At 52.4% G+C, this 65,129-nt stretch overlaps 2 protein-coding genes across 6 annotated transcripts; both read right to left on the bottom strand.

Annotated features, from left to right (window-relative positions):
• Positions 1-772: 772 nt before the first annotated feature.
• DTX2 (deltex E3 ubiquitin ligase 2) lies at positions 773-35,148 on the bottom strand. Of its 5 annotated transcripts, none has more exons than XM_081257574.1 (11): positions 35,014-35,148; positions 33,659-33,714; positions 22,124-22,480; positions 19,370-20,006; positions 12,887-12,987; positions 7,897-8,037; positions 5,426-5,499; positions 4,134-4,292; positions 3,284-3,445; positions 1,963-2,052; positions 773-1,311 (listed from the first exon to the last, which is right to left on the bottom strand). In XM_081257574.1, the coding sequence occupies exons 3-11, from the start codon at positions 22,389-22,391 to the stop codon at positions 1,084-1,086; spliced, it is 1,860 nt and encodes a 619-aa protein (XP_081113700.1). In that variant the 5' UTR covers positions 22,392-22,480; positions 33,659-33,714; positions 35,014-35,148; the 3' UTR covers positions 773-1,083. The 5 variants fall into 5 exon arrangements, with proteins under 5 accessions (XP_081113700.1, XP_081113699.1, XP_081113698.1 ...); XM_081257573.1 differs by having other exon boundaries at positions 33,659-33,745; XM_081257572.1 differs by having other exon boundaries at positions 33,659-33,823.
• Positions 35,149-45,460: 10,312 nt separating this feature from the next.
• ZP3 (zona pellucida glycoprotein 3) lies at positions 45,461-52,466 on the bottom strand (the record flags this gene model as incomplete). Its single annotated transcript, XM_081255994.1, has 8 exons — positions 45,461-45,678; positions 46,013-46,140; positions 46,274-46,365; positions 48,868-48,985; positions 49,081-49,258; positions 49,335-49,434; positions 50,139-50,261; positions 52,158-52,466. The coding sequence occupies 8 exons, from the start codon at positions 52,464-52,466 to the stop codon at positions 45,461-45,463; spliced, it is 1,266 nt and encodes a 421-aa protein (XP_081112120.1).
• Positions 52,467-65,129: the final 12,663 nt, after the last annotated feature.

Raw genomic sequence — 65,129 nt, forward strand, 5'->3', positions numbered from 1 at the left:
CCACGATACTGCTAAGGGTCCACAAAAATGCTTTAATTTCTTTTAAAATCAGAAAGAAAAAAAAAAAAGGAACTTCTAGGTGAAAGAAAATGCTCTAACATATATTCATCTTTGTACCAGCGAGTCCTAACATAGAATTTCAGTCGTTTTCTTAAGACGAGAAGGGCTTGTGAAAGCAAACCCCCTCCCCCATGTTACGTTACTCGGTGTGTGTCTCTTCAGCCCCAGGCCACACTCACCCCCGCCAGGCAGACAGCAAGCCTGTGAGTATTGGATCCTCCTTCTAAGAAGGTTGGGAAGGATGAGAACTTTGAGGATGGGGTCAGATCGATCCTGTCCGGGATTCCAGTCCCGGCTCTACTGCTTTCACTGTACCCTTGAACCTCAGTTTCCTCACCTGTAGAATGAAGACAGCAGCACCTGCCCCATGTGAGCAGTGCTTAGAAAGCCAGAACCCTGGGGAAGGAGATGGGAGGGGCCCTGGCAGAGCTGCTGGACTGCGCCCTGCAAGGAGAACTGGGGTGGGGCCCAGGGGGCAGCTCAGGTCAGCGTCCGGCTCCTGGCCTCACTGCAGCCTTGGTTTCTTCATTTAGGGGGTTGGATGGGCAGCCTGTAAGGCCGCTTCCTGTTCTGCCGCAGCAGGACATGTGTGTGCTGGCCTTCACACATCAGATTTTACACACACACACACACACACACACACACACACACACACACCCCACCCCACCCCCCCCTCCACCGACAAACCCACCAGGGCCCGCTGACCTTGGCTATAGGGCATTTATTGCAAACAGAACATCTGAGGTATGAGAAGCTGACCCAGACCCTGGCCTGCCCCTGGCTGGGGGCACAGCAGGCAGTCTCTCCTCACCCCCTGCAGGGCCCCCAGCACTGAGGGCCCAACGCGGCCCACCGAGGACAGAGGGGCCCACGCACTGAGGTAGCTGCATCCGAAGTCCTCACAAGTATGACTCCCAGGCTCACCCAGTTCCCACGCAGACCCGGGCCTGGGGGGGCCTGGGGATGGGGACAGGCAGGCAGGAGCAGCCTGGGCTCCGGGTGGGGGACGCCTGCGCCCCCAGCTCACTGCTGTTGCAGGGAGTCCTCAGTCACCCCCTGGGCGGCCAGCTCGGCCAGCACATTCTGCAGGTAGTTGGGGTCGGGGTAGCCATGGCCTGTCACGTTGCGGTCCATCTCTGTCTTGTGGTGAATCTCGTTCCACACCACGGTGTCGGTCTCCCCCGTGGTGCTGGATGTCCCTACTGTGAAGATAAGTCGCCTCTTCCAGGCCACCTTCAGCAGCTCCAGGACCTGTCCAAGGGGGAGGGGATGGTGGGGAGGCAGGAAGAAGGGGCAGGGGAGGGAATGGCGGGGGGGGGGGAAGAAGGTGGCCGTGAACAAGCGCTTAGAACAAACCCCAGCTCCGGGGGCTGGCCTGGAGAGCAGACACCCACCCCGACACCCCCTCACCTCCCTAAGCCTCTTCACACCCTCGGAGCTGTCCCCACCCCAAAGCCACCACACCGGCTCTTCTCTGCCTGGCACGCTCTTCCCCGGCCTTCGGAGAGCCGGCAAGTCCCAACTCAGGTCTCAGTGCAGAGGTGGCTCTGCAGGCCGCCCCCCACCCCCCACCCAGGTAGAGCGGCCCCAGAGCCTCCCCATCCCGTCCTCCCACTGGAGCACCTGTGAGGTCAGCTCGTCTCTCCCTGGACCCCGGGCACCTGGGACGCCTAACGCACGGCAGGTCCCCGGGAAGGGGTGGCCCACACCCCAGCCGGCCCCCAGGCCTTGTCCCCCTCTGCCTGTCGCAGTAAGAAGGTGAGCAGAGGCAGATCTGGTGTGGCCGCCGAGCTGGGCCCTCCCCACCCCACCGCCTCCCACTGTACACAGACAGCTGGGCCCAGAGCTGCCAGCTGGGGGGGAAGGGGGGGCCACTCCCAGGGGCGTCAGCCGGGTCTTCACCTTGCGGCCCTGGGCGTTGTCCGGAAGGTAGCACTGGCGGGGAAACCCTCTGGCGGTGAACGGCTTTCCAGGGTTGGGGTGTTCCGGGCCCTGCAGGAGGCACACAGACGCGGGGAGTGGGAGCCGAGGGGCCCTCTGGCTGCAGAGGTGCTCGGACACGGGCGCCCAGCCTCACCCTTTCGCCTTCCAGGTGGGGCTATTGCTGCGCTCAAGTGACCAACCAAATCAACTGCCATCTCACATCTCGCTCTGAAGACCCACCGTGAACACGGCACCCACCCACGACTGCCCTCCCTGAACCCGGGCTGCTCAGCCTGGCGTCAGACACTCCGGCCAACTCCCTCCACTTCCCCGAAGAGCCCGGACCCCTTAGAGGCTGGGACGGAAGCGCCTGCTTTGCTGGCGGTCCTCTGGGCATGGGGCTCTCTGGACCAGATGGCAGGGCCCGCCGCCTGACACCCTCACTCGGGCACACAGCCCCTCCACTCTCGCTCTAGAAGTGGCCGGAGTGGGGCCCGAGACAGTGGCAGCAGGCTGGACAGAGGCTGGCGGCTGGAACCGCACATGGCCCTTGCTCTGCTCTCGGCCACATGGTGACACGCCATGTATAACTCCAAAGTCCCCTCCAGCTCTTTGGCTCTACTGCTGTCTGGAGTGTTTCTAAATTTCACTTTGAGCCACAGAGAACTGGAGGGAAACCAGGGGAACCACCTAATTAGACAAAACCGAGTGACATCCCGTCAGACTCCTGGCCCCCACTACGCAGTATCTTCCCAACCTGCCCAGGCTCTGAGATCCCCCCCACCCCCCCGGTCCAAGGCAGAGACCTCCGGGGCCAGGGCTCCCGTCTGGGTCCCCAGTGAGCTTGGGTTCCTGTCCCCGCACGCCCCACACAGGCCTGGATCAGGCCACTGAGCGGGCCCCTCAAGGGCAGCCAAGCCAGCCAGCGCCCCCCACCCTGTGCTCTGCCCCTGTGGGCTCGCCGGCCGGCGGCCCAATAAAAGCGCTCCTCCTGCTTAGACGCTTGCTGGCCTTCCGCCCAGTACAAGTCCAGCAAAGATGCCTCTGCCTCCAGGAAGCCCTCCCTGGCTCAGGAAAGGGCTAGGGCCACCTCTTTGCTTCCACAGCCCTAGGAGCTGGCTCTAGCCCCCAGCACCAGTGCCTCCTGGGTGCTGGTAGCCTGACTTGGCAGCCTAGGCACCTTCACAGTGACCCGGGGTGTGCAGACTGCTAGGAGGGGGCGGGAAAGAAAGGACAGCACCCGAGAAGGGCTGATTCCAGAAAGAGCCGAGGAGGCTCCTCTTGTGCCGCAGCCCCTTACCTGAATGCCATGGGGAATGTTGTAGACTATGAGGATTGTCCCACAGTCCTCGTGGCCGGGGAGGGACACCTGGAACGTGAACACCTCCATCTTCCCCCGGGGCTGGGTTCCAGTTTTCTCCCCATAGATGGTTTTGCAGGAAGGACACTGCAAGCTTCCATCCTGGGACAAGGCAGAATGCCGTGGACTGAGCTGGGGCCCCTGAGAGGGCACCCAGGCCAGCCACCCCGCTGGCTAGGTGGCAAAGAGGCCCACAGGGACACGGGTTTGGCCCCGAGTCACCCAGTGGGTCCCAGGCGCATTGCCCAACTCCCAGGCAGCCTCCTCGCAAAGAAACTTGATTCCAGAAGCTTCCTTGGAAAGATAAGTTTTACCCCAGAAACTCATGCAATTTTCATTAAAGGGACAAGGTACCCAGAGACTGGCATCAGGTAAGAAAATGAGGTTTATGAGCAAAAGCTTGCACAGCCAAGTCATGTTTAAGATGAAAAAGAAAACCCCATAAACAATGGACTGATAAGCTGGCACCTTGGCTGGTGCACGATGGCACGGGGACACTGAGCAAAGGCCAGGCCCCAAGGCCCACCACGGGCCTTCGTTCTCTCCATCCCCCTGACCTGTCCACTCCGGCTAAACTACACCAAAGGCAGGGCAGCCAAGCGTCACCTGCCACCCCCCAGTCCCATCCTGCTGCAGGGCCAGGGCTGCAGACATCTCAAGGCTGCCTCCGAGCGGGCCCTGGGCCCCTCACACAGCAGCCCCAGTCACCTGCTTAAGTGCAACATGACAGGGACGGGCTGCGGGAAGGAGACCCCGACCCCCACCCCTGGCCCCGGCGGGCCATGGGTACCTTGTTCCCGTTGCAGTACATAGCCAGCAGGCAGAGCAGGTGGAAGGTGTGGCTGCACTTGGCCAAGCGGCCCACAGCCACCGGCCCGAAGGTCTTGCTGTCGGTCGCGTCGCTGTAGCCGGACGCCATGGACAGCTTCTCCATACAGATGATGCAGTCCTGGAGGGAGACCCAACGCGGGGAACTCTCACCCACGGCCCCTGTGCCACAGGGGGCGAGTCCTGTAGGACCCGCCTTCATCTGCTGAAGTGCCTGACCCCAGACTAACTGAATCTGACAGCCGTTTGTTCTGGAGGCTGGGAGCACAGAGGGCTCACCGTCACCACAGCAGAGGGGACGGCAGGCGGCACCAAGTACTGGGGCCCGTGTAACAACTGAAGCACAGGCGGAGACGGTGGCCGGAACAGCCAGGCAGAGAGGTAAGTACGGGAGGGGCCCTCAGTGCCGGGCTTTACAAGGGAAAGGGAACTTGTCAGACGCACAAGCACAGGAACGGGCACTCGGGTAGAGAGACCGTTCTGAAGCGGGAGCCAGCATTTCCACCAGGAGGGGCGGTGCACCTGCAGGGCAAGGGGCGACCGGGGTGCAGGAGACAAGGCGAGGTCTGGGGAGGACCAGATCCCGGGAGGCCCTGACGGCCACATTCAGGGTTGGGGCTTCGTCTTACATGTCGGGGGCCCGGCTGAGGGGCTGTGAGCAGCGGGTACTAAGTCATCATGGCCACATGTCGGCTGTGTAGACGGCAGCTTGGAGGGGGGTGGCGGGGGGGCAAAGCAGCCCAGCTGTGCTGGGTGAGCACAAGGGCAGAGACAGACAGACAGACAGCTGTGAAGGGGGAGGGCAGAGCAGGCTGGAGGAAGGGGCCGACGTGAGGATGACTTTCAGGTTTCTGTCCAAACCTTTACCAACCAGGTGCTTCCTATGCACTCAGTTTGCAGGAGGAAGAGGCAAGAGAGTCCTCGGCTCTGGGCTGGCACGAATGACCTTGACCCCACCCCTCCAGATTCTCCAGGACTCTCCATTCAAATCGGAGAAAAGTGGTGCCGTAGCCCCGAAGCGAGGCTGAGCAGAGAGAGGTCCAGGTGCAGCCGTGACGGGGGTCTGGCAGGCTGGGTTAACCACAGGAACCCCGACTGGCCCTCCCAACAGCCAGGGGGGCAGGATGGCTCTCTGAACGAGGCCAGAGGCTCCTCAGGAAGCACCTTCCAGCAGGGGACAGGCTGGCATGCTCGTCTAAGCCACCCCTCGTTTCCAAACAAAACCAAAAGCAGCATGGTTCCCGTGACACGCACCTCATCCAGGGCTGTCTTCAGCTCCTCTGTGTAGTTTTTTATCACCTGCTCTGGCTCTGGCTTTGGAGGCCCTCCTAAAAGAGAGAAGAACATAAGTGGTGTCCCGAGGAGAAAGAACTGGAGACGCTGGAACGAGAGAGAAAGGACGACAGGGAGCGGTCCAAGTTGCTGGGAGGGATGTTAGGGCGGCTCAGAGAGGAAGGTTAGCGTGCAGGAGAGGAGAGACCTGGGCCAGGCGCAGAACGCTCCACAGCTCTGCCGGCTGAGCCCTTCCCGGCCCACCCGCTGGGGGCCCAGCCCCAGGAGCCCTGGAGGAGACGGAAGAGGGGCAGAGACAGCAGCTGGCCACAGCCCTCAGGAGCCACGACGGGGCCTTGGCCACGGCCCTGCACACCTTCACTCAGGAAACCTGTCCCAGGCTTCAGAGGACATGCGGAAGAGTCAAACAGCAGCTTCTAAAACAGATACTCTGGAGCACATTCTGGCCGTGTTATTTTACTCAGCTTTCATCATTCTTGTAAGAAAGTCTCGGTAAGAGAAGTTTGTTTTCTGAGTCAAGTGTGTAGTGCGTGCCTACCCCATGGGGGCATCTGTGTGCACACCAACTGCGGATGACAGCCACACGGCCACAGCAAACCAGTCTTCTTGGGCTTCTCCCTGGACTGTGGGGTGTCAGTGACGTGTCTCCTCGATTCCTAAGCTGCCCACAGTTCTGTCCCCGCCCCCTCCTCCCGAAACCTTCCACTCCTCTGTGTGCACCTGTGCAGGAAGCCCGGAGGCGAGGCCCTGCACCAAAGAGGCCCCACCCCAAGGAGAAGAAACGCCCCCAGCTAGAGAGAGAATCAGCATGGCAGGGGTTCTCCAGGCAGAGGCAGCGCAGAATCATAGAGGGACAGCAAAGCGGAGCAGAGGGGAGGGACCAGGGAGACCAGGGCAGCCAGGGGAACGTGATCCCGGCAGGGCTTGTCATCCTGCCTCAAGGTCAGGGGGAGCTCCTGGTCCTAGACCCTGAGACCAGAGGGGCTCTGGTGTGAGCCCAAGCTCACGGCCATCTGCCTGTGGCTGCGAAGACTTACAAGCCTGAGCTCCCTCTAGACCAGAGAAGGCCAGGTGACAGTTATGAGGGGAGCCGAGGGGCGGGGACCTGGTGATGTCAGGTTGGATTCTGGCTCTTGGGCTGGGACCAAATCAGGTCACCTCTGAGTCTCAGTTCTCTCATCTAAAAAGTGGACCTAATACCAACCAAAGCCATGATCACTGTAAAGGCATCAGCTGCTATGACCTGAAAAACAGCTAGAGGCAAAGGAAGACCACGCACCCCATACACACGCACATGCACCCCCATACACACAGACTTCTAGGACCCTGGCTCTGGTCGCTGGGGAGAAAGCCAGGCAAAAGCACAGTCCCCACCGGCACCGGGTGGCCATCCTGCTGGCTGGGACTCTATTCTGATTGAGGGGGGAGGCCTTCTAGAAAAGCCTGGTCTAGAAGGCCACACCGACTAGGGACAGGCCACTCTCCAGCTGGACCCTGGAATCCCTCCGGTGAGGCCTGGCTCAGCATCCCTTCCTCTCCTGCCTGCCCGTGCCCAGGCAGCCTTTCAGAACTGGAGGTAACTCTCCAGGAGCCACTTTTCTCAAAGGGGGCCAGCCAGGTGACCGCCTACCCCACGAAAGGGACATCCGAGCCCAGGAAGGCCAGAGCGTCTGCTGAGAGCCTTGTTGTCCCGGGGCAAACCCGAGTGCCTCGGGAAGCTGCTGGCCTCTGAGGTAGAGTAAGAGGGGGAGCAGGGCGGGAGCAACTGCTGGCGGTGGGGGGGGGGGGGGCGGGGTGCTGGGCAGGGTTAGCCCCGCCCATCCCTGGCCTCCCTCCTCCCCCGTTGGGCGGGGGTTAGACAGGCAGTGAACAAGATCAGAGCAACCACCGTACTAGTACTAGTACTACGTGCCAGGTGCTTCCCGAGCTATTTCCTTCCTATTCCTCCCACAACCAACCTGCCATGTAGGAGGCGCTCCGCTCATGAACAGGACGCTTGTGTGAGCTCACAAAGCCCGTGAGCGCTGGAAACCCAGGACTGGCGGAGCCAGAGCCATGCTCCCTCTCACACCATCCTGAAGGTCACCGGAGCGGTCACACTTCTCTGGCCCAATGATGGAAGCAGAGCCACCATCGGCTTTAGAAATGGCAGGTTTAGAACTTACTACCCACAGGCCCCTCCACCTGAGTTTTATTAAAACTCACAGCACCTTCCAACGGTTCTGAAACCCCTTCCTCCCTGGCCGTGTGACGGCCAGGGCAGTGGTCATCGGGGGACCCCTCTGAAGTAGCCCCACATGGGCTGGCCCTTCGAAGGAAGCGGCGGAGGGCCATGGTGGTCAGAGAAGAGTGATCGGTGCAGAAGAGTCAGAGGCAGCAAGACTCGGAGGAGGCTTAGCAGAGGCCAGAGAGTATTTGTGAGCAGGAACTACCTTTCATGGACATTTTCCTCAATCTCTTAACTGAGCTGTGACTTTTAGAGGCCAGACAGGAGGCGGGAGGGCTGGCGGGCTGGGGTGCGCGGCTAAGACACACAGGGAGTCCAATGGCTGACATCAGAATACTCGTCATGCCTACACGGGGTGCGAGATCAGACATGCAGAGAGGGGAGAAACGTTAGAAGGAGTCGTTCAGCATGTGACCTCCACAAACCCCGGCTGTGTCCAGCTGGCACTGTCAACGGCCATCAGGACCTGCCGATCTCCCCGGAGACTCCGGCAGCTCGAGGCTGCCAGGGCCTACCCGGGCCGGCAGGGCTAAGCTCTGGGTCGGGAACCAGTGAAATGCCTGGCTGGTGGGAGCCCTGGCCCCAAGCTCCAAAGGGTTCTGTACAAGCAACCCATCAGCCCGTGCCTGGAGCATGCAGGGGGCGAGTCTGTTGCTTCGGGAGGGCAGAGGGCAGAACGCCGCCCCAGGAAGCCTCCTGAGCAGTTCTGGTGGGCACCTCTCTGTGCCAGGCATGAGGAAGGAGAGCAGAGGGGCGACACAGAAGGGTGCAGCCAAGCTATGGAAACGCAGATGGGCTGGAGCTCACGGTCCTCCCCCTGCGCCCCGAAGGCCGCGCCCCCTCGGCTCCTGCTCACCTTGCCCCCCCGCTGGGACGCTGCCTGTTTTGCACGCCACACCTGGCCCGCCTAGGTGCCTTCAGCGCCATCCCCGGGGCAGGCAAGAGGGAATGCTGCCCCAGGCCTGCTCCCCCACCGAGGCGTCCCCATGGCCCCTGTGACCGCTCCTCTGGAGCAGTTAAGGTCCCAAGCCGTGGCTTCCTTCTCTGGTCCCCTTTGCCCTGGGTGGGAGCACAGGGGCAGCCCACAGCGGGAGGGAGCCGCAGCAGGCAGCCGCGCCGAGTGGACTGTCCAGTCTTGTCCCTCCTTCCTCCTCCTAGCCAGACCCTCACCCGCGCTCCCCAAGGACCTGGAACACAGCATGTCCTCCCGCTGGAGTCCCCGTTCCTGCCACACTCTCAGCCACCCTGCTGTCCACAGCACCCTCTACCCAATCCTCCCCATCCCTAGTCAGGCTCAAAAGCACCTCCTCCCCCAGGGAAGGGAGCTCTGAGCTTCCCCTCGGGCACCTCCCTTAGGGGGGCTTTCTAGGTGCTCAGAATCTGGCAAGGGGTCTGGGCACAGCGGACAAGCCGGGTGGACCTGTTGCCCACTCCAAGGCGATCCAGAGCGGTGAGGAGAGATCTGGCCTCGGGATCCACTGGGCCCCACTGTGGCCTCCACCAGAGAACAAAGGCTCTCAATGGGGCAAATGTGCCCAGTCAGGGACAGAAGCAGAGGCCAGCAGCCTGGGCAGCACAGGGTGTGCTGTGGTGGTCACTCCGCAGGAGACACCAGAGTGCACATCAGAAGACCAAGGCTGGACACTGGGTGCCCGCTCATCAGGTAATTCGATGCCACCAGCATCCCAAGGTTGTTCCTGGGCTCAAAGTGTGGGTTCCCTTGGAACTAAACATCGGGTGGGCCAAATGACAAGCAGGCACAGGGGGCAGATAGATGGAAAAAAAGAGAACAATTCCTTAGGAGAACCCTGGAGCTCTGTACTTGCCCCAACATGCACCAGTTCCCGCCCATCAAGCAGACCCCTCTGCACTGGCTGCCCCTCCCTGACCGGCAGCCCCTCCCTGACTGCCCATCTGAAACAGCCACGTCCCCCTCCTACTCTGTCTCCTTCACTCTGCTCCAAGAGGTGCCCGGTCCCTGCCTGCTGGGGAGCAGACATCCCTGAGGCCACCATGTCAGCCCCGCAAGAGGCCAGCGTGAACAACGCTCCTGCCCTTTTCAATGCAGGACCTGCTCCTCTGAATTCAAGCCACAGACAGCTAAGTCTTAACTTAGACGCCCACAGACAAGCAGCGCATGCCCTGCAGGTCTGCCTTCCTGTGAAAAAGTGTGAAAATCACCCCAGAGCTAACGCTTCACAAAAGCAGCGTCCAGTGGACAGGACTGGGCAGTGGGGGGGAGGGGGAGGACCAGGAGGGGCCATCACATCTTCCCCAATAGCAAGGGCTCAGGGACAGCCCCCCCAAATTGCCATAACAGCTTGGATAGCCACGGCTTTTCCTGCTCTCGTCTAGATCTGCTGGAGGCCCTGGCAGGTCCTGCACATGGGCAGATGTGCAGACACCCCCTTTCTGATGTCCAGCCTTGGCCTTTCGTCTAGTGACCAGGGCTCAGGTCCAAGCCTACCCTCTGCTGGCCCTGGCCTTACCAATCTGGGCTCAAGGCCAGTACCACTCCCCACCGGCTGACCGGTCTTGGGCAGGTCTTGGTAGCGTAAAATGCAGACACTCCTCCTCCCTCACAGGGTGGGAGCCTGGCCCCGGCCTCGGAGGCCCACTCCTCCCCACCCCCTTGAAGGAGAGGCCCTGGCCGGGCCGCAGGCAGCAAAGCCATCACCTGAGGCGCCTGGCTGACACGGATCCTCCACCAGCGAGAGGGGCGTGCAGCCCTTCCGCAGTACATCCGCGGGCTGGAGACCTACCTGCAGACCCCTGTGCCCAGGTGCTCACCTCAATGCGGCAAGCGCGTTCCCAAATCCATAATCGAATCTGTAACTGCAGCCCAGCTGAGAGGTCTCTCCAGACCCTGCTTCTTGGGGGTGGGCGCAGGATCCCTGGTTCCCTGGTGGCCCACACAGTGGCCCCAGCTTCAGGTACGAGCCAGAGCCACATGTTCAGGCGGGGCGGCCTCTGGCCACCGGCTCATCTACTCTGTCCTCACCGGGACCCAGTTCCTGAACCTTTGGGCTCTGTTTCCCTGACAAGTAAATGGAGATTAAAATACCTGCCTGCCTCCAGGATCACTGTGAGAGCCCAGGTGGCAGGGGACACAGAGGATGTGGCCTGCAGAGGGTCCAGCCTCGAGAGCTCCTCAGCACCCAGACCACTTCTGAGCTGTGTGCAGAGGTGATCACGGCATTGGTATTAAAGCCTCAGTGACCGCAGAGCTGAACGGAGCTGGGCGTGTGCAGGTTGGGCCCATTCCCCCACAACCTCTCTCCAACAAGACCAGCACCACACGCATGCGCACACGCACGCACACGCACACGCGCACGCACACACACACACACACATAGGCCTGAATCACCTGTGGCGTCGTATGCCACGAGAAGACCTAAACTGGGCAGGGATTTCCTAGTCATCACATTTTTGCTCACTGTTCTCTCTGCCCCAGCAAAGGGCTGATGGCTGAGCAGCTGAGAGATTGAAAGCCTCCCCTCCTGGGGCTTTCCCGGCCCCACTCTCCCATCCTTACCGCCTCTCTGACTGGTCCTTCCATGTCCTTCAAGGGCTCTTCTTCCCGGCATCCAACCGGGTCTCCGTAAGCTCACTCCCAGAGGGGCACGGGCCGCCCCACTCCACCCCAGGCTGCTCTTCTGTACTGCTCGTCCAAACCTCCCTGCCGCTGGAACATCTCCGCCTGTCGACAGCCACAGCCATCACCCCACCCATCGCCCCATCGCCTCACAGCGAAGAGCCCAGACTCTGAGGCCAAGAATGCCTGGGGCTGAATCCCAGCTCTGCCAAGCGCTGGTTGGCTGGCCCTGGGAGGTTTGCGGAGTTCTCTGAGCCTCACTTTCCTTAAACATAAAATGGGAATCAAAGTTCCTCCCCCATAGAGTTGCTATTGGGATGAAATGAGTTACCACACATGCAAAACCCCTCGTCCTTCCTCCTTAATTATGATGATTTATTATCTCTGTCGGCAGCTGTACACCAGGCCTCATTCTATTCCTCCCCTCTCACAACCAATCCAACCACCAAGTCAGAAGCCCTTACTTCCATCTACTGCCACGGCCCTAGTCAGTGGCTGGCCCACCTGAGGCATGAAGTCCAGGTCCACAGGGTCTCCCTGCCTCTAGGCCTGGTCCCCTCCAATCCCCCCTGTGCTACCACAGTGACTCACCCAACACACAGTCTGGTTAGCTCACTCCTCTGCCTCCATCTTTAAATGATGGAGGCTCACCAGACTCCTCAGTGTATCTTCATGTACGATTTTACATTTCCCGTAAGTTAAAAAATAACTTTCAGTGGCTTCCTAATACCCGCAAGAGGAATTTAAAAAACAGTTTGGGGCTTCCCGGGTGGCACAGTGGTTAAGAATCTGCCTGCCAATGCAGGAGACACGGGTTCGAGCCCTGGTCCGGGAAGATCCCACATGCCGTGGAGCAACTAAGCCCGTGCACCACAACTACTGAGCCTGTGCTCTAGAGCCCGCGAGCCACAACTACTGAGCCCACGTGCCACAGCTACTGAAGCCCGCACACCTAGAGCCCATGCTCCGCAACAAGAGAAGCCACCGCAGTGAGAAGCCCACACACCGCAACGAAGAGTAGCCCCCGCTCACCACATCTAGAGAAAGCCTGCGCGCGGCAACAAAGACCCAATGCAGCCAAAATAAATTAATTAATTAATCAATTTTTTAAAAAGTTCAAAGGTGTAAGGTTAACAAAAGATCTAGTGAGACACAAAAGTACTTACTCAAAATGTTAACTCCAGCCAAAATAGTTCTATGAGTTCCCCAGGGGGCCCCTTTAGGGAAATGCCTAAAGCATTTCGGGACAGAAAAGTGACTCCTGAACCATAATTCAAGGTGATGTGAAAATGTAAAAGGTGGGGAAAGGCCACACCAGGGCACCCACCGTCATCAGGCATGACCCCCCCCCACCGCCCACCCCAACACCAAGACAAACGAACAGGCACCCAGGCTCACCCGCTGGGGGATACACCATCACTGAAAAAAGGCCCCGCCCCGCCAAGGAGCCTCTCTGGGTTTCCATGAGAACACACAGGGTAACAAGACCCCTGCCCCACAATCTCCTCCCCCTACCCCACGCATTCTCCCCTGCCCCCAAGTCCTGGCCCTGCCAGACACAGTCTGTTCTGGAACCTGGACCAGGGAGCAGCCTGCCTACCTGCGAGAGCTTGCTGGACCCTGCTGGGCTTCGGCATCTGCACAGGCACCGTGGCGGGGACGCTCCTGGGGCTGCTCACTGGACCGCTGGGCAGGGAGGCACTTGGGGAGAAGAGAGGGCAGAGCTTAATGTGCGGAGCCGACTTAGCAGAAACAGGAGCCGGAGAAACACCGAGTGAGGAAGACACGGGTGCTGCTGAGGCCCCTTTGTGGTTTCACTTCCCGCAGCTGCCTCTGTGCAGTGAGGGCTTCTGGTTTTTTCTTTTTTTAAAGAAAAGATCCCGATGAAGAGTATCTGGAAGGAGGAGCAAAGAGATCTGATGTTCACTCCTCTCACACCCAAACTAACCAAGAAAGAGAATCTGAATACTTGATATTAAGTCAAAGGCCGGCCCGCCATCACTTCCCCTGTGAAAATCAAGCGACAAAAGTCAAACTCCAAGTTGGGCCTTGGGGAGGGGAAGGAACAGTAGGCAGGGACGGGGCAGTGACACTGAAGAACACTTCTGGGGATGAGCCTCATCTTTTTACAAGGTATCGAGAATGAAGCTTTGGCTGTCAAAAAACGTTCTCCTGGACAATCAGAGACTCTGAAGACAAACCTAAAAGAATTATGAACTCACCAGCTTCATCAGGAGGCCTCTGTGGTTCCCCGCAGAGCGGAAGTCCAGCAGAAACCACTCTGAGTGGTCCAGACCAATACCACCAGTAACAGGACCAACCAACATCAGGAACCCCAAGAGAAGACGCTCCGAGAAGGAAATAACACCCGTTTTGTGGTCCCTGCCAAAACGGCATAACCTCAGGCCAATCATGAGAAAACGTCTGACGAACCCAAATTAAGGGCCATTCGACAAAAGTAACTCTTCCAAAGGGTCAAGGTTATGGAAGATGAAGAAAGACTGAGGAACTGTTTTACCCACAGGAGGAGGAACAGGTGGAGGAGGAGGAGGAGAAATGACAACTGGACGCAAAGTGGGATCGTGGGACAGAATGACAACAGCAGAGGAAACACCAATGAAAGCGGGAAAAGCCTTTAGCTAACAGTCCTGCACCAGTGGTGAGCCTCTCTCTGGTTCTGAGAACCGCACCATGTTTACGAAAGACATTAACGCGAGAAGTCAAGTAAGGGCGGTGGGGAAACTCTGTACCGTTTCTGTGACTTTTCTGTAAATCCCAAATTAGTTCAAAATATAGGGAATTTTTTTTCAATGAAGGTCTTGCCTCCCACAGTGACTAATTCCAGGTCTCTCACTTTGTTTTAAGCCGTTATATTTTTAAACAGTAATAAATCCAGGCCATTATGGTTTCAGGGAGCCCTGCCCTGGGGACAGCTGGCGTAGATGGCCCGCCATGCCTGCTACCTCCTCCCCCTCCCGGTGACTGCGTCCTCCAATCCAGCACTGCCCATGTTCAAGGTGACGCAGCGGGAAGGGTTTTGAAACCCTTGCACGCAGTCCCTCCACTGGAGCTCCCCAAGGACAGGCCCTGGGCATGTTCCTTTCTGTTCCACTGGGCCCAGCGTGAATCCAGGAGCTGGGAAGGTGCTCAGGAAACGATGGACACCTCCAGTCTGCTGTGCCACCCTTACGATGGTCGGCAAACCAGCAACCACCTGGTTACGGCCAATGCTCCTGGAAGCTGCCCAGATCCTTCCCTACTGCCGGCCTGGGGTCACGGGTCCCACTGGTGGACACAATAGGGAGCTGCTGGTTCTGATCCAAATCAGAAAATTTCACACTGGCTGGTACTGGTTTTCATTTCTGGACTATTCTCCCCAAACAGAACCACCTGTGTGGCCATGCTTCCTGCCACCCTTATCTACCCTCAGCCCCAAGAGGACAGTGGAACTGTATCAGGACGCTCTGATAATGCGGGGGGAGTGGGGGGGCTAGGCATGCAGGACACTAGGGCTAAGGTTTTGGCCCCCCTAAACTCCGTTTAATTTGAAGCCACACCCCACCCCCTTCCTGAGCCTGTTTCTTCAATTCTCAGGTTCTAGAAGTAAAGAATCTGAGAAGATACAGCCCTTGGAGGCATCCTTCCTCTCCCAAGCCAACCCGACAGGGAGCGCTAAGCTTGAGCCCATAACCAGGAAGCTGGAAAGCCGAAGCCTGGCTCTGCCACCGCACTGGGCTACTCAGTGGGCTGGGCATCACTGGCCCAGCAGGGGTCCAAGAAGCGGGATCCTCCCTTGCTGGTGAGAGGCACGTATCTGAGGGAGAAGGCCTCGGTTCTAGAGCAGAAAGCAGACAGGCAGAAAGGCTTCCCATGAGCAGCTCACCCTGGAACTGGGACCAGGAACCATGACTAAGTTCAATCTGCTTAGGGGTCTCACGATGTTGTCACTTCCCCTGCGACTTTCCCCAACTCCTCCCCCCTACATTTCTCTGCTGTGATCAGAAGGAACAGAGCAGTAAAAGGATCCAGTGGGTCCCAAGATGGGGACTCTCAGGGGTGGACAGAACCTCAGAGGTCGCTGATCTCCCTGCACCGTCCTCTAAAGGGCTCAGACTGGCAGAATATTCCCCGATGTGGGGGCACCATATGCCCATGAAGTGCCCTTCCGAGAGTTCCCTCCCACCTGCCTCATGTACCCCTCCCGCCTGCTGGGCTGCCAGCTCTACCTCCTAGGCTCTCCCTGCCTTGCCTGTCTGGGACCGTCTCCAGGAGCTTCCAAGTGGAGCTGGGAACACGAGACAGGAAGATTTCTAGTTTTCTCCACAGACAGGATTGGACAGTCCCAAACAGGGGGCAGAGCTAGAAGGCTGGGCAGTGAGGCACACAAAGCCTTCCTCCAGCTCCCCACGGGCTGCCACCCACCGGGGAACCTCTGAGCATGCGCAGTACAAGAAGCATAGGATGTAGAGCCTGGCGACCCCCTTCCAGCCCCCGCAGCACTTAAAAGCTGGGTGCCTTGGGCTTCCCTGGTGGCGCAGTGGTTGAGAGTCCGCCTGCCGATGCAGGGGACACGGGTTCGTGCCCCGGTCCGGGAAGATCCCACATGCTGCGGAGCGGCTGGGCCCGTGAGCCATGGCCGCTGAGCCTGCGCGTCCGGAGCCTGTGCTCTGCAATGGGAGAGGCCACAACAGTGAGAGGCCCGCGTACCGCACAAAAAAAAAAAAAAAAAAAAAAAAAGCTGGGTGCCTTGGTGCACGTCGAGTCCCCTTTCTGAGCTTTACTTTCTCTCTCTGTAAGATACGAGTAATTCCCAAAGGCCCCCAGGGTGTCTGCGAGGCTCAATCTGCAGCACGATCCAAATGTCCACGATTCCCAGGTCTCAGCGGAGCCAGGCGGCTCCAGGAGAGCTGCAGGGCCCTCACCAAATCCTGAAAACCACAGCTCTATCAGAGCAAAAGGAAACTTCAGAAACTGACCCGCCCAATTCTGTAACCTTCAGAGAGGAAAAGGGAGACGCAGAAAAGAGAACAGAGTGGAGCCGAGGGCCTACAGCGAATCAGGGGCAAGGACCCATTGGAACCCAGGACCCCAATCCCACAAGTCTGAAGAGCCTGGCCGATACTGGGAGGGAGTGGGGTGCTTTCAGAGGCTGGGGGAACAGCAGCAGCAAGAACAGAGCTGACGAAAGCAAACTGAGAGCCATTTTCCTAGGCCGGGTTAGTGCAGGGACAAAGCACCCCAAGGCCTAGCCACACCAAAGCTGCAATAGAGGGCTGGTCCTAATCACCACCCCGAGTCATCAGAATGCTAAACCAGCCGGCACACCCTCTATTAAACAATCGGTGCGTGACACATTTTGGAAAGTTTTCCATCCAACATCACTGAAGTTTTGGTGCTTAAGGGGATAAACTTCAGCTACGAGGAAATTTACTTAAACCCAGCGGCTCAGTGACAAATCATGTATCTTCTCGATGGATTACTGCCTACTCGGAAAGGCTCCTGGGGCACCAGGCAAATCAGTCAGCCAAGGTTTTACCCAGATTGAGCAAGAAGTGATTTGAAACTATGGGGGTTACGAAAAAAATAAAACTACATGGGTTCCACAAATTTTGATTTCACTGACTCACATGTCCTTCCCAGCAGCTACCAGTAAACACTTTCTCCTCCACACACGCGGTAACCTTCACCTGATGCTGCTGACATTCACTTGGCTTTGAGAACTATATCACAGCCGCTAGAAGACTAAGGTGCCAGGTGTTTTCAAATCCTTCCAGCCCTGCTGGGTTAAGAGGTCAGGGATTTATTAAACCCCCTCTGGCTCTACAACAGCCATTAGAGAAGGGTTAACTGCAGAGAACCACACTACAAATTAGACAGGAAAACACCGGCCCCTGCGAGTGAATGTCACCCCTCCCAGCTCCTGAAGAGCTGCAGGAGGTCAAGGGAACACCCCCTTCAGGCGGCAGGCCCCTGAGGCTGTTTCACCTGCCGGCCCAGCTCCAGCGCAGCAGGGTAAGCAGCAACATGCACGACTCAGCAGCAAAGGTAAGGCCGTCTGGCCGGCAGCCTTCCATTCTGTAACTCGCCTGGATGGCACAGGCAGGACCCACCTCAGTAGCCTCCTGGGCCCTCAGGCTGGGGAGGGGAGACCCCAGAGAAATATCAGAGGAGACTGATGGGCACCCCATACCAGAAGAAAGCAACAAAGCCCATGAAGTCGCCTGGCTCAATCTCAGAATCCCAGCTCTAGAACCATCTAGAAACTTGCCGCAGTTAATTTGTAAGAACATAAGCCCCAAAAGGCTAGGCAAAGCCGACCTAGTCGTAAAAGCAGCTCCAGCCTTGCTGATAACCCTTCTGGGCTGGCAAATGTGACATGTTTTTCTCTAAAACAGACTGACTCACATACTGGGAGGGGCCTCACAGAGCACTGGGAGGGACTGGGCTGGCACGGAGCCCAGCTTGCTTATGTCTCTGTGCAAGCCCACAGAGAAGGCCCAGGCCATACCTCCCTGTGCTCCCAATTCCCAGAGAGATCTCAGATCCACGTGCCCCAACTCCTGGAGGACACGCAGGAAGACACCCGGGCCCAGGGGGCCCATCCCCTCCTCTGTGTACTGGTGGCTTCTGCACGCACCCCTCAGGATGCCCTCTGCCTTCCTCTCACTCTGCCTTTTACATGGCTTCAAGAACTTCACGTGGGGAGTTCCCTGGTGGCCTAGTGGTCAGGATTTAGCGCTTTCACTGTGGAGGCCCGGGTTTGATCCCTGGTCGGGGAACCATCCCACATGCCACGTGGCGTGGCCAAAATACAAAAAAAAAATTATTAGAAAAAATTTTTTTCAAAAAAAAAAAAACTCCACATGCCCCACAAGGGGCCTGGGTTTGATCCCAGCTCTGCCACTTCCTGGCTGTGCTGCCAACCTCGCCAGCCTCAATGTTCTCCCCTGTAAGCTGGGGATACCCCCTACCACATGGCCATTGGGAGGATTCACAAAATCACCCACATAGCCTGCAGAACAGGGCCCGGCTATAACATGTGCTTGGTGAGTGACAGCTGTCACTGTCTTATCGAAGCTGGAAGGGTCCTCTGAAACCTAACTAGAAGAAATACTAGAGGCCTGAGAAGCTGCCAAGGAGGTCTCAGCCACACTGGGACGCTTCAGCCCTCCCTGTGGTCAGGTGGGCCGGTGGGCGGGCTTGGGTGACGTGGCCCCAAGAGGCTGACTCCCTGGGAAACAGGGCAGCCACAGGCCTACACATCCAGTCACCACCCAACCAGGTCACCCTCTCTCAGAAATCAGCCCCCATCCCCGCTAACACTCTGAGTTCTCAAAATATTCTCCAGACCCCAGACCCTCAATAATAATCGATGACGAGGCCCCTGGTCAGTGACAGGTCTCTGAGCATCCCAGATGCACCCACCACTGGCCACTCAAGGGTTTCCCCACTTTAAAGTGCCACCTGGTCTGGACGGAGCCCATTTCATCATCTTTCTCAGGGTGCCCTATGAGACATGGACTGTACCAGCACAGCAGCTGCCCTATGTCACCTGCTGCCACCCCCAACACGCTCAGCACTTTGCTCTCTCCTCAACCAACTTTTAAGCACCAAAACTGGGCTCACAGCCTTCTGTGGATGAGACCGTGGGCTTAGGGAGAGGGTTGAACCTTCCATGTCTGTGACTTCAGGGCCGGGCACATAGACGGAGTCAGAGAAATGTCCTCAGGTACCCAGCCCCAGCTACGTGGCACACAGGCACAGCCAAAAAAATCTTTAACTGCTCAGAGAGCCTGATTCTCCTGGGTCAATGAATCACTGGTTTTAACCCATGTGGCAACTACCAGCACTCAAGTGCCAGAAGTCAGGTAGGCCCCCCGGGACACAAGGCTGTGGACAGCGTGGCACCTTGGCACCACGTGACACGTGCAAAGGGGATGACGTAGCAGGGACAGCCGAGGAGGCACGTGCCAAGTCTGCAGACATTTGGGGGGAGTCTTCCCAGCTAAAGAAGAGCAGAAACCCAAGCCCGCTGACAAGGCATGCGGGTGGACAAAACGACCGTCCGCGTAACACAAGATACCTGGCTGCGCCGGCAGCGGACAGTCCTTGGGGCTGGTGCTGAGGTCCCAGATGGGAGAGGCTGGAGCGGTAGAGGGGCTGGTTCCCCACGGAGGGCAGCGCCCCAGCCCAGAAGTTGGCGGTGCTCAGCCTGGGTGCAGACCTGGCCCCAGAGAGTGAGGGCTTGTTGTATGGAGAAAAGGCCTGGTGGGCCCCCAAAACAACGGCGGTCCTGTGGGGTGGCTGGGGGACTGCGTAGGCGGGAAGGTTGGTCATGGAGTGGCGGTAGCGGCCTGACACGGGGCCGGCTGCGCCACCGCCGAGGCACTGATGGCAAGAGCAGGCCACTCCCGTGTGGCCCGGCGGAGCGATGACAGTGGTCACTGGGTACGGGGGCCCTGCTTGGCGCCGCACGCTCCGGCAGAAGCTGGAAGTCTTGTTGGTCTGCGTGTGGGTGGCGCAGTTGATGGTGTAGTTGTACCCCAGGGCAGCCAAGTCCACAAGCTGGGCGCCCCTGGCCACCTGCTGCTCCAGGTAATCGCAGACGCTGGCTTCATACGCCGTCCAGGAGCCGTCGTCACTCAGCCACTCCCAGACGATGCCCCGGCCCGGGGCCGAGTGCTGGGGAAACAGGTGCCTCCGCACAGCCCGCATGGTGCCTGTTTTAAAAGGAGCGCGGCACACATAAAGTTCACCTGCTAGCCACTCACCACCTCCCAAAAAAAGGGAGTTTAAAAATTCTGTTTCCTACAACCAAAATAAAACAACATGATCACGGTGTATATATGGTCATGCTGCTGTCTGACCTAAAGGCTGGCATTGACTCTTCTCTCCAAATTTGGGGTGAAGGGTAGAGTGCTCTCTCTATGCAAAGAAACTGTGGATCAAAGGGATCAAGTGGCAGAGAGGGACCAGTGCTTCTCAGCAGGAGTGAGGGATGCTGGACGCTTAGGTCAAAGACCAGCTGTGGCTCAAAATATTCCTAAGGATGAAACCTATGTAGCCTGACTTAAAAAACTGAAAACAAGGGCCTCCCTGGTGGCGCAATGGTTGAGAGTCCGCCTGCCGATGCAGGGGATACGGGTTCGTGCCCCGGTCTGGGAGGATCCCATATGCCGCGGAGCGGCTGGGCCCGTGAGCCATGGCCGCTGGGCCTGCGCATCCGGAGCCTGTGCTCCGCAACGGGAGAGGCCACAACAGTGAGAGGCCCGCATACCGCAAAAAGAAAAAAAGAAAAAAAAAAAAAAAACTGAAAACAAAATGTCTGAAGAAAATTAAATCATCCATAATCCAACCACCAAGAGGAAAGCACACGACATATATTGTAACATATTCCTTCCCATCTAGTCTCCTAGGCATGTATGTTTAGGTATAGCTGACAATCATACTGAAATTTTTTCCTGTTTTCATGTATTATGCCATAAGTATTTCTTATGTCTCTAAAACTTTGTAAAACTCTTTATTAACTGTTACACAGTTCTCTTACGTGGATGTACTTAGATTCCCTTGGACTTCCCAGGTAGCAACTATTAGGAAACACCTGTGGTTAGCTTATATTAATAAACCAAACCTGACGATTCAGGAGAGAAAGAAAAAAGTCAATTTGGGCCATGCTTCCAACAGTACTTGTCAAAAGGTGATCACTGCGATTACCTTCTACCTGGTCTCCCAACCTCAGCAGCCAGTGGGATTCTCTTAACCCCCAAATCAGATTACGTCATTCCTCTGCCCAAATCTTCCCAGGGTTCCTCCTTTCAGAAGAAAAGTCGAAGTCCCTCAAGGGATGGAAAAGCCCTGCATGACCTGCCTCTCCCTCCTGATCTGTCCCCAGCCCTTCCTGGTGACCAGGCCACCCAAGCTCAAACTTCAAAACAACCTCTCCCTGCGCTTTACACATCTATTCCCTGATAAACACTCACTGCTACCTAACTCATACACAGTTCACGAATCATTTATCTTGTGCGCTGCCTTTCTCAGTGACTGCAAACATCATGAAGGCAGGGACTTTTATCTGCACCCACTGCCTGGAAACCTGAGTCCTCACACCCTCGGGGACGCTGCTACAGGGATTAGAGCAAGAGTCTTCAGGCTCGGCACTAGTGACATTCTGGGCTAATAATTCTTTGTTGTGGGGCTGTCCTGGACATTGCAGGATGTTTAGCACCATCCCTGGCCTCTACCCACTAGATGCTGGTAGCGCCCCACCCCACAGTCCTGACCATCAAAAATGTCTCCAAACGTTGCCCCCAGCTGAAAACCACTGATTTACAGGGAAAGTGCACAGCTCTGGGAGGAAGTTGGTGGCCCCATTCTCAGTAATACTGAGCAAAAGACACACACACACACACACACGAAAGAAACATGAGTGCACAGGAGAGTGAAGTAACTTGCCCATGTGACACAGCTATCACACAGGAGCTGGAACACATCACCAGGCCCTCTTAACTAGCATGGTGTGCCACCCCCACGCCGGCCGGCTTGCTTGCCTGCCTGCTGCCAGTAAGACCCTCGAATCTCTACGGGCGGAAGCAGGCGTTGCTGGTTTGCGAGACAAGGGGGAAAGGGGCTGGAACGGCCTCTGCACTGTGTTCCCAAGGCACCCTGTACCACTAAGGAACATCTCACATTGCTATCACTCCCAGCACCCGCCTTCTGACCATGTGCATTTCAGGGGCAGGATAGCGCTGAGAGTCAATTCTGTGACCCCCAACACCTAGCACGACACCCAGCCCGAAACAGGCACTTGGACACATACTCGAGGCAGGAAGTGCCTTACCAGTGTCCTGGCGGAACTGCGTCCAGCTGGGGAGGTCGATGATATAAGGAGCCAGTGAAGGGTCAGCCTGGCCTAAGGGGATGCTGTGGGCCAGGCTCCCCAGCCCGAAGCGCTGGCCCTTCTGCTGGACAAACTGCTGCTCGATGTAGGTGCAAACAGTGGCACTGTAGGGGTGCCAGGTGCCCAGCCCGTCCTGCCATTCCCACACGGCCACTGCCACCGGGCTGGTGTACACCTGAGCCAGGGAAGGGCTTGGGGCCATGGCCATCTTCCCCAGGACTCCCTCTGTTCTCCCCAACGGCTTCAGACCACTCTAGGCTGCAGTCTCAGGTTCATTGCCCAGCGCTTCCAGGAGACCTGAAACAAGACAGACACGCAGTTACCGACGCACACGGTGGTCCTGCCAGAGTCAGTCTCAGTGCGGGGGAGGGGGGGGAAATCATGCTTTTCCGCAGTCACTTTTTTCCCTAATACCTTAAGGGCATCGTACCTAATTGTACCTAAGGCAAGTACCTAATCCTGTCTCTTTGCTCAGGCAGCCAGGAAGAATTCGGAGTCAATCAAGCAGCCTCCTTACCTCTGCAAATGTCCAGGAAGACACAGTGGGTGAATTCTGCGTGCTAATCATCAGCCCTGCTTCTGTCCTTTTACCAATAATTTCCTTCTGGCCCAACTACTAAGTGTATCCTTTTATACTATATGTATTTTCATGAGTCACCCCAATCCTTTGTGGACTGAAGCCATCATGACCCCTTATAGCTTTGTGAGGATGCCACACAGGTTTCCAAAGCAGTTTTGTTTGTGAGACACATACTAACACCTGCTATGCTACAGATGAAAAAAAAACATGTCTCAGAAAGGACCAGGGGCTCAAGGACAGCCAGAGCTGCGACTCTAAGCATGGGTGGGTCCCAGCTCTGTCCAGGTCACCAGGCTGCCCTGGTTTCCTGCACCATTAACCACAGAGGGCAGATCCTAGATAGACATTAAAATGCTATGGATGCTGAAGCCCTCCCTCTCTGGCCTCTCTGCACCCCACTCCCTGGGCCTGGGCCTTGCTGACCGGCGGTCAGATCCAAAGACTTTACACCCATCTCCCAAGACACGCTTCTCCCAGTCACTCCCGCCCAGCTGCATCACTCAGGGTTTTCCCAGGCCATCCGTCACATGAACTTCTCCCTCCACGGCCCCGACCAGAACTCTGAACGCCCACATACACATATGGCGGTCCCTGTCTTTCTGCCCCCTCAGAAGGCAGACACCCAGCGAGTCGGCCTTGTCCACAGCCACCTCGCCAGCCCCAGCACAGGCCGTGTCATGTAGCACGTGTTATACACGGATTAGCTCGAAGCACGACTGAATGGAGGCAGATGAAGATTCTATGTGCCTGCAGCTGTTTGAAGAAGAAAGGGGGTCTGTGGAAGCTCCTAGGGTGAGAGAGGAACGGGGCCAAACAGACTGACAAGGCGGTATTTCTCCCACTTTATGGACAGGAAAACAAAGAAGTCAAGGTCTTATTGAAGGTCACACATACACTGGTAAGTGGTAGCACAGAGTGCAAACCCAGATCAACTGGCTCTAATGCCCATTTTCTTAGCGAGGAAAGCTCAGCATGAGCTCTACCTTGGGCTCTGCCCTAGATAAACATTAAAATCCTATGGATGCTTAAGCCCTCTCTAGCCTCTCAGCACCCCACTTGCTTAGAGAGGGGGGAGGGAGAAAAGGGAAAGCGGTGGGGGGAGGGGAGGAAGGGAGAGAGGAGCCTGCGTCTCAAGCTGTGAGCACCCTCAGCTGTTACGTCCACATAGGGCCCTGGTGCCAATAGGGTTCCCAGTCACATCATCTGCTCCGACTCCCACACAATCCCCTTAAGTACAGTCATCGAATTTTGTCCCTGTTTTGCAGACGAGAAAACCGAGGCCCCGGTGGTTTTGGTGACTCACTTACATGGCCACTAATGAGGCTGGGACCCTGCCTGGGCTTTCGCTGGTGTCCCTGAGATTGCACTCCGGCAGGGTTTCAGTGAGAAGGCCGAGACCACCTGCCCCACAAGGAAGGCAGAGCTGGAGCAGCATGTGACAGGGAAGAGGCGCGGGCTCTGGCGTCCACACGCCGCATACTCACTGCACTCTACTCGCTGTGTCACCTGGTGAAGGTACCTAAGCCCTCCAAGCCCGATTTCGCTTGGAAGTGGACATATCAACCTCTATTCTAAGTGCTTTTCTAGGGGATTCAGATGGATAGATGTGTATAAAGCACCAGGACAGCGCCAGGCACACAGCCGATATCAGGAAATCTTGGCCTCCCTCCCTTTCCCTGCCCCCCTCCAACCCAGCACCTCCCACCCCTCAAGTCTGGGTGAGGAGTGGCGGCCCAGGGCGGCACTGAGCTACCCAACCTGAGAACACAGGCGATGAGTCAGGCCTGCAATAACTCTGAGCACGCATAGGGGGGCCAGGGCCGCCCCTGAGCTGCCAACCGCTCCAACAGAAGCACACATCCCGCCCTGGAGGATTAGACCCGGGATGCCCTCGAGATGGCTGGCGAGCTTATTAGCTCAGCGCCTGCAACTAGAGGTCTCTGGACCCACATCCAGGTACAAATCACAGGACTGGTTTCAGGGCCAATTACTCCTGAGCCCAGACTTTCCCCCGGCACCTCCTGGCAGGCGTCCCTCATCTCTCGGGCAGCAGGGGCCTCCCATGTACCAGCACACGTGGTATGTTCCACCATGTCCACACACCCCCAGATGAACCAACACGGAGAACTCTGCCAAACAGCCTGAGAACTACACTCGAGAACTTCAGCTAAGCTCTTCATGAACGTGTTGGGCCTACAGACCGCAGGCACACGACGGTCCAGGCCCTGTCAGGGTACTAGAGACCCAAAGATGAGAAAGACACAGCACACGGCCCCTCCATGACCGGCCACTGTCCCCACTAATACCAAGGCCTCCACCTTTCGTCCACCTGCATCAAATTCTAGCAAGTGCCAGAACATTCGGAGCCATTTCCCACCTCCCAGACATTGATCCTGCTGGTGCCCATGTCCAGACTTCCATCCTCTCTGCGCCTAAGCCCCCAGCAAACATGCCCATCTTTCCAGACTCAGCCACAGCACCCCGCTCTAAGCCACACCTTTAACAGAAAGTGCTGACCCCATCCTCCTGTGCGTCCTCACTGCATTCTCCATTTATCCAAACACACTGCATTTATTGGTTTCAGTATCTGTCCCCCTCTCACCACCCCCCAGAACAGGAACTCCCTGAGCGCAGAGCTGGAGCTGACCCAAAGCTGGGGCTGCAGCTCTTCAAATGGCCAATATCCCAGAGGGTCGAAAACACACATGCCGAAAGAGAGGAGCACCTTCTGCTCCAGGGGCCTGAGGCACATTTGGCGTGATGCCCAGAACGCCCACTGATGTTCCCCTCAAACGCAGCAATCATGCACACGCAGTGGCCGTGTCAATGCACCCATTCTCTGTCACAGCCTCAGCCATCCCCAAGCTGCAGTTCAAAAACCTAATTTGTTTCGGCTCATAATGATGGGGCTATTTAGGGTGTTCTTAATTATGAAAATTGTTATTATTCTAATTGTCCATGGGAAAACAGCCTTAGTCTGGGGGCAACCTAAACACTTTATGATAATGGAATAAGGGAATTCTTAAATAAATTATGGTACACCCCAATGATGGAATACGAGTCTTGAAAAATGTTTTTAAAAGGCTTTCAGGGGCTTCCCTGGTGGTGCAGTGGTTGAGAGTCTGCCTGCCGATGCAGGGGGACACGGGTTCGTGCCCCGGTCCGGGAAGATCCCATATGCTGCGGAGCGGCTGGGTCCGTGAGCCAGGGCCGCTGAGCCTGCGCGTCCAGAGCCTGTGCTCCACAACAGGAGAGGCCACAACAGTGAGAGGCCCATGTACTGCAAAAAAATAAAATAAAATAAAAGGCTTTCATACCTAGGATAATGCTGTTGACAAGTTAAAAATACCGGATATGTAACCATATACACTATATGCTCTCAAGCGGGCAGGTGTGCCATTTACTGAGCACCTACTATGTGGCACGCACTCTGTCCGGTGCTCTTGCCATCCAGCTCTCTCAACCCTCAACTGCCCTTGAAGGTAAAGATTATCCCCATTTTACAGATGTGAGAACCGAGGCCAAAAGCAATTAAGAATTTACTCAAGGTCAGACGGCCAGTCTGTGACACCAGGTTCTAATATAAGCTAATTTTTAAAAGGTGGGAAGGAACAACTCTGACGTTTAACTAGGAGTGATGGAGTTATGGGATATTTATTCTTTACCTCTTTCTGTACTGGCAAATGTTCTACAATGATCATATTACTTATTATGATCGGACCGAAGTTATCTTTAAAATATGTATCAAGGGCTTCCCTGGTGGCGCAGTGGTTAAGAATCCGCCTGCCAATGCGGGGGACACGGGTTCGAGCCCTGGCCCGGGAAGATCCCACATGCCGCAGAGCAACTGAGCCTGTGCGCCACGACTACTGAGCCTGCGCTCTAGAGCCCGCGAGCCACAACTACTGAGCCCACGTGCCACTACTACCGAAGCCCGCGCGCCTAGAGCCTGTGCTCCGCAACAAGAGAAGCCACCGCAATGAGAAGCCCGCGCACCACAACGAAGAGTAGCCCCCGCTCACCACAACTAGCAAAGGCCTGCGCGCAGCAATCAGCAATGAAGACCCAACACAGCCAAAATAAATAAATTTGAAAAAAAAATGATCAACAACTTTGACCACGAGAAAAACCATCCTGCCTTCTCTTGCATTCTCTTGTCAGATTTAGCCACAAACGCCTGTGCACAGCCCCACGGCTCCGAGGCACAGAGGGACGCTGCTGTCCTACCAAAGAGGGGTTTCACACAAAGGAGAAAAGTTGCATGTGTCCAAGAGTCTTTCTATTCCTAGGGGATTTACAAAAGCTTTAGAACAAGACCTGAGCTGACGCAGGAATCCGAGTGAAACTCATCCTGCCTGATTATGAGCCTCCGGGTAGGGGAAACCACACAAATGGATCCCCTTACAGTTGCGGCCTCCAGGAAGAAGGCCCCGAGCGTGGTTTTTAAACTGGTGCCCAGACTGGGTGACTGTCAATTTGCCAACATGCGGGGACCCGTTTCCTCCCCGCAAAGCCCACCGAAATACAGAGTGGCCTGGCCCAAGCCTGAGCTGGGCAGTTCACCCTTGGCTCCATGCTCGGTGACCTTGGGACAGTCACCTCCCCTTTCCTGGGCTCCACTGCTCAGGCGGTTGGATGGGTTTTCCAGCCTCTTATAAGCAGCAGAACCCTTTTCCAAATGTGACCGTACGCTGCCCATCGATATGTAAAACGCAGAAGAGTGGGGTGCTCTTAATGACACAAGGGCTGCCCTCCATTCCTACTTCCTGAGAGGTCCAGGAAGCTGTTGTGGGGGACAGAGGCGTTGTGAGGGGCACGGATTGAAGACCAGTGAGACCGCCTGGACTTCAAACCCTATTTCCATGCTGCGTCTCTTTAGGGTGCTTTCCAAGAAGCATGGGCCTGCAACTCCACACCCCACCAGCTGACACGGTGCGCATGACCTGTAAGCAGAGCATGACCTTCAAAGACTTGTTATGGGGCAGTCGGCCACCCGGGCACTGTCAGAAAGCCTTCCCACGGAGATGGGAAAGTCGAATACTGCACACAAACACACCAAAGAAATGTTCTACTTTGCTAGACATGTTGTTTTTAATACAAATTTAAAACAATGGCCTATTATTTTTTTTGCCTGTCAAAGCAGTAAAAATAATTTCAGTACTCAGTGCTGGCGAGAGTACACTGAGATGTCATACTTCTGGGATGGATAAACCCTTTCCAGAAAACAGTTTGGTAATATGTATCAAGAGGTTTAAAAATGTTCACCTGCTTTGACACAGTCATTAAAAAAATCTATCAAGGGCTTCCCTGGTGGCGCAGTGGTCGAGAGTCCGCCTGCCGATGCAGGGGACACAGGTTCGTGCCCCGGTCTGGGAAGATCCCACGTGCCGCGGAGCGGCTGGGCCCGTGAGCCATGGCCGCTGAGCCTGCGCGTCTGGAGCCTGTGCTCCGCAACGGGAGAGGCCAACAGTGAGAAGCGCGGGTACAGCAAAAAAAAAAAAAAAATCTATCAAAGGAGATGAGAGAAAAACTTCAACATAAAGATATTCCCCACAGCACTATTTTAACTCGGTAAAAGAGAAGCAGAGAGAAAACTCAGTAGAAACGTACCAAAATGCTAACGACTGCCTTTGAGTGCAGAAACTATTAGAGACCTTTTGTTCAACTTCCTTATATATCTGAACTTTTCACATTTTCTAAAGTGGGAGACTATTACTTTTGTTTTCAGAAAGAAATCGCTACAATGCCCACCACTTTCAAAAGATCGTAAATATGAAACAAACCCCACCACTGTTACTTACCATCATTACTTCAGACAGCTGCTCCTGTCCCATTGGAGTTTCACTAACAGGCCTGTCAAAGTACCACGGCACCTCCTTGCCAAGAGACACATGCCCCACCCCTGAGTTCCAAGAAAGTGCAAAAAACACACCATCCAGGTGCCCAAACTTTTACAACAGGGGAGCGCTGCAAGGTAGGGCTTTTGTCTAGAAACGAGATGGCTTAAGCCGGTGCCACCAAGACCTGACTAGGCTTCTGAGAGATGGAAGGAACTACACATGATTTGTCCCTTGCACGTGGGGCTGCTAGAGGGGAAATGACAACTCCTCTCCTGGCTGGTGCCTGACTAGGGCCCTCCAGGGGCAGGTCAGAGCAGAACGTTCCAAATGGGGTTCAGAAAGCCACACAGTGGCCAGGGTGCAGGCCCCAGCGACCAACAGTTCCCCAGTGGGCAACCTCCTCCACCAGCACCAAGAACCTGCTGCTCCTTCTTTGCCAGGAGCAACCTGACCACCCCACGGGTCGTCAGAGCCTACCCTGGGGCCAGAATGGGGGAGCAGCGGAAGCAGTGGCAGGCACAGTGGCCATAATCACAGCAGTGGCCACCAACCAAGAGCTTACTATGTACCAGGCACCGTGCTAAGTATCTTGTAAGTGTTCTCATTTAATCCTCACATTCCTGAGCAAAGGGTATCATCTCCATTTTATAGAGGAGAAAAGTGAGGCAAAAGATAAACAGCTTGCCTGAGAAGCCACAGGTATAAGCAAACCCAAATCAGTTTGCAGAGGGATAAACTGATGTGGACAAATCAGCCTGCCAGATATGTCTGCTTGACCTACTACACAGTTTTTAGTTTTTACAAATTGAGCCAATGTTTAAAAACTGGAATATCCACCATTAAGAAAAAAAAAATCCAGATTTCCAGCTTCTCTTGAAAACCAGAAAACCTGGCAACATTTGCAGGCCTGACCCAGATTCATTATGCAGCCAGCAACGATGAGCTGCACCATTGTGGTGGCTGGTACTATTCTCAAGGTTACCACAGTTACCACAACTCCCCAGGGCAGAGCCGGCAAATTTTTCCTATAAAGGGCAGGAAGGTACATATTTTAGGCTTTGTAGGACACTGGGTGTCTGTTGCAACTACACAACTCCACCACTGTAGTGTGAAAACAGCCAAAGGCCACACATAAACTAACCGGCGTGGTTGTGTCCCAATAAAACTTTATTAACAGAAAGAGGCTGTGGGGCTTCCCTGGTGGCACAGTGGTTGAGAGTCCACCTGCCGATGCAGGGGACGCAGGTTCGTACCCCGGTCTGGGAAGATCCCACATGCCGCGGAGCGGCTGGGCCCGTGAGCCATGGCTGCTGAGCCTGTGCATCTGGGGCCGTGCTCCGCAACAGGAGAGGCCACAACAGAGGCCTGCGTACCGCAAAAAAAAAAAAAGAGGCTGTGGGCTGGATTTGGCCCATGAGCCACGGTTTGCTGACCTCACTGTGGTCCCACTGACCTATAGTTGAGAAATACTTCTTTGAACCCGTTTCTCTATTGAAAAGTGGGAGAGTGGCTTATGCCTCTGGCCAGCCTCCCCTATGACATGCTTGCCCTCTGTAGACATGTCAGTCTTTGCCCAACACCTGAGGGTGAAATACAGCATCCAACAGCATGGCAGGCAGCATGTGGTGAGGGCCACCCCCAGGGAAGCCCAACCTGCTTCCCAGAGCCACACCTTTCCTTGCATCAGGCAACTGGGCCCTGGCCTACCTCTCTTCTCTCCACCCTCCCGTGACCCCCTCATCTGCTCCCATGGCTTCAATAATCCCATGCACGCGGAGCATCCAGATCTTTCTTCCGATGTCCTGCCTGAGTCCTTTAAGCCCTCTGCTCCAGCCATCAGCAACTCCAGTGAGAGCCCAGAACCAGCCAGGCTGTTTCATGCCCCTCACCCCCCACCAAGAGTACCCATCCCACCTGTCCACTTACTCAATTCTTAATTCCCAGCCTGAGACTCTCTGCCCAGTGAAATCTTTCCTACATCCACTCCTGCCCTGCACAGAGAAGTGGCCTCTTCTAACCACCAATGTCCATGTGACATCTGAGTGCAATTATCTACTTGTCCCCTCCACTAGGGCATGGACTCCTAAAAGGCAAGGATTATGGTCAGGAAAAGATTTTTCAAACGAGGCACAGAACGCTGACTATACATGAAGAGATACATTTCACTGTGTTAAAATTAAGAATGGTTGTTCAACAAAACATGCCTCAAAGAAAGCAGAAAGTTAAAAGCTGGAAAAAGATATTCACAATAAGCACGAAGGATTAATATCAAGGATATATAAAGAACTCTTACAAGTCAATTTTCTTTTTAAAGCGCCTGGAACCCCACAGAAAAATTGCAGAAGAGTGAACATATAATTGACAGGAAACACACATGCCAATAAACTTATGAAGAGATGTTCGACATCAGGGCTCAGGGACACAGAAATCAGATCCCAAAGATCCCATTTTATACCCATTCCACTGGCAGAAATAAAAAAAAGTCAGCCTACACCAAGTGTTGGCAAGAGCGTGGAGCAAGGGGAAGACCTACATTCTGCTGCTGGTGGAGTGAAAACTCCTACAACCACTTCAGAAAAAGTCTAGTAATAACTGCGAAAGTTGGACATTTATTCACCCTATGACCCAGCAAAATACCACCCCTCAGCTCATACCCAAGAAAACCTCTTGCATATGTGCAACAGGAAACGTGTACAGAAATGTTCAGAGCAGTCCACACGTGACAGCAAAACTGGAAACGAGCAGGTACCCATCAACGGAAGATCAGACGCATAAACTGTGATTTGTCTACACCATGGAATATTATTCAATATTCAAGATAAATGAACCAGATGACATGCAATACTATGGACGAACTGTAGCGATACTTTTTAAAGTGGCTTAGGAATACACAGGTACCATCAAACTACATAAAAATGAAAGTGAGGGGATAATGGTTATCTCGGGATGGGAATGGGAAGAAAGATCAAATGATTGGATGTGTATTTTGTTTCAAGATCCTGGCTTTTGTTGTGGATGGCTGAAATGCAGGAACTTACGACACATTAAAAATAACTTCGGAAACAAGTGAAAGCAAGCCGGGCGTGAACGGCGATCAGTGTGTATTAATCTAGTTCTCTGTTTACCTGAGGTGAAAGTTAAAACAAACACACAGAAGGGACTGTTTAATTCTCTGTACTCCAAGTGCCAAGCACAAGCCCAGGCACACAACTTCCTAAGCATGTGTGCAATGAATGAGGGACGCTCCTCCCTCACCCGTGGCCCCATTCCCGCCGGCCTCTTCGGTACCTTCAACAGGTCTGAAGCCAAACCCACCTTCCTTGCTGACGCCCCTCTCCTCCTGGATTCCCTGGCTCTGCGCTGGGCCTCCTCCACCTTCACCCCCACAGCCCAGCGGCTGCCCTGGCTTGCCCTCTCCTCACCTCCTCAGACCCCACTGCTAGCATCTGGTTGGGACCTTTCTGCCTCTCACCTTGACAAGCACTCTCTGCCAACTGGCTTCTCCAACTCCTGTCTCTCCTCGTCCACCCCAGAGACAGGTGCGAGGTTGAGCTTCCCGATACAGTTCTGATCCTCTCTCTTCCGCACCTCCCCTAGAGCTCTAGAAATAATGTTCACATTCCCTGGGCTGACGCTGAACGTCCATCACGGTCTGGTCCCTTCCTATCAACAGGAGCTGCCAACGCATCTCTCTTCAGTGCCCTCTTCCATCTACACCTTCCCCTCCCCATCCCTCCTAAAGAGCGTAAGTGATGCGCTGCTACCCCATATACCGCCAGTTTCCCCAACTCCGTGCCTCGACTTTACCCGGAATCCCACCCACTTGGCCAGCCATCCTCAGCTGACCCACACTTTCAAGGCCCCATTTAAACACCTCCAGGATGCTGGGATGTGCCCACTTGAAAGAAAAATCCCCTCTTACCAACTTCCACGGCATTCTGTCTGTCCTCTACAGTTCTCTCTCTTTTACAAGACCCGGAGCAGCCAGAGGGCAAACCCTCCTGTCTACCTCCCCCTGCCAGAAGCTGGCAGTCGTGTACGGAAACAGTCACAAAGAGAATAATCTAATCCATTCCACGCTTTCTAGCCAGGGTGCTCATTTGGCTCATTTCTAGCCATGGCTCATAAAATGCCCATCCTAGGACTTCCCTGGTGGTCCAGTGGTTAAGACTCCGAGCTTCCAATGCAGGGAGCTCAGGTTCAATCCCTGTTCGGGGAACTAAGATCCCACAAGCCGCGCGGCAAGGCAAAAAAAAAAAAAAAAAAAAAAAAAAGTGCCCCTCCTGGAATTCTACTAAAATCCTTCTGTTCCCGAGCCTTGGCATGACCCACAAAAGCCCCCGCTCAGCCCCCTGCCTACCTTTCCAGGCTTCTCGGCCCCGCATCCACACACTGTCGCTTCAGCCACACTGAGCTGCTTATAGTGACCCAGACATGCCAGGTTTCTTCACGACTTTGCGTATACTGACTCCTCTGCCAGCCTCCACCCCCTACTTCCTGGGTCCTACTCCTTCTTCACAACCTTAGCTATCATCTTCTGGAGGCTTCTGGACCTTCCCTCCTGGGCAAGGGTGGGCTGGGCTCCGCCCTGTGATTATCCACTCCTCAACATGTATCACCCTGACAACACCTTGTCACTGTCTATGGTTTGTTTATCTTTTCCACCAAACAATGAGCTCCTGGAAGACAGAGCTTTTGCGCCTGGTCACTGTACCCCCCAGCACTGAGCATGGGGCTTGACAAAAAGGAGGCACCCAGTAAAGGTTCAAGTAACAAAAGAAACTAAAATTTCCAGTTCAAATGCAGAAACTGTGGCTCGTGTCCTGCATCCCATAAAGCGTCTGAAGGCGGAAAGCATCTTCTAAGACTGGTTAAACAGGAGAAGCTGCTGGCAGGAAGCCACCTGAATTTATCTGAGACAGTTGGCAATCAACAGTCAACTCCCAGGGCTCACTTTCATCCTGGGGACCTCAAATTCCACCCTCCCCAGTGCCCACTTTCTCTACTGAAAACCAGATTGGGAAGGCAGCAATGTAAAGTCCCCATGGCTCTCACCTTTTCTCTCTGGAGAGCTGGCACAAACTGTGCCTTCTTGATGGAGATACCAGATCCTTAGGAGGAATGACTTGTTTGAGTTCCCATCTTGATATAAAATGCAAACAACAAAAACCGGGCAAATCTGAAAGGCTTGCTGACTCAGCAACATAAATTCCAAGGCACCTTTGCCAACAAGGAAGAAGATGATCAGGTTTTAAATTGAGAAACAGCAGTTAGTGGAAACGAATACACAGATGTCCGGTCTGTGTGCTGTGGCTGGGGACTGGAAACCACCAGATTTATTTTCCAACAGCCTGGGCAGAGCAGAAGGTACAGTAGTCTCCCTCTGCCCACTCAATAACCAAAGGGATGGCTAAAAACAACAACAACAACAAAAAAAAAAAAAACACAAAACAAACAAACACACACTAAGCCCTTCCACAGAAAGGCCTGAAAGGACTTCGTAAGCCAGTCTGCAGTGTAGGTATCCAGGAAATCAACACACCAGGGAGGGAAAAAGTTTGGCCAATGGCAAATGAAGAAGAAGCCTAGTTATAGTCATACTGATGGTTTAAGTAAAGACTGATTTTGGCTACCCGAAAGACCACCTCCTACAACTCTAGAGGAGCTAGGATAGCATGCAGAAGTATTTTGAGCTTCTTAAGGGTCCAAGCGTCTCTGCACAAACTATTTCCACTGCTACTGGCCCTTAGGGAAGAGGAACCAGTGTGGGGGACAGCAGCTGGCTGAGAACGGGTAGTCTCGGGGGGGGGGGAAGCCTCCTAAATCCTCTTCACAGCATATACATTATGCCCTCCCCAAGAAAGTGACCCAGGGTCCCAGGAAATAGGCACTTCCTGGAAGGCAGACCCTACATGAGGCGAGTTAGGAGTTAGACTAAGGAGGCAAACTCCCCTAAAGTACAGCCCCTGGCTCCAGTGAGCCGTCCACCGGGAGGCAGACCGCAGCGGAACCCAAACGCTAACTAGGGCAGCCGGTGGCATTATCACCACCGCCTCCTCCAAGTCCTGTGGGAAAGGGTACGCTCCCACAGACGGACCAAACTCTGTGTCTGCGCCCCTCCCCCTGCTAGCCCTTCGGCTTCCACCCCGGCGTTCACCCTCCCACCAGGTCCAGTCCTAAGCTCCCAGCGTCTCTCGATTCCCCCAACTCCCTCCTCCGGGACATCTACCCGAAGGCCGGTCCCCACAATTCCCCCCCTCCCCCGTCACCCCGGGGCTCTTCTCCGGCCCGGCCCAACGTTCCCTCACGCCCACGCCCGCCCCCTTCCGGTCCCAGATCGGCTCGGTCTCCCCCGCGTCCCCGGGACCCCAGCCCTGGCAACGAGCAGGTGGCCTGTCCGCCCCTCTCACCGAGGCTGAGGAGGGCGAGGGGGCAGGCGGAAGACACCGCCGGGCTCAGGCTGCAGCCCCCGCTGGGCCTGGGAACGGCTCCGGCTCTGCCTCCCAGGTCTAACGAAGAGGCAGCCAGAGTGAAACAGCGTCGCTTCCTTGCGTCCCAGTGCGCATGCCCAGGACGCTGGGCCTTCTGGGAAACGTAGTTCCAGCGGAACAGCGGGTAGAGGGGCCGAACTCGACGTGCACCTGTTTAGGGGGTATGTATCCCAAGAGAGCTTCGTATCTAGCTGGGGAGACAGACACTTAAACACACAACTACAGGACTCCCCTGATGGCGCAGTGGTTAAGAATCCGCCTACCAATGCAGGGGACACGGGTACGAGCCCCGGTGCAGGAAGATCCCACATGCCACGGAGCAACTAAGCCGTCGCTACAACTACTAAGCCTGTGCTCCAGAGGCCGGGAGCCACAGCTACTGAGCCTGCGTGCCACAACTACTGAAGCCCGCACGCCTAGAGCCCATGCTCCACAGCAAAAGAAGCCACCGCAATGAGAAGCCCGCGCACCACAATGAAGAGTAGCCCCCGCTCACCGCAACTAGAGAAGGCCCGCGTGCAGCAACGAAGACCCAACGCAACCATATCTAGATAGATAGATAGATAATAAAAATTAAATTAAAAAAACACACACCTGCAATCTAGTAGGATAAATGTGATGAAGGAGTGAGAGCATAGAAGGGGGTGCCTAATGCGGGGTGGGGGGGGAGGTCAGGAAGACATCACAAAGGAGGTGACATCTGAATTGGATTTTGAAGCTTGTGTAGGGGTTTGCCAGATGGAATACAGGGAATCCCTTGCAAGGGATGAGAGATGTGAAAGTGCCTGACGCATTCAGGAAGCAGGGAAATGTTCTGTATGGCCAAGGGAGAGGGTACATGGATGGGGTGAGGACAGAGAAAATGGATTAGGGTGTGGCAGGATATGGGGAAATGTCTGGGTAAGATTATGATGGACTCTATATGTCATGCAAGAAATTTAGGCCACTGGAGTTAACTGAAGATTAAGCAGGGGAATGAGAGTAGGCATTGCATTTTAGAAGGGTACCCTTGTGGCGGGTGGAGGATAGAGAAAGGAGTGGGGAGACCAGTCTGGAGGTTGTTATTCAGGTCGAAGGTGATGAGGCCTAAACCAGACTGGTGACTAATCTTTTGGGATCATAGACCTCCCGTAGAAAGCTAAAGAAAGCTATTCCCAGAAAAATGCTCAGACGTCTTCACACATGTGTATACACATACATTTTGCATACAGTTCCAGGGGATTCAGGGTCCTCTGAATCTTGGACTCTAGTTGAATATCCTTACATAATCTAATGTCATAAACTCATACTTTTTCAGGGATATGAGGAAGGTTCAGATTGCTGGAGATGGGGAAAGAGCCCTCCCCCAACATTCAGTTCAAGCACTTCATTTTATAGAGGAGGAGAGAGGGGGAGTAACCCACCAAAAGCTAATGAAGGAAGAGAAGGAACAACTGCAGCAGGCCCAGTTTCTTGTACCCTAGGCTGGGTACAAGAGCTGGGTCAGCTCCCCTTACCACCCAGAGCTGACTTAGAGGACATAGGCTTTGAGTCTGGGGAGGCATCAAAGTCAGGTTCTTCTAATTATGCCCAGAGCCAGCTCTCCATTGAGAAATGAAGGGTAGCGTTTTACCTGTGATTTATACTAGATGCCTGCCGTGGCTACAGATTAGGATGGGAACACTTCCCTTCCTCTCTCAGAGCCTCAGTTTTCTCAGCCATAATCATTAACAACATGTCTAAATCACCTAGTAGGTGCTTCCCTCATTACTCCCATTTTAAAGATGAGGACACTGAGGACTTCCCTGGAAGTCCAGTAGTTAATACTCTGAGCTTTCACTGCAGGGGGCCCAGGTTTGATCCCTGGTCCGGGAACTAAGATCCCACATGCCATGCAGCACAGCCAAAATAAATAAATAAATAACATAAAAATAAAAAGATGAGGACACTGTGGCACAGAGCTTAAGCAATGTGTCCAAGGTCACATAGTTGAGAGCTGGTCTTTTTTTTTTTAAATAAATTTATTTATTTATTTATTTTTGGCTGCATTGGGTCTTCGTTGCTGCACACGGGCTTTCCCTAGGTGCTGCGAGCGGGGGCTATTCTCCATTGCGGTGCTCAGGCTTCTCATTGCGGTGGCTTCTCTTGTTGCAGAGCACGGGCTCTAGGCGCGCAGGCTTCAGTAGTTGTGGCACGAGGGCTCAGTAGTTGTGGCCCATGGATTCTAGAGCGCAGCCTCAGTAGTTGTGGTGCACGGGCTTAATTGCTCTGCAGCATGTGGGGTCTTCCCGGGCCAGGGCTCAAACCCGTGTTCCCCACATTGGCAGGCGGATTCTTAACCACTGAACCACCAGGGAAGCCCTGAGAGCTGGTCTTTATATCGAGGTAGTGTCTGACTCCAGACTTGAGCACCCCCATATGGCTGGCCTCACTGCAGGAAAGGTGGGGATGCAGATGAAATGGTCTGAAGCGTTAGAAAAGCCTTTCAACACCCAAAAGATATTTTCTTAAGTGTTTCCTTTTTCCTCAGTGAAACACTGGAGTGTTTGTCCAAAACCCCACTGCACACACACGTAGACACTCAAATGGATAGAACATGGTGAGAGGCTGGCTGGGAAGGTTATGGAACCTAGGCTCTAGAGGGGGGAGGACCTCTAAACCCAGACTGTTGGAGCTCTGGGGAAGTCTCAGGGGCTCAAGTTTGAGAACCAGTGTGGGAGGCCGGGGGGAAGGCTGAGGCGGAGAAGTTCCACAGGGGCAGGAAGTAGGACACGGTCTGGAAGACTGGATGCATAGGAGTGTCTTCCCATTAGGTAGAGCATGCTAGAAAAGTGGGGAGGTCAGCCAGTCAACCTCACGCATTGAGTATGAGGTAGGGGGAGGGGTCGAACAGCCAGGTATGAGGCTCTGGAGAGATCTGGGCTAGAGATGGGGATTTTGGAGTCACAGGTGATGAAATTGAGATCACCTGGGAAGACTGCAGAAGTGGCGCAAAGGTCAGTCCAGGGCTGAGGAATGCTGACTTTTGAAGGACAGATGAGAAGCAGAAGTGTCTGGGGAACAGGCTGGACTGGAGGACACCAGGTGAGCATGATGGCAGAGAACCAAGGGGAGGGTTCCACGAAGGGGGAGCTCAGTGGTGACAGACACTCTGAGAGGGCCAACCAGCTGGTCCCCTGGTGGGGAGCCCATCCCAGAACCCAGGGCTCCTGCCTCCCAGTCTTGGGCTCCCTCATTTTTCAGTCAACCAGCTGACATCCAGAAAGGTCCCAAACTTCTGACTTAGGGACAGGAAGGCCATTAGTGACCGCACAGTGGCTTCCACTGAGAGGCAGGAGCTGAGGCCATGGAGGTTAGGAATGCAGTCTGGAAGCATAGGCAGCTGTTCCAAGAGCAATCTTTGTGTTCCACACATGGGAGGAGGAGATTGAAGGGACTGGCAGAGGATAAATCCACACGTGTGGAATGATGCCACTTACGTAAGGATGCCCGTGGCTGTGTGCGCTTGGGAAGACGCTAGCCAACACAGTGACACTCAAAGGTCGGGAGGAACAGGTGATAGTCACTTTCTTTGTACTTTTCCTGTAGCATTTCACTGTGTCCCAATGAATAGTTTCCATTTTTATAACCTGAAAAGAAAGACTATTTTTATTTGGGGAAAAGTAAAGAGTTCCGGTCGTGAAAAGAAGCGAAATAGGACAACAGCGAGAGGGAGAACGGGGGGCAGGGACTTTGAAGTTTTAGGCAGGAGAGAGTGAGTGTGCTGTGTTCTGAGGCTGCAGCAGGATGTCCCTCAGGAAGCTGGAAATGAGGGAAACTAGACTGGCCACTTGCAAACTGAACTTTAAGCCAATACACATAGCAGAACGGGGGCTGGTTAAATAACCCTGGAACACTAGGTAGAAAGAATGAGGAAGACCCACAGGTGCTGATGGAACTGGTAGCCAAGATCTATTGTTAAGTAAAAGACGAACTTTCAGAGCAGAGGGTTAGAGTAGAATGGGCACTTTTGTGTGTGTGTGTGCGTGTGTGTGTGTGTGCATTTTAATTTTTATTCGACTATAGTTGATTTACAATGTTGTGTTAGTTTCAGGTGTACAGCAAAGTGAATCAGTTATATATATACATATATCCACTTTTTTAGATTCTTTTCCCATGTAGATCATTACCGAGTATTGAGTAGAGTTCCCTGTGCTATACAGTAGGCCCTTATTAGTTATCTATTTTATATATGGTAGTGTATATATCCCACTCTCCCAATCCCAATCTCCCGGTTTATCCCTCCCCCCACTTCCCCCTTGGTAACCATAAGTTTGTTTTCTACATCTGTGACTCTGTGTTTTGTAAATAAGTCCATTTGTACCATTTTTTTAGATTCCACATATAAGAGATATCGTATGATATTTGTCTTTCTCTGTCTGACTTACTTCACTCAGTATGACAATCTCTAGGTCCATCCATGTTGCTGCAAATGGCATTATTTCATTCTTTTTTACGGCTCAGTAATATTCCATTGTGTATATGTACCCCATCTTCTTTATCCATTCCTCAATCAATGGACATTTAGGTTGCGTCCCTGTCCTGGCTATTGTAAATAGTGCTACAGTGAACACTGGGATACATGTGTGTGTTTTAAATGCACACACAGGCTTGGAGGCATAGATATTTTCTGAGAGGAAACCTAAGATGCTCCAAGAAGGTAAGGGATGAGCTGAGGATTTTTATTTTATTTAGTATGCATTCATGCTAATTTTTACTATCACAAAAATATGAGAATGCCCCCCAACACATACACACAGTAGAGTAGGTTAGGTATGCCTTGTGGGAGCTGAAACATTCCAGGCAGAGGCTCTGTCCTAAATCATCTGCCCAGAAGGGAAGACTTTTTTTTTTTTTTTTTTTTTGCAGTATGCGGGCCTCTCACTGTTGTGGCCTCTCCTGTTGTGGAGCACAGGCTCCAGACACGCCGGCTCAGTGGCCATGGCTCACGGGCCCAGCCACTCCGCGGCATGTGGGATCTTCCCGGATGGGGGCACCAACCCGTGTCCCCTGCATCGGCAGGTAGACTCTCAACCACTGCGCCACCAGGGGAGCCCAGGGAAGACTTTATTTTTAAATTTTTCTTGTGCTGAGAACTTTTTTTTTTTTTTGCGGTACACGGGCCTCTCACTGTTGTGGCCTCTCCCCTTGCGGAGCACAGGCTCCAGACGCGCAGGCTCAGCGGCCATGGCTCACGGGCCCAGCCACTCCGCAGCATGTGGGATCTTCCCGGACCGGGGCACCAACCCATGTCCCCTGCATCGGCAGGCGGACTCTCAACCACTATGCCACCTGGGAAGCCCTTTCTTTAAAAATATTTATTTATTTGGTTGCACTGGGTCTTAGTTGCAGCAGGCAGGTTCCTTAGTTGTGACATGTGAACTCTTAGTTGTGGCATGCATGTGGGATCTAGTTCCCTGACCAGGGATTGAACCCGGGCCCCCTGTATTGGGAGCACAGAGTCCTAGCCACTGTGCCACCAAGAAAGTCCCAGGAAGACTTTTTTTTTTTTTTTTTAAGGTCTCACAGGCTAGCATGTGTGCCACCCACAGGCCTTGAGGGCTCCCAAGCAACTGAGAATGAATGATGTGGCCCAGGAAAGAAGTGGCCATAGAAGGCGGAGTGGTGGTGGCCAAAGGAACTTAGATTAAAAAACAAAGTTCTTCAACTCCACTCCAGGTGTCAGGGTTTACCGCTTCCAAAGGTTCCAAACTTGGAACCAGCCCCTGCCTCACCCTGGAGCAAGAAAAGATCAACTTAAACCTGGGAAAAGGCGAGACATTAGAGCCAAGCGACACCGCTGAGGGACTCGAGCACTTTCTGATGTTTTGCTTGGAAAGGCAGAATCTTGCTGCTTGGTGCCTCAGCTAATGGGCCTCCATCTGACACTCTGGAGGGCTCATCTGATTAGAAGCCACAGCTGCCTTGCTCATTATTTCTGATTAATTGACAGCACCTGACATCTCTGGGCGATGGCCTCGCTCAGGACCCAGGTGTGACCTACACAGCCAACAAAAGCGCAGTGGTTTTGCAGCCCTGAGGAGGGAAGCAGTCTCACCTGAAGGCACCATCTTATATAATTCCCAGTCCCTGGGAGGAAAATTTGATGAACTGGTTTGTCCTTCTTGCTAGTTCCCTTGCTGCCAGTCTGAAATAACTGATGTGAACTCACAGTTAGTTCATTGGAGAAGTTTGTTTTAAATCTAAGCAATCCCACTTGACCTCTAGCCTCCACCCCACAGTTATTGTTCTTATTGTAAATTAATGCTCTAGCACTCTGCTGTTAAAAAAAAAAAAAAAAAAAAAAAGACAACAAGCCTGAGGCGGGAGATAGATGGGACCCAAGCTGAACAGTTTCTCCCCTGTGGACAGAAACTCCATAAAAGCAGGATGATGGAGGAGGCTGGGCCCTAACCAGATAAGAGATAATAGACGACATATTCCTGATTCTTGAAGGCAAGGAGACCTCCCTGACTACACATGCACAGAAAGGCTCCTTGGAGGTCAAAAAGGGAGGGGGCACCACCTCATAATAAGTGATGTCAACTACCCATAGACCTCTTCGCTGGAATCCATCTTGGCTAAGAGATACGCACGCACACAGGGGAGGACCCTGAGATATACCAAATATGGACTCAGAACCAGGTAAAGCAACATGATTGGTCAAAGGAAACCTGGAAGAAATGCCCCATAAGAGTGATTCAAACTGCCACGAGTGTGTGACTCTCTCTCTGACCTCACCCGTGTGTCTATTCACATGTACACTTTTTTCTCCTAATAAACACTTTACTTGCTTCACTACTTTCCGTCTTTATGTGGAAATTCATTTCTACACAGCTGACGGGCCAGGGCCTTGTCACTGACCACTGGTCTAGTGGCTAGGATTTGGTGCTCTCACTGCCATGACCCGACCTCAATCACTGGCCAGGAACTGAAACCCTGCTTCAAGCCGCTGCAAGTCCGAGGCCACCGGAGATCAGGCCCAAAATGGAGTCAGTTGTGCTAAGCCGCATGTCAGCAAACCTAGACTTATTACCTAATTGCAGTTTCAGCCTCTCCCAGGAAAGTAACCTTTAACCAGTCAATCTGGAATTACCTGGCCAGCACTAGTGAAGTAATTCGCCCCATAGACCCTTTCTGTCCCCCATAGGAAGGTGACTTTGCCTGAAACAATCCACTCTTTGCTAGAAACTTCCTTTTCCCGCCCCCTTCTGCCTATAAAAGCCTTTCACTTTGTACAGCTCTTTGGAGCTCCTTTCTATTTGCTAGATGGAATGCTGCCGAACTCATGAATCGTGGAATGAAGCCAATCAGATCTTTAAATTTACTCAGTTGAACTTTATTTTTAACACTCATTTGGAATCTTGAGTTGCTCAAGAGAAGGGATCAGTTGTGGTGTGTGGACAAGCAAGGTGTCCTAACCTGAAGGCTGAGGGCAGGTGGTCCCTTGGGAGACACAGTGTTATCTTTCTGGTGATATCCAACCTCCTCCTGGAAACTTCCATTAGCCCCTAGGAGCTGCTCAGAATCCATTGATAAAAATACCTGATAAGCCTCACACCTGTCAGGAAAAATTGTAAAAGACCTTGAAATGGGCAAAAAGTTAATCTGGAAGGGTGTTAGAGAACACCTAGGTATCTGATTCTATAAGAATCTGTGCCTTTCCTAGTCTTTGACTAAGGTATTTTACAAAACCAATAGTAATGCAGATAACTCTTACCCATAGAGATGCAATTGATTTCTGTCTGTGAAAGCCATTTTTGCCTCTATCAGCAAATTCATGTCTGCATTCCTGATCACCTTTGTAAATCTGTTTTTTGGATTCTCCTCTGAACCAGTTTTTTCCATCTTGCAGTTTCCCTCAATGAATGAGTTCAAACAAGATCTCTGACATGTTTTAATTTTATATTTGTGGGATCATGATTTTTTTTTTCATTGCTCTTTAACATACCTCATATCTCCCTTTTTACCCCTGGCTATTAGGAAGGCAAAATTTTAAGATTAAGTTGTCTTATTTTTTAAACTTTTTATCATGGGGGCACACCCATAGGCTGGAGCTGCAACCTGGTCCAGGAGGGTGGAGTGTGGGGTCTCCCAAGAGAGCGAACAGGTGCACTTGGAGCCCACAGGATGTGCTATGTGACTCTGGGTGCAGTTTTAAACACTCAAAGTGTTGATTCACCGAGAGTTTCCCAGGATATAATAGGGACTTTCCCCAAATGCCTGGGAAAGAGGCGGCCTGAGCAATGGGCCTGCCATCTTCCTCCCTTTCCCACGGAAGTTCCACCTTGAGGCGGGAAGGCAGGGTCCTCTGACATTACTGCTGGAGGTGGCCTCTCCGCCCGAGCTGAGGGCACCCACCTCCTGGAACTAGCTGGGGCTGACACTTGAGGTTACGTTCTCGGCACACTTCCTCCCCACACCAGACGCGGCCACTTCCTCTGAGGATGGCAGAAGTTGAATGAGAAATGAGTTCCCAAGATGTTGCAACACCCAGGACCATGAGGGCAAGTAACAGGTGGGTGGTCGCAGCGAGGACCATCTCCCAGGGGGTCCTGGGAGTAGCCTTTGCTTGGAGACCAGCTTTGAACACACGCTGCATTCCAAGTGTCACATGAATCCTCACCATAATCCTGAAGTCGAGAACTCCCCCATCTGAAACAGAATGATTCTTAGCAGGAGGAAACGGGCTCGGGCAGGGGTGGAGCTGGGTGGGATGTGAGACAGGCCATCTGGCCCAGGGGTCCTGCTGTGTGACCCAGGATTCCACCAAGTGCTCTGTTACTCAGTCTTCACACAGTCTCATCTTACAGATGAAGTGAACTGCCAACCCGGCCGTGGCAGGGAGCCAGGCTGGCTTTCTGTCAGCCTCCAGGTTTTACTCTGCTGCTCGGTCGATCTCCCTGACAGGGACGGCCCATCCATGGCACTCAGCCCTTCAGTGGCTCTTTTTCATGTTATCAGCCCTATGTGGCCAGCCTCTCCATTCTCCCCCTTACTGGACATCCAGGCCCTCCATTCCTACAGCCACAGGTTCTCACCATCCTCTCCTCCCTCCACACCCACCTCCCCCATTTTGCCCAGCTACGACCTGCTCGTTCTTTGAGGATTTGCTCCAGGATCACCACCTCCAGGAAGCCCACCCTTTCTACCCGCCTAGTCTTTTACTCCCGTACAGCACACCTGATGGGAGTCGGGGACAGGATTCCTTCTTGATGGAACTCTGCTGGCCCAGAGTACTTCACACACCTTAATCAGTTGGGGATTTTGTTGAGATGCAGATTCTTAGGTCTGGGATGGGGTCCCAAACTCTGCCTTTCCCGCAAATCCCCAGGTGATGCCCAATGGTGTTCACAAAACCATGCTAGGCCTTCCTGTGCTTCTGAGGCCCAGAATCTCACAGATCTTGCTCTGAATGTATTTAAGTGCCATTTGACTCTAATCAGTTTATACCTAACAGCCCTGCCCAGCAGGTACCAGCCCCGTTTTGCCCCCAAGGATGCCCAGGCTCATAGCAGGTGACTAGCAAAGCTGGGATTCCACGGTGAAGGAGATCTTCACCCAGTGAGAATGAGTCGCAGCTGGTGGTGAGGTTGGGGAGCTAAGGGCCAGCCAATGGTGGGGACGTCACAGCCCTCAACAGCGGGAGCACGGCCACCTCCCCTGGAGAGGGGCCACAAGCTTCCTGGGCACCACCGGGGCACCATTCCCTTGCTGAGCACTCCCAGAGGCTGTGGCCAGGGCCTGGGGGAGCACGGCAGCTTCTGGGGGATGAAAGTGGGGGAGGCCGAGAGAGGCAGCTGCCCTCGGTCACAGGAAGCCCTGAAGCACCCACAGCTGGTGACTTGGCCATGACACTCACCCGCCAGAAGGGCTCCCCTACAGCAACTTCAGGTCACAGGTGACCACTGCCCTAGACCATCACCTCTGGCCTTTGGGCTTCTAGCACGTGGACATGTGGCTTCGTGCCTGCTGCCATTAGGGAAGGCGACTAGAAGTCCTTTCCTCCCTGCCCCCAGCCCTGGCATCAGATCCATAGGGCCCAGAGCCAGGACCCTCTGCCCCCCTAGAAGCGGGGCTGGCAGGGCCCACCCTACTTTAGCCCCCAACACCTCTCAATCTTGGCCTCCTTGGAGATGTGGGATTATACTTGCCCTGGGAAGACAAGCCCTGGTCTGAGGAAGCCCTACCCTCTCTGATATACAGACTTGCTAAAGATACAGTGGTACTTCGATTTCACTGCTTGAACCCACGACACTGTTACAGTCCACCCTCCGCCCCTACACAGCCCCTCCCAATTCACCCCCATCTAGTTACTGTGTCACACCCCAGAGGTCACTTTCTTCTTTTATTGGGAAGCAGACACAGGGCACACAGGGTGGGAAGCAGCCCGACGCCTCCCCGTGAAACCCAGGACTATGGTGGCCAGAGTCAGAGACACCACAGTGGCCAGGCCTAAGCCCAGCATCACCGAGTGGGGAGAGGAGGTGGACCCTTCCACACCGTGGTCTCTAGTCTTCCCCAGGAAGATCAGTGGCCCCACTGTGACATCTGCTTCTTCTGTCACTGAAAGACAAGACATTCAAGGGTCACCCTAGTCCCTACACAGGAGTCAGGTTAGGGGTTTGGGGTTGCTCAGTGGGTTCAGACCAGTAGGTTTAGTTCTAACAGCTGCATTATTCTCCCACACCCTTGATTATGTGTTATGACTCCAAGATGACTGCAGAATGGCCCCAGCCGACAGCAGGGTGAGGGCTTGGGGCCTCTCCCACTTAGCCCCAAAATGGCATCCCCCTAGGGGTAAGCAGCCTTAAATGGGGAACAAGTGTCACCCTAGAGTGACATCCGGTGCCCTAGACCAAGGGGAGGGCAATAGACCTGGGGCCCTCTGGAGACCTACCATGCCTGCGACTGCGGGGAACAGACTGTCCCTCCAGGTGGCGCAGCCCCCTGGAACGGCCTGATACGCCACAGTGCCCCTTGTTACAGCATCGACAGATATCAACAGGGCCTTCTACCGGGGACCATCTGAGAGGGAAAGACAAGGGTCAGACGGCTGTGCAGTCTGCAGGAAGCGGTTCGCTGATAGTAGTACCTCGGGGGAATCAACAGGAGCGTGGCCAGTTTGCTACCCTGGTTATGTCCAATCTGGTCTCCTCACCTATTGGAGGACTTGCTGAAGGAACAGGCCTTGCTTATTTGGTCCGGGACTTGGTCAACCGGAGTGACTTTCAGGTGGCAGGTGATATATATCTGGAAATAAGAGCAGCTGTTACGAGGTAGAGTTCTAGGCAGTGCAGTGACTAGTAAGCCAGTTCTTCTATAACCCTTAACCCTTGAGGGGGAGGGGAAGCCCACTTTAGAGATGGGATAGTGCAGGCTCAGAGGTTAACTCGCCTCAAACTTCAGAGCAAGTTACAAATTGGATTCTAAATCGGAACCATCACCTTTATTCCTCTGGTCTTTCCCATACTTTTCCAATCACTCAGCATGCCTAAGCCCCGGGGCCCATTAAGTCAGAACCTCAGAGACAGGAAATCAAATCCAAAGGGGCCAAAATCCCACCCGACCAGCTGGAGTGGGGGGAATTTTGACAAAACCAGAGCTCAGGTCAGCCTGCATCCTTTTGGAAGAAGTCCCCACGGTCAGAGGTCCCCCTTCTTACTTCAGGGTCTCAACACACACATGCACACACACCCCAAGTCCTGCAAAGAAACCGAGGTGCCACCACCTTTCCTAAAGCCTTCTGCAGAACCACAGACCTTGGCCACCACCTAGTGGCCAAGCGTGCCTGCAGGGTAACCGTTTCGGAAACTTGAACCAGCCAGGTTGCACTTCTGGCTGCCTACCTTCTATCTGCACACACGCCCCAGCCCCTTTACCAAAGAAGGGTTTCCGGGTCCCTTAGTGTTCCTATTACAGGAAGGAACTGCTTTGACCCTCAGCTTCTTCCCAGAACATATTGCTGATGCTAACTGGGGCCTCAGATCCCAGGGTGGTTCCTCGTTAGCTTTCTCCCTTGTGCCATAGCTGCCATCAGCCAAGCCACCCGCCCACCTTTGAGGGAGAGCCCTCCGAGAGCTCAAGACTGCCTTCCATTGATCAGGATGGTCCTCTGGTCTTAGTCACCCCCACCCCATCCCTGGAGAGGCAGATGCCGGCTCAAGGGTCACCCATGCTGATGGCCACCACCTGTGTGAAGCCTCATCCCCTCCTTCCTCACCCCTGGACCACCTGTGAGGTCGACTTCCTACCCCAACCAGGATCTTCTACCCTAGGACCCCCAGGGTCACCGATCTGGGCACTGGCACCCTTCCCGAGTCTATTTTCTTTTATCCCCAGCCCCATTCGCCCCAGGACCTGCCATCAGAAAGCTCCAGGACATCTCCCAGTAGCTTCGGTTGTGCCCTTCCTTCTATCTGTCTACCATCCGTGGCAGATGACTTCTGTTCTCCGAACAGAACTTCCGGGTAAGGTGAGGTAGCATCAGCAAAGCCTAAACATTCACACCGCTCGTCCCTCCACGCCAGCCACGCAAGCCTCCAGTGTGGCGGTTTGTAAACCTAGCTGCTTATTAGACGCGCCAGGGAGCTTAAATGGCTTCTGATGCATTTCTAAATAAAGAGACTAGTGGCTAGGTATGGGGAGATACTAATGGTACAACCTAGATGGTAGGTACATAGCTGTTTGCTGTGAAATTCTTTTGGCTTTACTTTTGAAGATTTTAAGAAACTGGTAAAGTTGATGCCAGGCCCCACCTCAGTTAAATGAAAACAGATGGGATGTATCAGTATTTTGATGATCCTTAGGTGGTTAGTACAGAGCCACGGCTGAAAATCCTTGCTTTAGTCACTAATCCTTCCTGACCAGCTATTCCAAATTTCACATCCTCCCAATCCTATCTCAGGAAACTTGTTTAAAAACTTCTTGATTTTCGTTTGTAAGATTCTACCAGCACTTTCTGGCTAGAGGCCAGTCCTAACTGTGCTTCCTGCCCAGCCATCAGGAGTGATCCACATTTTAGCTCCCTCCCCGCTCTGCCACCCTTAGTGTCAAGTTGAGCTTCCTAGCTTAGTGGTTCTCAAAGGGTGGACCCCAGAGCAGCAGCATCACCAGAACCTGGAAACTTATTAGGAATGCAGATTTCAGGCTCCACTCCAAACCTTCTGAACCAAACCCTGGGTGGGAGGCCCAGTGGTCTCTTTCAACAAGCTCTCCAGGTGATACTGATGCACTCAGGTTTCAAAAAGTCACAGGTCTAGCCTATGATCAAGTTTGAGAGGCTACCTAGCATGAAAAGTTCTAACCTGCTTCCTTTGCCCTTCTAGAAAGCCTCCAGGAAGGCTGACACCTGCTCTTATTAAGTCCTTTACTCAACCCACCTGGGTTCTGGCCCTGCTGACCTTGGTGGGGACCAGGTCAGTGACTTGGTCATCAGACGCTGCATTGTTGGTGCTCATCCGATGTGAGCTGTCAGCTAGGTCTCCTGCGTTCCTATTCTCCTAGTTTGTTCTGTTTCCAGGATCCCTGAATTTCTCCATCCTTCACGGATTTCCTACCGGTCTCTTAGGGCCTGTGCCTTCCCAAAGATCTCACTAGAGCCCATGGCTTTATCTACTTGACAACTTACTAGCATAGGGCAGAACTATCAAATCACTGCTTAAGGGGACAGCTAGTGAGTGACCACACCGGCTAGTAAGCCTGGTCAGCCTGACCCTGTGAGTTCAGCCTTATTCCAGGCTCTTAAGCCATTACCGTGTTTCTGGAGTCATTAGCAAAGTGGAACACATCCACTGTGAACTGGAGGGTCTCTGGTCTGGGTCTGGGTGCTTTGAAAGCAGAGGAGGCATCGGTGAGACCGTCCACGAGACAACTTTAAAGAGAACAAGTGAAACACAGTTAAAGATTGATGAGGGTGACACAGGTCGTGTTGCACAAGTGTTCCCTAGAGAGGTAGCCCAGCCTTACCCGTGGAAGTCCACGATGGTGTGATAAGGGGAGGTGTTCCAGTCCGGTGTCAGCGTGGCCACACAGTGGTCCACGAACACTCGCAGGGGCACATGGCTGCCAGTGTGGACTTGGGCCTGGAGGTGGGCTCTGTCTCCCAGCTGGAAGGTGGGCGTCGTCTTCTCGGCGCTCCAGTTCTCTGCAAGGAAAGGCCAGGGTGAGGGTCTGCCAGAGCGCCCCCTGCTGGCTGCCCCCTCCCAGCTCTCCTTGCTCACCCTCCATCAGGCGCAGAGAGAAAACCATCTTCTCCTCCGAGAACATCGTGGTCCTGAAGGGCACCCAGGTGGGCAGGATGGCCCAGCTGCTCACGTTGCCCTGCCTGGGAAGAGAACAGCAGCTGTCCACACCTGACCCGGGGCTCCAGGTCCCTGGGCTGCAGCCCCTACTAGTGACACACTGCCCTCCTCTGGGGTGTGTACGGCTCTGCCCAGATGTGTCTGCCCACTGTCCGAGGGCCCCCTCTCCAGGATCTCATTCTGGGAAGCCCTTGCACACATGCCTCATCCCTTGTTTCCTCGTGGTATCAACACCATCGCCCCTCCCAGATGGGGGGGCAGGGTTCAAGGTCTTTGCACTTGGCGCAGCACAGGGCCAGGTGTTGTAGTTATAAACCAGTCGCCCTGTCCTCCCACCTCAATGCCCCAGTTCACAGGCACATGCTTCACGCTGGGACCTCCCCACCCTCGCTCAGCCACTGCGGGAAAGCCAGAGGGAGAGAGCAGGTTGTGATGGCCAAAGTCAGAGCCTGGAACCCACCCCTGCGCTATTGAAAGACCACTTCTGAACTCTGAGGGGCCAGTGGCCGGGCAGCCTCGCAGCTTCCACCAAGAGGCAGCTGTGGCCCAGACCAATTTCAGAGGCTCAGAGCAGAGGGAGCAGGCCCTCCATTCCCACCAGGACTGAGGGCAGCGACCACAGCCCGAGCACCTCCCCCTCCTCACAGCTAGATGCCTGCCAGGAGGCTGACGTGCTTGCTGAGGGACCTCTGCGCCAGGGGCAGCAACAGGCCCATCCCACACGGACCTGGGGTAGCGGCACTCGATGGGGACCTCCGCGCGGTTAGTCCTCAGGATGGACAGGTTTCCCACAGGGCGGGGGTTATGGAACAGAAAGGTGCTGTACACCAGGGCGTCCTCGGTCACCTGAGGGAAAGGGGAGGGGTTAACTCTCCCAGCATCACCTGCCCTGATGTGCCCAGCCAGGGGCAGGAGGGCCGGCTGCTGGAGGTGGAGAGAACACAGGCCCTGGGCTCAAAGCCTGCTCTGCCGCTGACCCGTGGGAGAGCCTGGACAGGCACCCCCTTCGCACCTCTTTTCACCCCCAAATGGTGACATGACCAGAGACATCGGGTGTGTGCTCCCTTCTCAGACTGCTGCCCTCACCCCACCCTAACACACACACACACCCCACTTCCTTTTCCAGGAGAGGCCTGAGGCCAAGAAAGCCTCCAGGAAGAGGCGAGAAGCTTCCAGGAATTTTAACTCACTGCCACAGCAGTTACTACCTAACTCGCCCTCCCTCTTCTGACTTATTCTCAAGCCCATTTCACAGAAGGGGAAGCTGGTTTTTAGTGGTTGCCTGAGGCCAGAAGAGCACAAGCAGGTGGTGCTGCTGGGGCAATTTGCAGTACCCGCCCCCAGCCCCCCAGTGAACGGCTGCCTGGCCCTGCCCTCGGCCCGCTCAAACTTCAGGGGAGAATCCTAACTGTCTATCAGCGAGGGCCCCAGGTGGAGCGGCTGCATATACATGGGGCCCAGTGCAAAGTGAAAACGTGGGGCTCCCTGTTCAAAAGGAAAGAATTTCAGGACAGCAGAGCATCACTAAACCAAGTGTGGGCCCCGAAAACCTGCACAGGTGGCGTTCCCAGGAAGCCGCCCCGGCCCCGCGGGATTCTCATCTGGCGAGACTGGGCAACACTGTCCTGGGGAGAGGTGTCATCAGGCTGTGCTCCACGGTGGAGTCAGCTGGGGATCTTAAAGCTACTGATGTCTGTCCCCACCTCCATTCCGATTTAAGGTGGGCTGTGGGAATCAGGAGTTTTAACTACTCCCCAGGTGATTCTAATGCCCCAAGGCTGGGAGTTACTAAATTAGGATCATTCCTTAACTCCTACAGCTCTGGCCTCCCCACGCTCTCCCCAGGGAAACAAGGCCCAGAAGGCTTCAAGGACAGCCCTGGGCACCACACTGAGACCAGAGCCCCAGAGAAGGACTCCGGGGGCTGATGGTGCTCCAAGGCCAGGTGGGCAGGGGGGCATGACAGAGGGGAGGACAGGCTCTCTGAGCGGGAGCATTAGTCGGTCCAGGGAATCGTGCACCAGTCTGGGCCTGCCTTGCTGAAAGGCCCCTCCTCTAGTCTGAGGCTCTGCCCCTCCCCCCTCTCCTTGGGAGGCATCTGGCCCGAATATTACTCAGCTCTCTTCCTGTACACGCCCCCTACTTGATACCGCTCCTATGGGACCCACTGTGAGCCTCTTCAACACAGATGAACACGATGCCCTTTGCCCCCTCCCTCAACATCACTTTTAGTTCAAGGCTTCAAAGCCATTAAACATGGATGAGGGATGCCAAAATTCTGGTGTTTTTTTTCTGTGATGACTTCTGAGCTTTCAGAGGTGTCAAAGCTCATCTCTTCCATACAAATTTCTAGGGCCCCTCACAAGTGCTGGGCTACCCACAGGGGATCCTATCACACCCTCCTCCCCTACATTGGCTGCATCTCTCCTGGATGCCCTCCAGGGGTTCAAAAATCCTCAGGAATCGGAGAGGGGGTGCCCAGTCTGGCCCAAAGTGCACTGCCATCTCTGGACTGCACCCCACCTCCTCAGCTTAGGCAACTAGAGGCAGGAACTCCCCCGCATCCCCATACCACTGAGGCCCAGCTTCAGGCCTCAACCTCTCCACCCACCCTACCCCACAAATGAAAGGAAGTCACCCCAGCCCCGCCTGACACCGGCTCTGCATCCACACTCCCCATCACCGGCCCCCTCCCATGTCATCCCACCGAGGCCAGGGCTGCCGAGGGGGCCCAAGCCTCACCTGCACACTGTTGCCACAGGCGTGCAGCCCAACCTCAAACCTGACCACGGTATCCGTGTCCATAGAGAACAGCGGCTCGCAGCTGTCAGGGCCCAGGGTAAGGTCTGCAGGCCTGATGAGCTTCCCGGTGCCAAAGAGGTCTTTGCTGACAGTAACCACCATCTGGTCCTCCTGACACTCCACCATCACGGCGGGTAGCTTCGATGGCATGAGATGTTGGGATTCATCATGCCAGATGGGCTGGGGGTTGCACAGTTCCAGACTCCCCCAGAGCAGAAAGCAGACAAACAGCCTATAGCTCAGCCCCATGGTGCCTACGAAGTCGCTCCCACTGGTAACTCCTGGGCAGGCACCACCCCGCTATCTTATAGCCCAGATGATGGTTACTCACACCTGAGCTCCCAGTTACCTCCCTTCCCCAGCCAATCCAGTGGGCTAGGCCTCTGCTGCTCAAAGTGGCTCCTGGTCCTGCAGCATCGGCATCACCTGGGAGTTTGTTAGAAATGCAGACTCTGGGACTTCCCTGGCTGTCCACTGGTTAGGACCCCACGCTTCCACTGCAGGAGAGAAACTGCCGGCACAACTTCCTCTGACCTGATCCACACGGGTGGGGGGAGGGGGGAGGAGGGAGGAAGCCAGCAGAGAGAAGCAGGTGAGAGGTCAGGCTCCAGGCTCGCCTGGGTGGCCTACCGCAGCAGAAACCCTCCCACCTAGGTTTCCTGCCCAGCAGGCCCAGAGGGAGGGAGCCAGCTGTGGCCTGAGGCCCCTGTAGGACAGCCAGCCGGAGAGAGGGGAAGGGGCCCCTCCGAACTTGTTACCCACAGCCGTGGGTTGGTTGTGGTGGGCTGGGGATGAGCCTTCCTGAAGCCTCACATCCGTCAGCCCCTCTCCCTCTCTGCCTTGGAGTTAACCCCCCTTAGAGGGCTTCAGGAAAAACAGGACAGAAATTTGTGGGGGGTGCGGGGGTGAGGCATGTACTGCTGGTGGGAATCTGGGTGAGGATGGGGGAGAGTCTGGATGCACACGGGGTGGTGGTGAGCATGTGTGTTCCCCTTGTCCAGAAGGAGGACTAGAGACACCTCCATCAGGGAGCATGGCCAGTCTAGCCCCCAGGAACCCAACCCAGACCGGATTCTGGGTCTTTTACATTTTTCTGAGAAGTGCTTCTCCCTGGTGGCCAGAATGCACCAAAGCAGGGCCACCAGCTCAGAGCATTTTCCTTAAAATTCTTGAAAGCCCCGATAGTGGTTTCTAAATACTATTCCTCTTTAAAAGCAGGACCCAGCTCTCCTGGGAGAAATGGCTGATTCCAGGGCTAGGGCCAGGAAAGACAGGGTGAATCTGGAACATCTTGTCATGCCAGAAAATGCCCACAAAGTGGTTAAGGATCTGCCTGCCAACGCAGGGGACACGGGTTCGATTCCTGGTCTGGGAAGATCCCACATGCCACGGAGCAACTAGGCCCCCCTCAACGAGCCACAGCTACTGAGCCTGTGCGCCACAACTACTGAAGCCCGCATGCCTAGAGCCCGTGCTCCGCAACAAGAGAAGTCACCTCAATGAGAAGCCCTCGCACCACAGCGAAGGGTAGCCCCCGCCTGCCACAACTAGAGAAAGCCCGTGTGCAGCAATGAAGACCCAACACAGCCAAAAATAAATAAATAAATAAATAAAAAATTTTAAAAGCTCTCAAAATGATGAGAACGTGTTAAAAGAACACAGGAGTCAAATTAATGGGGGGGGGACTGGCCAAATTGGGAACAACTGTACATCAGAATGAATGAGGACAGAAAGGACTACACGTTGAATAAAATAAGAATTCGTGAGTGTCCATGCTGATGCTAAACACATACATAAAAACCCACGAATGAGAAAACTTGTCCCATAAAAGGGAAACTTCCTTACAATACAATGCCAGCAAATGATCGTGGAAGGAAGATAGATTCAGAAAATAACCATTTGCAATCATCACAGTATTAATAGATTCGGGCAAGAAGCATTAGAGCCTGTTAAAGGTCAGCTGATAGTGGGTAGGGGAAGGATGGATTGGGAGTTTGGGATTAGCAGATGCAAACTATTATATACCCGTCAGGACTAAGATCCCGCAAGGCGCACAGCGCAACCAAAAAAAAAAAAAAAGGGTAAACAACAAGGGCCTACTGTGTAGCACAGGGAACTATATTCAATATCCTATGATAGGGAATTCCCTGGTGGCCTAGTGGTTAGGACTCCACCTTTTTACTGCTGAAGGCCTCGAGTTCAATCCCTGTTTGGGGAACTAAAATCCTGCAAGCCACACGGCACAGCCAAATTTAACTCTTCTAAAACGTTTGCTATCACCTATTAAAATTTTAAATATATATATATATCCCATGATAAACCAAAAGAATTAGCTGATGCTGTGATGAAGATGTTAGCTAACCCTATAATCAGTCTGCAGTATAAAGTCATATCAACATGCTGTACACCTTAAACTTATACAATGTTTTATGTCAATTATATATTGATAAAGCTGGGGTGAAGCTCTGGAGATGTATGGTGGTGATGGTTACACAACTATACTGAATGCTATTGAACTGTACACTTAAAATGGTTAAAATGGTCAATTTTATGTTATGGATATTTAACCACAATAAAAACAATAAAAACAAAACAAAACTAGTTGAGGGAAGTTAGAATACATAGTCTCGAAGTTTCTCCTTAAGGATTCTTTATTAATTACAAAGGAATAAAGACTTCCCTGGTGGTGCAGTGTGTGGGAATCTGCCTGCCAATGCAGGGGACACGAGTTCGAGCCCTGGTCCGGGAAGATCCCACATGCCACAAAGCAACTAAGCCCATGCGCCACAACCACTGAGCTTCACTCTAGAGCCCGTGTGCCACAACTACTGAACCCGCGTGCCACAACTCCTGAAGCCTGCACGCCTGCAGCCCGTGCTCCACAACAAGAAGCCTGCGCACCGCAACAAGGAGTAGCCCCTGCTCGCCGCAACTAGAGAAAGCCCACATGCAGGAACAAAGACCCAACGCAGCCAAAAATAAATAAATAAATAAAGTAAATAAAATTTTTAAAAAATTACAGGGCTTCCCTGGTGGTGCAGTGGTTGAGAGTCTGCCTCCCAATGCAGGGGACACGGGGTTCATGCCCCGGTCTGGGAGGATCCCACATGCCACGGAGCAGCTGGACCTGTGAGCCGTGGCCGCTGAGCCTGTGCGTCCGGAGCCTGTGCTCCACAACGGGAGAGGCCACAACAGTGAGAGGCCCGCGTACCACAAAAAAAAAAAATTACAAAGGAATAAGTGGCTACTTTACAGTGGATAAATCTGGCAAATAGCACTTTAGCCACATTGTCAAAGCTAACTATTAGTTGAATAAACATTATTATTTTTTTGGTGGGATAAAAGGACATCACGTGCCTCCTGATGTGAGGATATGATACCCAGGGTTTAGAAAAAAGTTATGTATGTGTAAATATGTGTGTGTGTGTAACACACATGTATGTGTATACATATGTGTGTATATGTGTATGGGTATATATGTACATATACACAAAATTACTTGTATATACATATTACATACATACAGAGATAGAAAAATCATATGTAGCAAAATGTTCATATTTGCTATATCTGGGTAAAGGATAAAGAGGATTTCAAAATAAAAGGTTAAAAATAAACCCTTTCTAGGTCAGATTCAAGTGAAAGAGAGGACAAAGGGATTCATTTTCAGAAGAAGGCTGTTAACCAATTTCCAAAAGCAATGGCTGAAACAAAGTATGAGGTTACTAGGTAGAAAACAAAAAGATGTGTAAGATCTTTGAGAAATAATTTATGAAACTTTACTGAAAGTCATCAGAGAATACCTAAACAGAGACAGATTCCATATTCATGGATGGGAAATGCAACCTCAAAGATATCAATTCTCCCAAAATTAATTTATAAGTTCTATCAAAATCTCAACAGGTTGTGTGTGTGTGTGTGAGTGTGTGTGTGAGTGTGTGTGTGTGTGTGTGTGTGTGTGTGTGTGTGGAACTTGACAAAATGATTCTAAAATTTATGTGGAAGGGCTAAGGGCCAAGGAAACCAAGACTTTTGAAGAAAAAGAACAATGTGAGAGACACACCCTAACAGATACTAAGACATATTATAGAGCCATGGTAGTGAAAGCAGGGTGCTGGTAGGACAAGAAAAAAATACAGTGGAATAGACGAGAGAGCCCCAAAACAGCCACTTGCATAAGTGGAAATATGATACATGACAGAAGGAACAGATGGACAACTCAGTAAGAGAAGCTGTGACAAGTATTATCCATATGGGAAAAAAACCTGGATTTCTACTTCATACATAAAAATGAATTCTAGAGAGATTAAAGAGCTGAATGTGAAAGAACAAAACTTTAAAACTTTTAGAAGGAAATACAACCTCCCAGGGCAGAGTGAGGTGAAGGGTATTTGCTAAATATGACCCCCATGCCCTCCCCCAACAAAAAAGCACAAATCGTAAAAGAAAGGTGACTTTTTAGGGCACTTTCATAAATAATGATAAAATAGCTATAATAATAATAATTACCATTCATCATTTACTCACAATACACAGGGACTAGGTTGAGTACCCTAATCCTTATACCCACCTAGGGAAGTGTCATTGACCGCATTTTACAGATGTGCAAACTAGGACTCAGAGAAGTTGTACCCAAGGTCACGATGTACCAGTGAACACCCAAACAAAGTTCAGTCCCAGATCTATCAGACTCTAGCTCCTGGTCTTTTGTCTCTAACCCTTACTGCCTCTCTGATGCTTTATAGAGAAGTTAATAATACCAGTTGGGTGTGTTGGCGGCGAGATATACCCATCCAAATAACTCTAATACAAACAAGTGTTAGGATTTACATGCTTCTCCCCCAGCTATTCATATCAGATATTCAATAGGTGCTTTAAAAATAGGACTTTCTTCTTATCACCCTGGGAAGACAAAATAGCTGGTGTATGATTAAGAATAAGAAACCAAAATTGTGGGACAGATGGAATTTGCCAGACGCACCCACAAACAAGTCACTGACACTACAGCTATGGCATTAATTCTGTAGCCAGACTTTAGCTGGAGGGACCACGATGTGGTGAGATTTGGCACGTTTTTTGTGCAGTGAAAGAGATGAAAAGAGATTTAGGGGTATAAAAGGAAAGCAGTTCTGGGAAACTTTTCACTATTTCATTATTAAATGTCAAATTGGTATACAAAATTTACAGCCCTCTTGACTTAGTCCATGACTTTGAGTACAACTAAGGAAAACGAATATTTTGTACAATGTTTCTGGCTTTTACTTACAGGGTGTTAAAAATTACCTTAAAAAGTAAATTGTCCGGAATTCCCTGGCAGTCCAGTGGTTAGGACTCTGCGCTCTCACTGCCAGGGCCCAGGCTCAATCCCTGGTCGGGGAACTAAGGCCCCACAAGCTGTGTGGCACAGCCAAAAAAAAAAAAAGTGTCTAAAGGAAAAATGGAAGCCACTCCCTCTATTGTTAACAGTTTGTGGTGAATCCTTCCAGACAATTTTTATTTGCATATAAAATCACTTAAAAATACACTTACTAAATGCAATGTGGTATCCTGGATTGGATTCTGGAACAGAAAAAAAGACATTAGTGGGAAAACTGGTAGTATCCAAATAAAGTCTGGAGTCTGGTTAATATTAAGGTATCAATGTTAATTTCTCAGTTTTGACAAATGTATTGTGGTTGTATAAGATTCTTGTTAATGTTAGGGGAAAACTAGGTGAAGAATTTATAGGAACTCTGTGTACTATTTGGGCAATTTTTCTGTAAACTAAAGTTATTCCAAAAGAAAACGGTTATTTTAAAAATGTGCTTAAAATGGGGGTCATATTCTACACTGTTCTGCAGCCTGCTTTTTCTCATAAGAAGCAGAGGACATCTTTGCGGTACGTGGGCCTCTCACTTTTGTGGCCTCTCCCGTTGTGGAGCACAGGCTCTGGACGCGCAGGCTCAGCGGCCATGGCTCACGGGCCCAGCCGCTCCACGGCATGTGGGATCTTCCCGGACCGGGGCACGAACCCATATCCCCTGCATCGGCAGGCGGACTCTCAAGCACTGCGCCACCAGGGAAGCCCTAAAATATTTATTTATGTATTTGGCTGTGCCAGGTCTTAGTTGCAGCATGTGGGATCTCTAGTTGCGTCATGTGGGATCTAGTTCCCTGTCCAGGGATCGAAACCGGGCCCCCTGCATTGGGAACACGCTACTGGACCACCAGGGAAGTCAAAATAAAATAATTTAAAATATTTCATTAAAAAAAGAATGCAGTTTTTGTCCAAGAGGGTCTGCGTGATTCTCAGAATGTGGCAGCTTCTGCCAGAAGTTTCCTCTGGGCCATTGGTTTCCCAATACAAGGCACATCCCTTGGGAGCCTTCTGCCTTGGCAGCCCTTAGACCTTAGGCTGCTTCTGAAAGAAAGTGCTGGACAAACATAATGGTCCCCAGTTCTGGTCATACCAAACTCTCCCTCAACACCTGTGCTTCCCCAAACATGCTCCCTGCCATTGTCTACAGGAAGATCAAAGAATGAAGTTTCAGTGACTCCAGGGGGAAATATTGGGCACTTCTCTTCTATGCTCTAATTTCACTTTTGCATGTTCTGTGGGAATTGCATTTTGTCATGGCGCAAATGTATCTCACAATGAGACTTTCTTTTCCCAACAATGGGTTGCAATGGATTCCCACTTCAGCCATCTTGCCTAGATAAACACACCAAAAGCAACCTAAATGTCCATCAGCAGAGGAATGGATAAAGAAGATGTGGTACATATATAATGGAATATTACTCAGCCATAAAAAGAACGAAATAATGCCATTTGCAGCAACATGGATGGACCTAGAGATTGACATACTGAGTGAAGTAAATCAGACTGAGAGAGACAAATATCATATGATATTACTTTTATATGTGGAATCTAAAAAAAGGGTATAAATGAACCTATTTACAAAACAGAAGTAGAGTCACAGATGTAGAAAACAAATTTGTGGTTACCAGGGGGTAAGAGGGGGAAGGGATAAAATGGGAGATTGGGATTGGGAGAGTGGGATGTATACATTACCATATATAAACTAATATATAGATAACTAATAAAGGCCTACTGTATAGCACAGGGAACTCTACTCAATACTGTGTAATGGCCTAAATGGGAAAAGAATCTAAAAAAAGAGTGGATACATGTATATGTATAACTGATTCACTTTTCTGTACACCTGAAACGAATACAACATTGTAAATCAACTACACTCCAAAAAAAAAACTTTTAAAAAAGAAAAGAAAGAAGAAAGAAAAAAAAAAACCCAAAACAAAACACACACACCAAGAAAGAATAGTGATGTGGGCACTGGCCAGATTTAGTGTGACAGATTTCCTGCGAATAGGGGGGACTGTTAGAAATGCATTAGGGGAATTCCCTGACAGTCCAGTGGTTAAGTAAGACTCTGCTTTCACTGCAGAGGGCCTGGGTTCAATCTCTGGTCAAGAAACTAAGATCCCACAAGCTGCACAGCACAAGCAAAAAAAAAAAAAAAAAAGTGCATTAGGATATCTTTTCATAACTAACCTAAACGGAGTCCTCAAAACTTTTGGGTGTCACCATCCTCCTAGTGGGCTGAAGAGCAGAAAAGGTACTCCACTCGGGAAAGACATTCCAGAATGTGGGGACCCAGTGGGATTACACTCACACACTGCACACCAGATTTTCCTACTATCCAGCCAAGCCCGGCTGCTTCCAAAGGATCTTTGAGAAGATAAAACAGTGAATCAACCCCTGGGCACCTGCAGTTTCTCACACCAGGGAAAACCACTTGTCAGAATCCATTTTCATACCCCAAGCTGATGACTTCAAGAAATACTAAAATTTTTTTGCTTTTTTTTTTTTTTTTTTTTTTTTGGTACGCGGGCCTCTCACTGTTGTGGCCTCTCGCATTGCGGAGCACAGGCTCCGGACGCGCAGGCTCCGGACGCGCAGGCTCAGCGGCCATGGCTCACGGGCCCAGCCGCTCCACGGCATGTGGGATCTTCCCGGACCGGGGCACGAACCCGTGTCCCCTGCATCGGCAGGCGGACTCTCAACCACTGCGCCACCAGGGAAGCCCAATTTTTTTGCTTTTATTTTGCAATGTTAGTCTGTTTTGCTTTTGTAAGTCAGCTAAGACTTTTAAAAAAATGTTTTATTTTGAAATACTAATTATAGATTCACAGGAAGTTGCAAAGAAATGTATAAGGAGGTCCCGTGTACCCTTAGCTCAGTTTCCCCTGATGATTACATCTAACATAACTGTAGTACAATATCAAAGCCATGAATGTGACATTTATATGATGTGTGTGTATAGTTCTGTCATTTTATCATACGTGTAGATGTCTGTTACCATCATGGCCATCAAGATACAGAACTATTCTGTCATCACAAAAATCTCTCTCGAGCTATTCCTTCACACCCACTCCTCTCCCCTACACAGTCCCTAAACTCTAGGCATCACTAATCTGTTTTCCACCTCTATAATTTTGTCATTTCAAGGATATTATATAAATGGAATCATAGCGTGTGTGACCTTTTGAGATCAGCTTTTTTTTTCACACAGCATAATGCCCTTGAAATTCACTGAAGTTCTTGCATATATCAGTAGTTTGTTCCTTTTTATTGCTGAGAAGTTTCCATGGAGTGACTGTACTATGGTTTGTTTAACCCTTTACCTAATGTAGGACGTTCTGATTGTCTCCAATTTCAGGCTATTACAAATAAAGCTGCTGTGAACATTCTTGTGTAGGTTTTTGTGCAGACATAGGTTTTCATTTCTCTGGAATAAATGCCCAGGAATATAATTGCTGGGTTGTATGGTAAGTGTATGTTTAGGGTTTTTTTGTGTGTTTGTTTGTTGTCTTTTTTTTGCTTTTTTGCCGCACCACACGGCTTGCAGCATCTTAGTTCCCAGAACAGGGATTGAACCCACGCCCTCAGCAGTGAAAGTGTGGAGTCCTAACCCCTGAACCTCCAGGGAATTCCCTATTTAGTTTTGTTTTTTTGTCTGTTTGTTTGTTTTGGCTGCATTGGGTCTTCATTGCTCCACGTGGGCTTTCTCTAGTTGCGGCCAGTGGGGGCTACTCTTTTTTTTTTTTTTTTTTTTTTTTGCGGTACGCGGGCCTCTCACTGTTGTGGCCTCTCCCGTTGCGGAGCACAGGCTCTGGACGTGCAGGCTCAGCGGCCATGGCTCACGGGCCCAGCCGCTCCGCGGCACGTGGGATCTTCCTGGATCGGGGCACGAACCCGTGTCCCCTGCATCGGCAGGCGGACTCTCAACCACTGCGCCACCAGGGAAAGGGCTACTCTTCGTTGTGGTCTGCGGGCTCTAGGCGTGCGGGCTTCAGTAGTTGGGACGCAAGGGCTCAGTAGTCGTGGCGCACGGGCTTAGTGGTTCCATGGCACGTGGGATCTTCCTGGACCAGGGCTCAAACCCGTGTCCCCTGCCTTGGCAGGCGGATTCTAAGCCATGGTGCCACCAGGGAAGTCCACCTGTTTAGTTTTTAAAGAAACTGTTAAACTATTTTCCAGAGTGGCTGGATCATTTTATATTCCCACCAGAAATGTATGAGGGATCCAGTTTCTCCACATCCTTGTTAGCATTTGGAGCTGTCACTATTTTTATTTTAGCCATTCTGATAGTTGTGTGGCAATAGCTTATCCTGGGCTTAATTTTCATCTCCCTAATGGCTAGTGATGTTGAACATTTTTTCACTGGCTCATTGCCATCCGTATATCCTCTCTGGTGAAATGTCTCTTCGTGGCTTGCCCATTGTCCAGTTGGAGTGTTTGGTTTTTTTAATGTTGAGTTTTGAGAGTTCTTTATATATTCTAGATAGGAATATATCAATATCTATTCATATAGGTGGTATATCCATACAGTGGAATATTACTGAGCTATAAAAAGGAATAAAGTACAGACACATGCTACAATATGGATGAACTCTGAAAACTATTCAAGTGAAAGGAGCAGGACACAAAAGGCCACATATTGTAGGATTCCACTTATAGGAAATGTCCAGAATGGGCAAATCCATAGGGACAGAAAGTAGATTAGTGGTTGCCAAGGGCTGGAGGGAGGGGGAAAAGGAATTGACTGCTAATGGGTACAGGTTTTGTTGGGGATGGTGAATATGTTCTGGAATTAGGTAATGATGATGGATGTATAACTCTGTGAATGTACTCAAAACCAACAAATTGTATACCCAGAGCTTGTTCAAAGTCTCCTAGAGAAGTAGAATGGATGGAGAAAAAGACTAGGACTGAGCCTAGGGCTCCGGTCCACTTGCCAGTCATGCTTTGCAATGGGCAAGTCACTGGATCTGGCCACTGAGACTTGAGGGGATTTCTCTTCTGGGTTTTCTGGGAAAGTCTTCTTAGCCTTTAAAATAGGACACAAGGTGGGGGTGTTTCCTCTTTTCTGGCTCTGAACATTGTCATATGCATGAGCTACTCAGAATTGAGGCCACCATGTTGAGTCATGAGGGAAACCAGCCAAAAGAAGGAGCCAACTTGCTGAAGATAGCAGAGTAGACCTGGGTCCCTGATGATGTCACTCCACTGAATTAACCAATCCTGAAATGGCCTTACCTCTGGACTTTTTTTTTTTAATATTTATTTATTTGGCTGCACTGGGTCTCAGTTGTGGCACGCAGGATCTTCACTGCAGTGTGCAGGATATTGCAGTTGTGGCATGAGAACTCTTAGTTGCCACATGTGGGGTATAGTTCCCTGACCAGGGATCGAACCCGGGCCCGCTCCATTGGGAAAGTGGAGTCCTAGCCACTGGACCACGAGGGAAGTCCCTAGACTTCTTATTAAGTGAGATTAAAAACTCCTCTTTATGAGTGATTTTGATTTGCGTTTTCCATTACTTGCAGCCAAAAACACTGTAACTGACAGAGTATCAAACACTTTTGAGGGAACTCTACTCAATGTTTTGTAATAACCTATATGGGAAAAGAATCTGAAATATATATATATATATATATATATATTCATATATATATCTGAATCACTTTTCTGTACACCTGAAACTAACACAACATTGTAAATCAACTATACTTCAATTTTAAAAAACCCCAACATTTCCTTCTTTTTTTAAAAAAAAATTATTTATTTTTTATTTTTGGCTGCGTTGGGTCTTCAGTGCTGCACGCAGGTTTTCTCTAGTTGCAGCGAGCGGGGGCTACTCTTTGTTGTGGTGCGCGGGCTTCTCATTGTGGTGGCTTCTCTTGCTGCAGAGCACGGGCTCTAGGCACGCAGGCTTCAGTAGTTGTGATGTGTGCACCCAGTAACTGTGGCATGTGGGCTCAGGAGTTGTGGCTCGTGGGCTCTAGAGCTCAGGCTCAGCAGTTGTGGTGCACGGGCTTAGTTGCTCCACGGCATGTGGGATCTTCCCAGACCAGGGCTCGAACCCATGTCCCCTGCATTGGCAGGCGGATTCTTAACCACTGTGCCACCAGGGAAGTCCAACCCAACATTTCTGAGATATCAAGTAACACAAGGCCTATGGCAGAAACTGTAATTGTTCCCTGGTACTTTCTGTCCCTTCTTACATAGTAATAGAATTCTTAGCTGGGCTATGGCCATGAGAAGATGTTCCAGCCATAACAGAGCAGAAGGGATGTGGTTGTGCCCCTTAAGGGAAGGAACATGCCTTCCGTGTGTCTTTTCTTTCTCTTTTCATTAGCTGTTATGGACTGAATGTGTCCCTCCAAAATTCATGTTAGAGCCCTAACCCCCAATGTGAGAATATATGAAAATAGCGCCTTTAGGAGGTAAGATTAAATGAGGTCATAAGAGTGGGGCCCTGATCTGATAGGATTAGTGTCCTTATAAGAAGAGATACCAGAGAGCTCTCTGAGATCCATGTGAGGACACAGTGAGAAGGCAGCTGTCTGCAAGCCAGAAAGAGGGCTCTCACTAGGAACCAAACCTTGCCAGAATCTTGATCTTGGACTTTCCAGCCTCCAGAACTGTGAGAAAATAAATTTCTATTGCTTGAGCCACACAGTCTGTGGTATTTTGTTACGGCAGCCAAGCTGACTGATACATTGGCTGAAATAAAATCATGATGGCAGAGGATGGAGAAGCCATCTTGGACCATGAGAAGGAAGCCCTGTTGAGGGTGGCAGAGGAAGAAGAAAGAAGGAATCTGGATCCTTCACAATCGTGAGCTCTAGATCTCCTGCCAGCACTTATAGGTGAGAGATAAAAATAAATTTGGATATTGTTTAAGCCTCTGTTATTTTCTGGTAGGTTATACTACTGTTCAGCATATGTTCACTCTCTCCTCCTCGCCATTTTTGGGAGAGGCATACTTCCCCTGCCTCATTGGTAGATAACAGGCTTGGCCATATGACTTGCTGTAGACAATGGAACATGCATGAGCAGATGGGATGTGTGTCATGACCCAGCACAAGCTTTAAATGTGCTTGCTTGGTCTTTGGGGTTTCTGCCGTCATCTCCAGGAGGAGCATGCCCCAGGTAACCACTGCTCCTTTAGCTTGGGTCCTGGAATGAGGCACACACAGTGCCGACCTGAACCCAACCCACAGCCTGAAATAGAGCCTTCAGAGCCAACATGCAGAACCATGAGAGAAAAGTAAATGTTTGTTGTAAGCCATTGCAATTGGGGGGGTTGTTTGTTATGCACTCTATCCCAGCAAAAACTGATGAATACAGTTTCAGAGCTCATATTATAACTAAAACAAGGAATGAAAAAATTGTCCCTTGAATCTCATGATGTGCAGGTCACCATTGACCTGAGGAAGGGTTGTCTCAGTGACATGCTAAGGACCAAAAGCAGATTGGATCCATTTGAGTAGTGAGTGAGAGGAAAGGAAATAAAAGTGGGTGAGCAGACAGCTCTTTGGGGAAGTTTGGCTGTGATAGGGAGG

This window comes from Mesoplodon bidens (assembly GCF_964165515.1).
Source record: "Mesoplodon bidens genome assembly, chromosome: 15".
In the NCBI taxonomy this organism is placed as follows: domain Eukaryota; kingdom Metazoa; phylum Chordata; class Mammalia; order Artiodactyla; family Ziphiidae; genus Mesoplodon; species Mesoplodon bidens.

Coding starts and splice junctions, on each gene's coding strand:
- DTX2 (XM_081257571.1), bottom strand. CDS start 22,391: ATGGCCATGGCCCCAAGCCCTTCCCTGGCTCAGGTGTACACCAGCCCG. Junction 20,007..22,123: donor GCAGTTCCGCCAGGACACTG/GTAAGGCACTTC, acceptor CTTTTAAAACAG/GCACCATGCGGGCTGTGCGG. Junction 4,293..5,425: donor TGAAGACAGCCCTGGATGAG/GTGCGTGTCACG, acceptor GTCTCCCTCCAG/GACTGCATCATCTGTATGGA.